This window comes from Calliphora vicina, chromosome 4 (genome assembly GCF_958450345.1).
Source record: "Calliphora vicina chromosome 4, idCalVici1.1, whole genome shotgun sequence".
Lineage (NCBI taxonomy): Eukaryota > Metazoa > Arthropoda > Insecta > Diptera > Calliphoridae > Calliphora > Calliphora vicina.
The window spans coordinates 117,082,121-117,149,308 of record NC_088783.1 but is presented as its reverse complement, the minus strand read 5'-3'; the positions used below and the strand labels follow the sequence as shown (position 1 = coordinate 117,149,308).

The following is a 67,188-nucleotide window of genomic DNA, read 5'->3' as shown; positions in this document are numbered from 1 at the left end:
TGTAAGGGGGGGGAGGTGTAAAAGAGTTACTGATAGCAACAAAACAAAAAAAAACCTAGGTAATTTTCGTGTTATTTTCTATTATTTTTTTTGCGGGATTTAGCAGCTACATATGAAGGCAGGTATGTATGTATCTCTTGTTGGAGAGTAATAATTGTTTTAGACAAGATTTGGGAGCATGAAAAAAAGCATAAAGAAAATTAAAATGAAACGGCGATTTCTGTTAAATATTAGAAAATAATTAGAATATTATTTGTACTTGTTTGAAATTCATTTTAATTTTATGTAAATGAAATAGGTGGGCAAGTTAAGGAAATAAATTGACAGAAAATTTCCAGAAACAGTTCAAGAAAGCCAATCAAATGAAAATATTGAACTTTTAAAATTGGAATCTAATACATAGAGAAGCAAAACATTTAGAAACGAATAAAAAGTCGAATGAATAGTGAGTGAACCAAATCATTTACAGCTCAATTATGAATAAAAATTCCCGGGGAGTTTTTTTTCCCATTTTTCCTATTCAAATTCAATGGTGAAAAATGAAAAGGGAATAAAACTTCCAGGGAATTTTTATTCATAATTAGGCTGTTAACTTCGAATAAAAACTAACCAAGTTCATTTATAATTGCAAGAATCGAAAGAAAACTAAAACAATTAATTTGGAATCCCATAAAAACTAAAACGATTCATTTAGAATCGAATGAAAACTAAACCGGTTCAATTCGAATCGTCTGAAAACTGAAACGATAAATTTATAATGGAATGAAAATTGAACCGGTTCTTTATATACGAATAAAAATGAAACCGGTTCAATTCGAATCGTCTGAAAACTGAGCCGGTTAATTTATAATCGAATGAAAATTGAACCGGTTCTTTATATACGAATAAAAATGAAACCGGTTCATTGAGAATCGAATAAATAGTGAACCGGTTGAATTCGAATCGTCTGAAAACTGAACCGGTTAATTTATAATCGAATGAAAATTTAACCGGTTCTTTATATACGAATAAAAATGAAAACGGTTCATTAAGAATCGAATAAATAGTGAACCGGTTCAATTTGAATCGTCTGAAAACTGAACTGTTGAATTTATAATCGAATGAAAACTTAACCGGTTCATTTACAATAGAATAAAAATGAAACCGGTTCATTTAGAATCGAATAAATAGTGAACCGGTTCAATTCGAATCGTCAGAAAACTGAACCGGTTAATTTATAATCGAATGAAAATTTAACCGGTTCTTTATATACGAATAAAAATTAAACCGGTTCATTAAGAATCGAATAAATAGTGAACCGATTAAATTCGAATCGTCTGAAAACTGAACCGGATCTTTATATACGAATAAAGCTGAAACCAGTTCATTAAGAATCGAATAAATAGTGAACCGGTTCAATTCGAATCGTCTGAAAACTGAACCGGTTAATTTATAATCGAATGAAAATTGAACCGGTTCTTTTTATATACGAATAAAAATGAAACCGGTTCATTAAGAATCGAATAAAAACTAAACCGGTTCAATTTGAATCGTCTGAAAACTGAACCGGTTAATTAATAATCGAATGAAAATTGAACCGGTTCAATTTGAATCGTCTGAAAACTGAACTGTTGAATTTATAATCGAATCAAAACTAAACCGGTTCATTTAGAATCGAATAAATACTAAACCGATTCAATTGGAATCGAATGAAAAACCAGTAAGAGTGCTATATTTGGCTGTGCCGAATCTTATATACTCTTCACCAAATTATACTTCAAAATAAAAATTTCAAATAGGTATTTTTTAGGTAAAGAAAATTTATTTTTTTTTAAAGTTGTTTTTTTCAAATATAAAAAAAAAAAATTTTCGAATTGTTATTTTAAATTTGAAAAATTTTTTTGGTTTTTTCAATTTTTTAAATTTGAAAAAAAAAATTATTTTTTAAAATTTTTAAATTTGAAAAAAAAATTTTGAATTGTTTTAAATTTAATTTTTTTTAAAAAAAAATTGAAAAAAATGTTTTGGTTTTTAAATTTTTTTTTTAAATTTGAAATTTTTTTTTTTTATTTTAATTTTTTAAATTTAAAATTTTTTTTTTTTTTAAATTTGAAAAAAAAAATTTTTCTTTGGAGACATTTTTTTTACCCATTGTAGGTCCAACTTAAGTTGGGAATCGTTTCTTTGAAACTTGTTAAAAATGGAACCATTTCATTTGAAATAAGTTGAAAACGTAACCGTTTCTTAGAGAATTTCATAAAAACGGTAACGGTTCCCATAGAATAGCTTGAAAATGGGAACGGTTCTTTGAGGATTTCATAAAAACGGAAACGGCTGCTTTAGTACGGGAACGGTTCTTTGCGAATTTCATAAAAACGGAAACGAATCCCTTAGAATAGCTGAAAATGGTAACGGTTCTTTGAGAATTGTTTATAACGGAACCATTTAATTTCAAATAACTTGAAAACGTTACCGTTTCTTTGAGGATTTCATAAAAACGGAAACCGTTCATTTGGAATAGCTTGAAAATGGAACCGTTCCTTTGAAAGTTTTATAAAAAATGGAAACTTAGAACAGCTTGAAAATGCGGTTTTATGAGAATTGTTTAAAACAGTACCATTTCATTTGGAATAGCTTGAAAATGGAAACCGTTTCTTTGAGAATTTCATAAAAACGTAAACGGTTCATTTGGAATAGCTCGAAAATTGAAGCCGTTTCTTTGAAATTTTTTTAAAACGCAGCCATTTCATTTGATATAACTTGAAAATGGAAACCGTTTCTTTTAGAATTGCATAAAAACGGAAACAGCTCACTTAGAATAGCTTGAAAATGGTAACCGTTTCTTTGATAATTATTTAAAACGGTACAGTTTCTTTAAGAATTGCTTAAAAATGGAAACATTTAATCTGCAATAACTTGAAAACCGAACCGTTCTTTTGAGAATTGCCTCAAAACGGAAACGGTTCTTTGAGAATTGTTTAAAACGTAGCCGTTTCTTTGAAAATAGCTTGAAACTGTTCAGTGATTTTGCTTGTATTTCAGCATTTTTATTTGCCTTTATTTAATGCCTCTCAGTCTACATGGCAACCAATTTTCATTAATTTTCTTACTTTGGCTGTTTTTTTAATGGGTTTTTTTAGCCTCTATTTATTTATTCATTGTGGGTTTTTGTTGTTTTCTTTCTTTTTTGTTGCTTATTTGAATAAAAGCTGACCCTTTGACCAGCATAGACTAAGCAAGAAAAAAAAACATTTTTGTATAAAAATAAATTTTGCGTTTTTATGTATTTTATTATTTACATATTACTTGTATGTGTTTGCATATGTATATGACGATTTCATTCATGTAAATAAAATTACTGATAAGGTTTTGTTGTTTAGCTTCAAAGAGAATCAGTAATAGATGGGAAACTCTGCTGCCAAAGACCTAACTCAGTTGTGAAAAACCTAAGTTTTAAGAATTTCTATATAAATTACATAAAATTTCTATGATCTGATGGGTTTTTCTTTTGGCTAATCTTTTTTAGATAATTTATTTTCATACTGTTTAAAAATATGACAAATTTGCCGGGAAATCTATTTTTTTCCTAGATTTTTTTTCCTTCTTTTCGTTTTTTATTCTAAATTTGTAATTTTTTTCTTTTTATTTCATTTTATTATTGTTAATTTTGTCTTTGTTCTGTGTATATAGGTTTTTGTTTAGTATTTGTTTTGCATACACTTATATTTGTTGAAAAGAAAGCTTTACACGTAAAAAAATACCTACTCTTTGCAAACCCTGTTTTGTTTTATGTATTTTGATTGTTGTTGTTTTTGTCTTTAGGGTTTTTTCATTTCATTATTTATGCCCTGCTGTCTACACAACATCATCAATATAAGAAGAAGCTGGTAGGGAGGGAGGTGAGAAAAAGTATGTGAGAGAGAGACAGTGAGCACATGCATTGTTTTGTTTACATATATCCAATGTTGCCAAAGTTTTTTCACCGTTTCACACTACAAAAACCTCTATAAACCGCTAAATTTGTTATTTAGTGGGAAAAATTAAAAAAATACGCTAAATTTAACAAGAAAACCTCTAAATTTGCAATACTGGAGGGGAGAACTTATGAAATTAAGTCGTGACTTAAAGCTATGGGGTTTTTTTGTACTGGCAAATTGTGACAGCGAAAAAAAGGCATGTTTTCTGTTGTTCATGCCTTTTTTGATATTCTGCTTTAAGCTCTTATCGTATTGGTTGTTTAAATTGTGACGGTGAAGTGTAAAATAAATTGTATTTTTTTACAATGTGGAGTAAAGAGTTGGTTGAACTGTTAATAACAAATTATGAACAACATGCAAACTTATACAATGTAAATAATCCTGGTTACTTAGACAGGGTGAAACGTTCAAAATCTTTGTTGGCAATTTGTAACCAATTAAAGGAAGTAAACAAGGACATGACCGTCGAGAACATCAAAAAGAAAATACACACATTGCGGTCACAGTTCATCAAAGAAAATCGTGAAATTTGTATTAGCAAAAAGAGGGCTGTGGCAGCTGAGGATGTTTATGTGCCACGGCTGTGTTATTTTGAAAAGTTGCAATTTTTGAAAGAGCACTGCTTAATAAAAAAGTCACTGTCAAACTTACTTGAGGTAAGTAGATACATTGTCCTTTCCTTATGATGCCAAAAAAAGGCAAACATGGTTTACAAAAAAAAAAAGACATCGTATAAATGCAAGGGGATTTTCGTAGGGGTTCTAAAAGAGAAACAAAATAAAAAGACATGATTTTAAATCAAAATGTAAATAGTATTTTTAAGAAAGAGTGTGTGAGAGAGAAAGAAAGAGAGTGAGCACAAGAATTGTTTTGTTGACATATTTCCAATGTTGCCCTAAAATCACACTACAAAAACCGCTAGAAACTGCTAACTAAATATTTTGATTTCTATAGAAAATTTCTCTGAAATTCAGAGAAACATTTTCTATAGAAAATTTCTCAGAAATTCAGAGCAATATTTTCTATAGAAAATTTCTCGGAATCAGAGCAATATTTTCTATAGAAAATTTCTCGGAATCAGAGCAATATTTTCTATAGAAAATTTCTCGGAATCAGAGCAATATTTTTTATAGAAAATTTCTCGGAAATTCAGAGAAATATTTTCTATAGAAAATTTCTCGGAAATTCAGAGAAACATTTTCTATAGAAAATTTCTCGGGATCAGAGCAATATTTTCTATAGAAAATTTCTCGGAAATTCAGAGAAACATTTTCTATAGAAAATTTCTCGGAAATTCAGAAACATTTTCTATAGAAAATTTCTCTGAATCAGAGCAATATTTTCTATAGAAAATTTCTCTGAATCAGAGCAATATTTTCTATAGAAAATTTCTCGGAAATTCAGAGAAACATTTTCTATAGAAAATTTCTCGGAAATTCAGAGAAACATTTTCTATTCATGTTTTTGACAAATTTTTAACAAAATTAAAAAAAAAAATTTTCAATACTTTTTTGAACATTTCAAACATTTTTTTTTAAATTAATTTTTTCAACATTTTTATTTAAACATTTTTTTAAATTTATTATTGAAAACAAGTAAGAGAGCTGTGCCGAATCTTATATACCCTTCACCAAATTATACTTCAAATTAAATATTTTAAATATTTTTAGGTAAACAAAACTTTATTTTTTTTCCAGTTTTTTTTTTTTTTTTTAAATTTTAAAAAAAATTTTTTGTTTTATTTTTTTCCCAAAGTTGATTTTTTAATTTTTTGAAAATAAAAAATTTTCGAATTGTTTTTTTTTTTTTAATTTTTTTAAATATTTAGCAAAAAAAAACTTTTAGTGAAAAAAAAAATTCGGGTTAAAAATTTTTTTTCCGATTTTGACCCATTACAGGTCCAACTAATCTTATATACGTAACTGGAAAGATCTTTGAAATATCTATCATTACATATCCATATATTGCCCATATTAATGACTTAGTAATCCAGATATAGATCAAAAATAGGTAAAACATCTAGGTTGTCATGATTTTTTCCATATATCTCAGTCATTTGTGGGCAGATTTCCTCGATTTTAAAACCAAACCTAACCGGGACTATAGCAGATATATATTGATGTATGCAACTAGTTTTCAAATGTCAAGATAAAACGCTTTGAATTATACTGACACAGTATATCTCCTAAAATTATGAATATGTAAACGAGTATATTTTGTTAGTAACTATTAGAAAAATCTCTGATTTGTTAAAATTTATTATGGGTTCCACCAAATGCTTTTAAAAAATCACTAGATTACATTCTAGCCTCCAAAAATAATTTTTACCGCGATTGGTGCAATAAAAAACGCTAGATTTGATGGGAAAACCTCCAAATTGGCAACACTGGAGTATTTTTGAAGAAAGAGTGTGTGAGAGAGAGAGCGAGTACAAGCAATGTAGCCACATAATTTTGTTATAAAATCACCTAAATCGGCAAAATATTTTAGAAATCATCAAAAAATCGGAAAAATCATGAGTTTTCCTGAAATTTCTCAGTTTTATTAGAAAATACTAACTAACAATAAAGAATTTACATATTTAAATAATTAGAATTATTTAATATTTATAAACAAACTTAAATTAAACATTTTTATATCCTTCAACACATTTGGTGTCATTTAGGAAGGACCTAACTCAAATAATTTGATATGGTAGAGGAGAAGTCAAAAACCTAATAGAAATTTTTGCATTAAATTTTTATGTGAAATTTATTGGAATCATTAAAAAACTGAATTTCAAAAAAATGCGAATTAGGTGTTTTCTATTTTTATATATAGCAGAGAGTCGATATTTTTCTTTTACATTTTATTTATTTATTGAATCTGCTTTATTTCCTTAGGCCTAACAATAAGTAGTCAAATATTATAACTTAAATTAAATCTAGTTACTCCCAAACCAGAGCATTAATTGACAATTGGGCCCTAAATTAATGGGGTGCTCTACGAAGCCTCGACTGCGTTTGACTCGTGTGTTAGAAGTCTAGCAAGCGGATTTTTTTTAACCAATGTCTACACACATCTTAGGTAGCTATCTAGCATACTAGATGGTATATATGGAATTTCATGCGAGTTAATATATCGTTCGTATGCAAGTCTGAGGTGTAAATCAAATAGAGGTATGGTGCTTGTGATACTCCTGCTCTAATCTTTATGAAAACCTTTGTAATTTTCACATCAGAAATTGGCAAATCACACATTGTCATTTTTACAATAAAAAATCGCTAAAATTTCAATAAATCGCCTAAATCTGGCAACAGTGAAAACAAGAATTGTTTGGTTTATTGCTTGTGGCCTGCGCATTCAACACACACCTTTCAAAATTGAAACCAACTTGCTGTCAATTTCTCTTTCAAGTTGGTGCTTCAATATACAATACAGAAAAGCGGAAGATTATATTTTTTCTTTTTTTTTTCAAATAATTTGTGGTTTATTCTTTTGCAAATATTCTGGCGCCATAGTTTTCAAATATTCTGGCATTTTTTTTAAAAAAAAATTAAACATGTTTAAGAATAAACGTAATAAGCATAATGATGTGTTGCGTTTCATAGAACTGTACAGAAGCCATGAAGTTCTGTGGAATATAATTATTCCGGAATATAGACGAAATGATTTAAAAACAAGTAAGAGTGCTATATTCGGCCGTGCCGAATCTTATATACCCTTCACCAAATTATACTTCAAAATTTTAAATATTTTTAGGTAAACAAAATTTAACTTTTTTTCCAGTTGTTTTTTGAATTTTTTGGAAAAAAAAATTTTTCGATTGTTATTTAAAATTTTTTTTTTTTTTAAATTTTAAAATTTTTTTTTTTTTAAATTTAAAAATTTTTTTTTTTTTAAATTTTAAAATTTTTTTTTTTTTAAATTTTAAAATTTTTTTTTTTTAAATTTTAAAAAATTTTTTTTTTTAAATTTTAAAATTTTTTTTTTTTTTAAATTTTAAAAAATTTTTTTTTGTTTTTTAAATTTTTTTTTTTAAAAAAAAAAATTCGGGTTCAAAATTTTTTTCCCGATTTTGACCCATTGTAGGTCCAACTTACTATGGTCTTATATACGTCGTTGCAAATGTCTTTGAAATATCTATCATTAGATATCCATATTGTCTATATTAATGTCTTAGTAATCCAGATATAGGTAAAAAAATAGGTCAAAAATCGAGGTTGTCTTGGTTTTTTCCTCATATCTCAGCCATTTGTGGACCGATTTTGCTGATTTTAAATAGCAAAATTCTCGAAAGCATGTCTGACAGAATTATTGAAGATTTGGATCCCGAAGATATCTGGGGTCTTCAGAAAACTGATTTCAACAGACAGACAGACAGACAGACAGACGGACAGACAGACAGACAGACAGACAGACAGACGGACATGGCTTAATCGACTCCGCTATCTATAAGGATCCAGAATATATATACTTTATAGGGTCGGAAATGAAAAATGTAGAAATTACAAACGGAATGACAAACTTATATATACCCTTCTCACGAAGGTGAAGGGTATAATGAAGGCGTATGAAGCGATTAATGAGGCCACAAATATGCCCGTAGAAGTGGTGAGGAGAAAAATAAAATCTCTTCGTACAGCCTACAGTGCTGAAAAGGCCAAAGTGGAAGCTAGCAAAAAATCTGGCGGCGATTCTGTGTATATACCAAGTGTTTTTTGGTATGATGAGATGAAATTTCTTGATGCATTGCTAGTTACGCGGAAAACTGTTGATAATACTAAAACGGTAAGTGGAGAAAAATGCAATAAAAAACATTTTATTTCTATCACTTTAAGTTAAACAACCATTTTTAGTTGTTTTTATTGACGATGTTTTATTGAAAAAAAGTTAAATTGCTTTCAAGTTGTAAACAGCAGTATTTTTTTCTTTTTATTTCATTTTATTATTGTTTGTTTTGTTGTTGTCAAGAAATATTTACAAAAAAAAAAACTTACTCTGTGCAAGTCCTGTTCTGTTTTATGTATTTTGGTTGTTGTTGTTGTTTATAGCCTGCACTCTCCACAACATCAATAATACCGTAAGAAGGTGGTATAGAGGGAAAGAGTGTGTGTGTGGGAGAGAGAGAGTGTGAGTACAAGCATTGTTTTGTTTACATATTTCTAGAAATTTCTATTCTATAATTAACACGATTGCAAAACAAAATATTGCCGAAGTGTTGTCAGGTCGTTGCTTATTTTGGCCTCATTTTCTTTATATGATGGCTGGGTCAGGGATGGAAAAAGGAAAAATGTGTATTTCGGTATCAAAATATACATTTTTCCTTTTTCATTCAAATATCTACCTAGAAACATTTCAATAGAAAAATTCTCGGAATTCAGAGAAACATTTTCTATAGAAAATTTCTCGGAATTCAGAGAAACATTTTCTATAGAAAATTTCTCGGAATTCAGAGAAACATTTTCTATAGAAAATTTCTCGGAATTCAGAGAAACATTTTCTATAGAAAATTTCTCGGATTCAGAGCAATATTTTCTACAGAAAATTTCTCGGAATCAGAGCAATATTTTCTATAGAAAATTTCTCTGAAATTCAGAGAAACATTTTCTACAGAAAATTTCTCGGATTCATAGCAATATTTCCTATTTTTTCTGCAAATATATTTTAGATTAAAAACTATTAAACTTCAATAAAAACGGTGATATACAATGTATAAGTAATTAAAAATTACAAGTTCATCATAAAAAACTGTTTAATCTTTGAAATTCCTTAACAATTTACATATTATTTAATAATTTATTTCTAATAAATCTATATTTTTCCAAACAAAAAAATCCCCTTTAAAACGGAAATTTTTTATTTTTTTTTTGTGGGATTTACTTTTTTTTTTTCAAAACCACATTAATCAGCTAAATTGAACAGAAAACGGAAACATGATTGAAAAGCCAAAGGCGTATTGGTTTAGGTAGGAGAAAGAGGGTGGTAGGGAGTTTGACAAGCAATAGGATTACATGCCATATGTAAAATATAGCACATAACCAGCTAACATAATATAACACACTATATGTGGCATTTTTCAACTACAGTAAAATGTAGATAAAATAAATAACAAAACTAATAATACATTTTTATTGTATAGTTAAATTTAAACACTAAACTTAAAGAATTAAGTAATAAATTTTAAACAAATGTTTTAAATTAAAGTTTTTGGTAAATGTTTACATTATATAGGTTTGACTGTGGCTGGATTATATAGATTATCGTACTTGATTACGTAGTATATATAGCCAAAGGGCGTAATACAAAGAATCCCTTTGGCAGCTAAGTAACCTATAGTAAAGGTAACACGTTTTAAATAGATTGTGGAAGTTGGAAGCTGGTATGTATGTTAAGGCTTGTGAGGGGGTTAAGTTAGATTTTTTATTATAGAATTTATAAATTTAAATTTAAATAAATAAAGATTTTTTTAGCAATGGCTAGAGAAGGGAAACATCTTCAAAATTTTAAATCTTTTTTACATATCGATAACTTGTCGATGTTTTTTCTAAAAGAAAACAAAAGTTCTCGATAACTTTTATATAGAAATTTAATTTATCGATAAATTTTTTATAGAAAACTAAATTTATCGATAACTTTTCTATAGCAAACAAAATTTATCGATGATTTTTCTAGAGACAACAAAAGTTATCGACACATTTTCTATAGCAAAATAAGTTATCGATGTTTTCTATATAATAATAAAGTTATCGATAACTTTTCTATAGAGAACAAAAGTTATCGATAACTTTTCTATTGAAAACAAAAGTTATCGATAACTTTTCTATTGAAAACAAAAGTTATCGATGAGTTTTCTATAGAAAACTAAAGTTATCAATAACTTCTCTATAGAAAACAAAAGTTATCGATAACTTTTTATAGAAAACCAAAGTTATCGATGACTTTTCTATAGAAAATAAAAGTTATCGATAACTTTTATATATAAAACTAAAGTTATCGATAACTTTTCTATAGAAAACAAAAGTTATCGATAACTTTACTATAGAAAACAAAAGTTATCGATAACTTCTCTATAGAAAACAAAAGTTATCGATAACTTTACTATAGAAAACTAAAGTTATCGATAACTTCTCTATAGAAAACAAAAGTTATCGATAACTTTTATATAGAAAACTAAAGTTATCGATAACTTTTCTATAGAAAATAAAAATTATCGATAACTTTTATATATAAAACTAAAGTTATCGATAACTTTTATATATAAAACTAAAGTTATCGATAACTTTTCTATAGAAAACAAAAGTTATCGATGATTTTTCTAGAGACAACAAAAGTTATCGATAACTTCTCTATAGAAAACAAAAGTTATCGATAACTTTTCTATAGAAAACAAAAGTTATCGATAACTTTTCTATAGAAAACAAAAGTTATCGATAACATTTCTATAGAAAAAAAAAGTTATCGATAACATTTCTATAGAAAATAAAAGTTATCGATAAGTTTTCTATAGAAAACAAGAGTTACCGATAACTTTTCTATATAAAAAAAGTTATCGATGATTTTTCTATAGAAAACTAAAGTTATCCATAACTTTTATATAGAAAACTAAAGTTATCGATAACTTTTCTATAGAAAACAAAAGTTATCGATAACTTTTCGATATAAAAAAAAGTTATCGATAACATTTCTATAGAAAACAAAAGTTATCGATAACTTTTCTATATAAAAAAAGTTATCGATAACATTTTTATAGAAAACAAAAGCTATCGATAACTTTTCTATAGAAAACTAAAGTTATCGATAACTTTTCTATAGAAAACTAATGTTATCGATAACTTCTCTATAGAAAACAAAAGTTATCGATAACTTTTCTATAGAGAACAAAAGTTATCGATAACTTTTAAATAAAAATTAAATTTATCGATAACATTTCTACAGACACCAAAAGTTATCGATAACTTTTCTAAAGAAAACTAAAATTATCGACAAATTTTCTATATCAAATACAATTTATCAATACATTTTCCGGAGAAAACAAACAATATCAGTGATTTTTCTAGAGGAAACCAAAGTTATCGATACATTTTCTAGAGATGACAAAGTTATTGATACATTTTTTTTAGCAAAAGGAAATGTTATCTATAACATTTCTCTAAAAAATCTAAAGTTATCGATAACTTAACAGTACCTCAATACAGTTAACCTTAGCGCAAAGTACAAAAATAATGATTGAGAGACTTTGCATATAAATCCCTGCAATTTTTAACTGCAGCTGTTCGACGTTGAATTATTATTGTAGGTATGTATCAGTATGTACTGAGTACATATTTACACAATTATTTTATTTAAGTGTTTTATTTTTCCCGCAAGTTTTTCTTAAAGAAAAAAACACGCAGAGTATTAAAATATAAAGACCGAGAGAGAGAGACCCATGAAAAATATTAACAATGAAAAAATACTCAGTAAAACAGGCCCTGTTTAATACTAACAGCATGAAGGCACAACACACATTTTGTCTACTATAGTAGAGGAATTATTTTAAACAAAAAAACATTCAAAATGCATGACAATCACATAACCAAGCACGCTTGAAAATACCCAATATAGAGTATGTATGCATACAGAACATACAAACAAATAGATATGTATGTACCTACATACGTTATAACATCAGCCAACCAGCCAGCCAACCATGCTGGAAACACAATTCTGTTAGTTATTTATTTTGTTGTATTTCACAATGAATGCTTGACGCCATCATGATTGAATGTTGAAGGGTAAGTAAGTATATGCGCTTGATAATTTGAAACAAACATTCATTTCAAAAGAGTATTTTGAAAAGTGCGGTTGTTTTGACGAGATGACTTCGCTGCCACAACGTAAGCAAATTCTCGAACTGTTAGAAGTTTATCACTCCTTAACCGCCCTATGGGATTTAAGGAGTCCGGATTATACGAATCGCCAACTAAAAAGCGAGCAATATAATATTTTATACGAAAAATACCGCGAAACACATCCAAATGCCACAAGAAAAGATTTAGGAAGACGACTAAATTCGTTGCGTACTAATTACAGGCGCGAATACAATCGTGTGAAGAATGGAGAAATCACACCGGAGGGACCTTACAAACCCACGCTATTTTACTATGATGCACTGAATTTTTTGAGATCTGTGCAATCAGAGACCAAATGTTCTCCGCAAAGTAGTAGCTCTTTGAATGTGAGTAGAGAAATTATTTCTTTTCTATAACTAATTTATCGATAACTTTTGTTTTCTATTGAAAAATTATCAATATTATCGATAACAGTAGTTTTACTTAATCAATTTAGTTTCCTATAGAAAATTAATCGATAACATTTGGTTTATGTAGACAAATAATCGAAAACTTTGGATTTCTATAGAAAAGTTATCGATAACTTTTGTTTTCTATAGAAAAGTTATCGATAAATTTAGATTTCTATAGAAAAGTTATCGATAACTTTTGTTTTCTATAGAAAAGTTATCGATAACTATTGTTTTCTTTAGAAAAGTTATCGATAACTTTTGTTTTTTATAGAAAAGTTATCGATAACTTTGGTTTAATAGAGAAAAGTTATCGATAACTTTAGTTTTATATATAAAAGTTATCGATAACTTTTATTTTCTATAGAAAAGTTATCGATAACTTTTGTTTTATATAGAAAAGATCTCGATAACTTTTGTTTTCTATAGAAAAATTATCGATAACTTTTGTTTTTTATAGAAAACTTATCGATATTTTTTATTTTCTATAGAAAAGTTATCGATAACTTTTGTTTTGGAAAGAATAGTTAACGATAACTTTTGTTTTCTACAGTTATTTATCGATATTTTTTATTTTCTATAGAAAAGTTATCGATAAATTTAGATTTCTATAGAAAAGTTATCGATAACTTTTGTTTTCTCCAGAAAAGTTATCAATAACTTTCGATTTCTATAGAAAAGTTATCGATAGCTTTTGTTTTCTATAGAAAAGTTATCGATAGCTTTTGTTTTCTATAGAAAAGTTATCGATAACTTTCGATTTCTATAGAAAATTTATCGATAACTTTAGTTTTTTGTAGAAAAGTTATCGATAATTTTCGATTTCTATAGAAAATTTATCGATAACTTTTGTTTTCTATAGAAAATTTATCGATAAATTTAGATTTCTATTGAAAAGTTATCGATAACTTTTGTTTTATATAGAAAATTTATCAATTATTTTTTTTATATAGAAAAGTTATCGATAACTTTCGTTTTAAATAGGAAATTTATCGATAACTTCCGTTTTCTATAGAATAGTTATCGATAAATTTAGTTTTATATAGAAAAGTTATCGATAACTTTTGTTTTCTATAGAAAAAATATCGATAACTTTTGTTTTCTATAGAAAAGTTATCGATAAATTTAGATTTCTATACAAAAGTTATCGATAACTTCTTTTTTATATTAGAAAAGTTATCAATAACTTTTGCTTCTATAGAAAAATTTTTATATAGCAAATTGATCCATAATTTTTGTTTTATATAGTAAAGACTCTTTTTACGCAAGAAAAACTATATTTGGGGAATTTTGGGGATATTTTTAATTTTGATAGTGGGCAGCGATGAAAATTACCTAGTAACCCTAATAGTATATACACAATTGTGTTGTTTTATTTTGCCCGTCTGTCTCAAACAAGCAAATACACAGAGAATGAGAAGAAAAACAGAGATAGAGAGACCCAACAAAAAAAACATTGAAAATGTTTAGCAAAACAGGCCCCGTTTAATAGAAACAGTATGATGGCAAACAGCACACATTTGTGTCTACTATAGTAGAGAAATTAAAACAACCATTCAAATTGTATGACAAGCATATAACCAAGTGCTTGAGAATACCAAATTCTATACAGAATATCAGCCAGCAATTACGTAATAACATCAGCCAACCATGCTGGAAACACAATTCTGCTTGTTGTTTTTTGTTGTTGTTTATTTCACAATGAATGCTTGATGGCATGTTTGAGTGTTGAAGGGGGCCATAAGCTTGATAATTTGAAACAAACATTCATTTGAAAAGAGTATTTTGAAAAGTGCGGTTGTTGATTGTGACACGAGATGACTTCGATGCCAGAAAGAAAGCAAATTCTCGAACTGATTGAAGTTTATCGCACCTTACCCGCCCTGTGGGATGTAAGGAGTCCGGATTATACTAATCGCCGCATAAAAGACGTGCAATATAATATTTTATTGCAGAAATACCGGGAATCTCAGCCAAATGCTGATAAAAATGATTTACGTAGGCGCATAAATTTATTGCGTACCTGTTATAGGCGCGAATATAGACGGACTTTAAATCGAAAAAACGATCCAAATGGACCTTACAAACCATCGCTATTTTACTTTAATGCCTTGGACTCATTTTTGAACTCGGTTGAATTGACGCCTGTAAATGAGAACTGTTCCACTTGCTCTGTAAATGTTGTGAACTCTGTGGAAACGGTCAGTTCGATGAGGTGTTTGAATGTGAGTACACACAAATCTGTATTTTTTTTATCGTGATCATTTTTTTTTCGATTCTATAGAAAATTTATTGATAACTTTGGTTTTCTTTAGAAAATTTATCGATAACTTTTGATTTCTTTAGAAAAATTATCGATAACTTTAGATTTCTTTAGAAAAATTATCGATAACTTTTGTTTTATAGAGAAAAGTTATCGATAACTTTAGGTTTCTATAGAAATGTTATCGATAATTTAGTTTTCTATAGAAAATGTATCGATAACTTTGATTTTCTTTAGAAAATTTATCGATAACTTTCAATTGCTATATAAAAATTATCGATAACTTTTGTTTACTATAGAAAAGTTATCGATAATTTAGATTTCTATAGAAAAGTTATCGATAACTTTGGTTTAATAGAGAAAAATTATCGATAACTTTTGTTTTCTATAGAAAAGTTATCGATAACATTTGTTTTATAGAGAAAAGTTATCGATAACTTTAAGTTTCTATAGAAAATTTATCGATAACTTTAGATTTCTATAGAAAATTTATCGATAACTTTGGTTTTCTTTAGAAAATTTATCGATAACTTTCGATTGCTATATAAAAATTATCGATAACTTTTGTTTACTATAGAAAAGTTATCGATAACTTTTGTTTTCAATAGAAAATTTATCGATAACTTTAGACTTCTATAGAAAAGTTATCGATAACTTTGGTTTAATAGAGAAAAGTTATCGATAACATTAATTTTCTATAAAAAGTTATCGATAATTTTGTTTACTATAGAAAAGTAATCGATATCTTTTGTTTTCTCTATAAAAGTTATCGATAACATTTGTTTTCTATAGAAAAGTTATCAATAACTTTTGTTTTCTATAGAAAATTTATCGATAACTTGTTTTCTTTACAAAATTTTTCGATTACTTTCGATTTCCATAGAAAAGTTATCGATAACTTTTATTTTCTATAGAAAAGTTATCGATAACTTTTATTTTCTATAGAAAATTTATCGATAACTTGTCTTCTTTACAAAGTTTTTCGATTACTTTTGTTTTCTATAGAAAAGTTATCGATAACTTTCGATTTCTATAGAAAATTTATCGATAACTTTGGTTTTCTGTAGAAAAGTTATCGATAACTTGTCTTCTTTACAAAGTTTTTCGATTACTTTCGATTTCCATAGAAAACTTATCGATAACTTTTATTTTCTATAGAAAATTTATCGATAACTTCTTTACAAAATTTTTCGATTACTTTTGTTTTCTATAGAAAAGTTATCGATAACTTTTGTTTTTTATAGAAATTTCTTGAAGAAACTTTAACTTTTGAGGGCCTTTCCTACATAGGAACGCCGTAGAGCTTCAAAATCGACCAATATAAATTTAGAGTCTGCATTTACTAAGCAAAGTAGGAAAATGCTAACGAATGCAATTGGGAAAGAGATAGAACGCCACTCCTGGGGGGGTTTTCAATATATGTTTATTAATTTATTTGTTTTTATTCACAATTTTAAAATATATTAAGCCCGTATCTATCTTTTATTATTTTCTAGGTGACCGAACCAGCACCAAAACAACCAGAACCGAAACAACCAGAGCCACCAGTACCTAAAAAAAAGAAACCCAACCCTACCATCGAACCCGTAAAACAGGCTACGTCAAGTTTAGCAACCGCACCAGATACTAGCCAGCAAATGGCCAATGTCTGGGGTCAGAAGCTCTCAAAAATGGAACGAATGCAACGTATAATTGCCGAACGAGTTATTAACGAGGTCATGTTCAATGCTGAATTGGGCTTACTCAACACAAACACTGGTCTAACCAACATAGGTACCGTCTACCACATACAGTCTTCACCCGCGTTTACAGAGCCAAAGGAGGAAATCGTTACTATTGAAACTAATGATATTTTTGGGATTTAGAAACCTGTAAATAGTGAATTATTTTATTTCTTTACAAAGAATATCTATCTACCTACCAACTGTGAACTTAATTTTAAGTTTAATTTAAGAGTACATACATATTTGTAAGAATGCAGTCAATAAAATATAAAATTTGTTATAAAAATTAAAAAGAAATTCGGTGTACTAACCTTTAGGTGTTTTTTTCAAGTTTCCAGCACCACTAGTTACCTTATGATCCTCAAAATGTTTACCAGTGGCCAGGTATTGCAGCGTTGTTAACAAACGTTCACTTGCCGTTGTAGCATTAGGCTTAAGAGTGTTTTGTTTCTCGTTTAATCAGGCTCAAAAGCTCCTCAAATGTTCTAGTATCCAATCGCAAAAGTTGCACGGGTTGGAGCAAGTCGCCCACTAAATTAGCTTGCTTTAAAAGATTTTGTTGAGTTAGTTGACGCCTATCCAGCCTCCACATTCTTTTGTTTTCGTCCTATTTTAGCCGTTTCAAGCATACGGCCACAATGTGTCGTCCTCCGGCAGAGACATGATTTCGACTTTCACAAAAAAACTCACTGAATGCTTGAAATAAAGGCCTGGGGGGATAGTTTGGTATATCAGCCGACAGTTGTTCGATCCAATTGTAATCAGTTGGTGTGAAGTCCAGCTATTTGATCGAGTTCGTTGAACCAACGCCCTATGCAGCAGGTAGGTTTGTTTACACTTGTGTTTTTCTGTATGTATCCACTGTTTCAGGGATGGAAAATGAACGTTATTGTTGCTAGCAAACACAAAAATGAGTTAAAAGCTTCTTGTTACGAAAATAAACATTAGTAAAGTCTTTTAAATTGCTTAAATTAAGAAAATGTATCCAAATTTAACCAATATTGTAAGAACTGAAATACAATTTTTCAAAATTAAAAAACCAAAGCACAAAGATAACCATTTTCCAAGCCTGATGTTTAGATACATACACTTTTTGCAGCAAAAACAACAAAATAAAGAAAATAAGAGAAGAATAAATGAACAACAACCAATTATTACACTGTGCCTAAGATAAATTTGTGTGTAAACCACAAAATATATGTAAATTTTTGGTATGAATTATTATTTTTATTTTCTATTTATTATGCTAGGTATACACGTTACGATAAGTCGTACGATAAATCGTATAAGTATGAAATTAGTAACGTGTATCATGTTGTCGTACTAACGAAGTATGAAAATCAAAAATTTTTGATTTTTGTGATATTTTTATTACTTGTCATTTTTTTCAAAGGAAATAGTACGATTTGTAGTAACGTCTATCACAAAATCGTACTTCAACTCATACTACGATTAGTACGAAAAATAGTATCGTGTATACCCAGCATTACAATTGTTGTAATTGCTTTTATTATTTTGGTTTATTGCTCTTTACTTTGTTGTTGTTTATTTTTATATCTCTCTCTTTGTTTTTCTCTCTAGAAACGGTGTTTTCTTTTAGTTTGTTTTGCTTTTGAAAAACTTGTTTCTTTATACATATCTATACATGTGTTTGTGTGTTAACTGTCATCTCTGTCATAATTATGGCGTGTTTTAACTGTTTTCAGCAGTAAACCTCCATTTTTTATATAGTTTTCAATATAAATTACAAATTTTATTGATTTTTTTGCGAAACAATTAAGAAAATTAAAGAAAGTATAAAGAAAATAAAAGGAAAAATAATAAGAAAAGGCTAAAAACTGAAAGAAGGTAAGAGGAAAAGCAAACAAGATAAAGGAAAGTGTTTTTTAAAAGGGGGTGTGGAAATTTGTATTTTTTTTGGGACAAAACGAATTAAGAAAAGTAAATAGAAGTTAAAAGTCATGTACATAATTGTTTTAATAAGATTGGTTAGCTGATTTTTCTAAACAATAATAAATAGCAGCTGGTTACATTATGTGATAGAAATATTTTTCAATAGGTATGATACCAGATGGTGAAAACAATGATAAAAAAATAAGAAAAACAAATCGAAGAAAACTCAATGAATGACATTTGTTGTTGTTATGGTAACGTTATTTTTGTTGTTGTTTTATTGGGCGCAAATTATAGAGCTCTAATGGTTATTTAGGGCGTTGAACTTGCTGATCGATTTTTCTCTAACCAAAGAGATAAATTTCGTAATTAGAAAATTTCTAAATTATTGAAAAATAATAATTTACTATTGAAGATATCATAACGAAATTTCACAAGGTTGGAACTGAGATGTTTTGGACTTGATTTACTGTTAATCAGCTTTGTAGGAGAAAGGGGGAAAAGAAGGCAAGGGAAATTGAGGAACATGACATTATTTTTGCCAATTTCTCTTTTTGTATGATGGTTTCCTTTTAATTTTGCTTTTCCATAATGACCACAATACATCCACACAACCATTTACCACACCATCTAATGAAAATTCAAAGACCTTCTTTAAACACATGCTGCGCTGCGTCTGCTGCTGTCGTTTTTATTTTCTTTCCTCAATTTCTCTGGCGTCAGCAAAAAATATGTGTATGTACGTCTGTCCAGCTGGCTCTGTGTATATTATTGTAGCGCGCGCTTAAAAACCCTGGGGTGCTGTAAAAATTGATAAATGGTTTTTCATTGGAATTGATAATAATTTCTTTTTGCAGTCAATGTTAGCAGAGAGATCTTTATTTACTAAAACAATGGTCTTGTATATAATGTAATATTTGTGGGTACATAAGCCAAATGGAATTCATTAAAAACTGGAAACGTATTGCTGCTTTTTTCAAATGCAAAACAAACAAAAATTAATGTCAAAAAACAAACGAGTCTAGAATTTTTAATGAAATTCTTTGCATTTGAATTTCTTTTTGTGTGTGTGTGTTGTTTTTTTTGCGCAGACGAAAGTAATGTATTTTTTATAGTTTTAATTAAGTAAGAAAAGGTAGAAAGTTCAGAAAATTACAAATTCAAAAGGGCGATTTAATGCTTTAGTAAAAACTATGAGAGAGAAAATGTTAGAGAATTTTAATTAAAAACAATTATATGACAAAAATTTAATTGGAATTCTTATTTATTTTTAATTTCCATAATATCGATTTTTCCTAATTAAAATTTTACCCCAAAATTTTATAGTCAAAACTCCTCTAGAGGATTTTTATTGAAATTTCAGCTATAGAACATAAATACTTTAAAAATTATCTCATAAATACTTATTTAATACTAAAAATTTCGTGATTAACCCTCTGTACAATATTTATATTAAATAAAAATAATTAAAATAATTAAAAAAAAACCTTATTTTTCAAGTTAAGAGCATTAATTTGCAAAAAAATTAACTCCCTGTCTACACTTGATAAATTTGTATCATGATAAATCAGGTATAGTCTCCATTTATTAGTATTATTGCTTCGTTATGACAAAATTGTTAGTGCTTTTGATAAGACAACATTGTCTTGACAACAAATGTCATTTATTGTTATGATAAATATTTGTCAAGTATAGACAGGGTAAGCTGTAAATATACATATATACTTTTAAATTTAATAAATCTAAGTGAGTCAGTCAAGTATCTCAAGAAATTATATTTTAAAGGTAAAATTTCTTCCAGTGTATTTCTTTTAAACACAACTCTGTTAACTAAATACAACCCTGCTTAATAAACCAACTGAACACAGCTGATATTAGATTATTGACATTTCTGTTTTATTTTCATTTTCTTTTGCTTAATTCTTATTAAACGAAAATCGCAACACTAGCTGTCTCTTTCTCTCCTGCGGATTTGCCCCTTTCACAGCAATTAGTTAAAAAGAGATGATTATATTTGCCGTTCATTGAATTCTTGTCTATTTCACCTTCTCCCAATTGCACATACTCTCTCTTTTATTATCATTTGTTTTATAAATTTTACAAAGAAAGTACGTTCGTTCTCGTTGCGAGAAAAACTGGACATTTTCTTTTGTACTTTTAATAAAAAAAAAATTTCTAATTTAAATAAATGTTTAGAAATTTTGTTGGCATAAATAATATGAAAAAATAGATAAATTTTAGTTAAAAGTTTTAAATTGAAAAAACCCAATAAAAATTGCCAAATAAAACGTGCAAGTGTTTAAATTATAATAAAAGTTGAACAAAGAAAATTTTGTAAAATAAAAAATTAATTTTGTATTATTAAGTGTAACAATTTGAATAATTAAAGAAGAAAATTATTGTGTTGTAAAGAAAAATAAATTGACGTAGTAAAAAAACCTAAAAAATTTAATTAAGTGTTGCTATAACCCTGAAAAAATCAACATAAACTTTTAAATATTGCTACATTTTTGTGAAAAAAAGGTAAATTGCTATAACATTTTAAAGGAATTAGGAAAATTTTCCCAATTTTTGTTCTATAACTATTTATACCCTACACCACCATAGTGGGGAGGGTATTATATGCGTTTGTGTAGATGTTTGTAACGCCCAAAAATATTAGTCTAACATCCACCTTAAAGTATACCGATCGACTTAGAATTACTTTCTGAGTCGATTAAGCGATGTCCGTCCGTCCGTCTGGTCGGCTGGCTGTCCATGTAAACCTTGTGCGCAGAGTACAGGTCGCAATTTTGAAGATATTTCGATGAAATTTGGTACATATTATTTTTTTGGCTCAAGGGCCAAGCCTATTGAAACTGGCTGAAATCGGTCTATTATTTCACCTAGCTCTCATACATATGTCCTCTCGAAATTGGACTTTATCGGTCATAAATGTTTAATTTATATATGTATCTCCACAAATTCCGCTCCAAATTAGTTTTGTATACACAAAATTCATGTCACCAAATTTTTTTACGATCGGTCCATAATTAGTCATAGCTCCCATATAGACCCGCTTCCGAAAATCACTTTAACATGCATAAATCGCTTAAAAATTTTGGTAAACACACAAAATTCAACATAGTTAACTTTAATATAGACATAAATCAGACGACCTAATTTCATGGTGATCGGTCCATAATTGGTCATAGCCACCATATAACCCCACTTCCGAAAATCACTCAAAAATATAAATTATTGAAATTTTACTTAGTGTAGGGTATTATCTGGCAGGCTTGACCGACCATACTTTCTTACTTGTTTTTCTTTGTTTTTTTTTGTTTCTTTTTCTTGCTTACATGAAAACTCATTAAAATCCAATAAGTTTTGTTCATGGTTAAGCTTAACATGGAATAGAAAGAGACAACTAGTGTTTTTTTGATACAAGTATATGTAATATGTGTTTGTTGTTGTTAGTGTTAGTGAGAAATGCATTCTTTAAGGCTCTCCTTTTCTTTCTGCCCTTTATTCGTATGTTTAATGCAATTTTGCGTTGTTGTTGCAATGTTAATTGTCATGTCAGCATTTTGTGGCAAGAAATTTATTGTCCAAATATTTTTGCCAGAAATTAAAAGTAAAAAGTGTTAAATCAATTAACAATTATTTAAACAAATTGTTATTGTTGTGTGTGTGTTTTTTTTGTTTGCAAAGTGTGAAGGTTTTTTGTTATTATTATTTTGTATGTGTTTCTTTTGTGGCCTTATTTGTTGTTAAAATAGCCTTGAACTTTGTTGTTGGTTATGTATAAGATTGCTTGTTCGAATGTTTGTATGTTTATATGTGTCTAGTTGGTTTTTTTTAATGAAATTTACAAGAAAATGTTTAAAAATTAAATGTTTTCTTATTATTTATGTTATAATTAACAATAATTAGTGTTTTGTTAAAGAATTTATGTTTTTTTTGTCCTTTTTGTGCCATTTTCTTAATTTATTTTTAAGACAGTGTGGTTAAGTGTGGGTTTATATGGGAAAAATTAGCGATTTTTTTCCCAAGAAATTGGTGATTGATTTATAAAGCTTTTTTATAACCCAAAATTTAATAAAAAATTTGATATATTTGTTTAAAAAAATTCAATTACCCACTTAAATATTCACAATTTTGATTATTCCTTGTCAATGTGAATATATTTATTTTATCAAGTTAAAGAAAAAAAATAAGTTAACGATTTTTGTTATTTGCTTATCCGTTTCTTTTGTTTACCTGCAAAATTTCTTTCTAGTATTGAAAATGTTACTCTGCAAAAAGTAAACAAAATATTGCAATATATTAGTAAACTACATGGAAAACATTGAATTTCAATCCCTCACACTTCTGCGCAGGTCTTGCTACTTACTACCAACAATATTACTAACAAAACTTTTTAAATAATCATTAAAATTAACCCTTCAGAGAATTCTTGAATGTACAAGAATTCTAATTTTTCAGAATTTATAACAAAATAGTCAGATTTTGTTCTAACACAAACATTTTTGGCAGTTTTTTATGATAATTATGAATTCAATTGGAGTTTGTCAATCCAAGTTTTAGACAAATAACTATTAATATTAAGTATTGTCGCTTGTAACTGTGGTTAATGATATATTTAATTATTAAACTATCATTAGTTTTTAAATTTACTTTTATTTAACAAAATTTAAAGACTTCCCCAAAATAATCAATGTTTTAACATCTGGCGTTTATTCTTTAATGATTTCAAGCGACTTTTCAGTTTCTTTAACATTGGCAGTACCAATATACCGCTAAGTGTCAGTGAGGAGTGAAAGTGTGGGGGGAGTGTAATAGTTTATTTTTTATAGGGAAATATTACAAAAAAATAATTAATTTTTAAATTTAAAGTACTGCAACACATACCCACTTCCCTACTTATAAAATAAACAATAAACAATTGATAAATATAAAACGTTTAGCTTAAAATTAATGCAGCGGAGAATTTACAAAAAACAATAGACCAATAATGGCGGCTCACACAACAAACACACATAAATAAATAACTTGAACAAGGTCAAGTGACGTTTATATTGTTTCTTTTAGTTGTTGTTGTTGTAGATATCTTTACATTTTGTTTTTGTATAACCATTTTGAGGGCTTTTGTTGTAACATGAAGAAAACAGCTGCTTAGTTTTTTTTTATTATATTTAAATTAACAAAAACAACAATACATAATATTAAAAATAAAATTTACCATAATGAATATAAAAAAAAGAAACCCCTTTTATTAAAATAGTTTTTCTTCTTTCTTTTAGCAATTGAATCTCTTTCATTTTTCTTCGCCCTACCTCTTGCTGTCTTCTGAGTGAGTTGCTTGCTACCTCCTCACTTGTCGTCTTCTTCGCATTATGGATTCTGATGAGGACTCCTTTGAAATAGATAATGTTGATTCCGGCAATGTTTCATCGGGCGATGAGGGTGACGATGATTTTCCCATGGATGACATACCTTCCGTTCACGAACGCCAGGCAGATAATGATGAGTACATTTATGAGGTATTGACAACAGATGAAATTGTTTTGCATCAAAGGGAGATAATCGATGAGGTCAAAGGTGTTTTAAAGGTAAGAGGAAATGTGGTTTTGATTTTAATTTAAGTGATTAATTGGTACAGAAATTGGTGAAGCATAATGAGGTTAAATTATTAATAGAATTTTAGGTTAATTTGAATTAAATAGGGGAGATTTTTGTGGTAAAATGGAAAGGGTTTATTGAAATTCTAATAGGATGTGATTTGCATTGAAAAACATGTGTTAAATAGCAGATGTATGTTCAAGTACATTTCAATTGGAACAGTTTTAAGTGGAATTGATACAAATGGAACCTTTTTTAAAGCTTATTTATCTGTTTTTAGATATGAGTTCTGAAAAAGGGTGTTTTTAAGTCCAATAGAACTCATTTCTCGCTGGTTTATGCTCTGCAACAATTGACGCCTTGGAGGCCAACATTTTTCATGTTATTCATGACATACGGCCAGTAATACCCAAAAATGTGTCAATTCGAAGTTCAATGGAAAAATTGTGATTGGCCAACTGCTGTAATTTCCATTGAAGATTTCAAAGTTTTATAAAAACAGTTTAGTTTTATAAGTATAATACAATCTGGGTTTCTTTTTCGTAATTCAATTGTAAAGTTAAACAAATTGAGCTAATTATAGCTATAAATAGCTTTAAAACAAAATAATTGAACATTTTATGGTCTTTTGAGACATTTAATGCTAGAAATTCAAAATCGAATTTTCAAAATTCTTTTGAAATGAATAAATTTTATACCACAAATTGTTTTAAATCTAAATAATTTATGATTTTAATGAAATTTTAGCTAATTTTATTTGAAAATTTAAATTCGAATTTTAAAAATTTGGTTTAAATCTTTACATTTTACCATTTTTGATAACAAATTGCTTTAAAACAAAATAATTGAACATTTTATGGTCTTTTGAGACATTTAATGCTAGAAATTCAAATTCGAAATTAAGTTCGAATTTTCAAAATTCTTTTGAAATAAGTTACTATTTAAATTTTTGACAACAAAAGGTTTTAAATTGAAATATTCTTCAGTTTAAAGCAATTTGTGAAATTTTTACTTAAAAAAATTAAATTCGAAATTAAGTTCGAATTTTCGAAATTGTCTTAAATTTAATAAAAAAATTGTAAATTTTCTTATAAATTGTTTAAGACAAAGAAAATATATTATTTTAATTAAAATTAAGACTTTTAAAGATGGAAATAATATTCGAAATTAAGTTCGAATTTTCAAAATTGTCTTAAATTAAAAACAAAATTCAAAATTTCTTATAAATGTTTTAAATCTAAATATTTTTCAGTTTATGGCAATATGCGACTTTTTTACTAAAAACTAAAATTCGAAATTAAGTTCGAATTTTCGAAATTTTCTTAAATTTAATAAAAAATTGTAAAATTTCTTATAAATAGTTTGAGACAAAGAAAATATATAATTTTATGGAATATTAAGGCTTTTAAAGATGGAAATAATATTCGAAATTAAGTTCGAATTTTAAAAATTTTCTTGAAATGAGTAAATTTTTTTAAATTTTTGACTACAAAATGTTTTAAATTTAAATATTTTTCAGTTTAGGTCAATTTGCGAATTTTTTACTTAAAAACTAAAATTCGAAATTAAGTTCGATTTTTCGAAATTGTCTTAAATTTTAAATTTTCTTATAAATAGTTTGAGACAAAGAAATTATATAATTTTAAGGAAAATTAAGACTTTTAAAGATGAAAATAATATTCGAAATTAAGTTCGAATTTTCAAAATTGTCTTGAAATGAAATGAGTAAATTTTTGACTACAAAATATTTTTTTTTTTTTTATATAAATTTTATTTTCAATTCAATTTCATTACAATAAGTTAGCCTCAGCGCCTTAAAGGCATTGTTGAGGCAAGTAAATTTTTTTTTTAAATCTAAATATTTTATAATTTTTAGGAAATTGTTAAAAATGCAAATCGAAATTAAGTTCGTATTTCGAATAAATTTTCTTGAAATGAGTACATAAATTTAAATTTTAAAAACAAAAGGTTTTAAAATTAAATATTTTTCAGTTTAGGGCAATTTGCTACATTTTTAATTAAAAAATTAATTTTCGAAATTAAGTTCGAATTTTCGAAATTGTCTTAAACTTAGTTAATTTTCATATAATTTGTTATAAATCAGTGGAAAATCATATTTTTTATATAAAATAAAGTCTTTCAAAAAGGAAAAAAAATTATTCGAAATTAAGTTTGAATTTTGTAAAATTTTTTGGAAATTTAAAATTTTGAAAATTTTAGTAGAAAATTTAATAATAATAATTTTAAAGATAATTTGCCGTTTTAAGGCCATTTCAGACACTTTTACTTAAAAAATTCAAATTCGAAATTAAGTTCGAATTTTAAAAATTTAAAATTTTGCTAATTTTATTAACAAATTGCTTTTGTTAGTTTTTGCTTAAGAATTTTAATTCGAAATTAAGTTCGAATTTTCAAAATTTTTTGAAAAAATTTAAATTTTGCAAATTTGCTTTAAAATGAGATAATTTGCCATTTCAGACTCTTTTACTTAAAAAATTCAAATTCGAAATTAAGTTCGAATTTTGAAAATTTAAGATTTTGCTAATTTTATTAACAAATTGCTTTTAAATATTTTTTACTTCAGAATTTTAATTCGAAATTAAGTTCGAATTTTCAAAATTTTTTGGAAAAATTTAAATTTTGCAAATTTGCTTTAAAATGAGATAATTTGCCGTTTTAGATACTTTTACTTAAAAAAATTAAATTCGAAATTAAGTTCGAATTTTGAAAATTTAAAATTTTGGTAATTTTATTAACAAATTGCTTTAAAATAATATAATTTATTATTTTAGGGCATTTTAGCTATTTTTATTTAAAAATTAAAATTCGAATTTGAGTTAGAATTTTGAATTTTTTTTAAAAACTTTGAATTTTTTGTAAATTTCAAAATCCATGCTTCAAAATAAAATAATTTATAACCTAAAAAATATTTTGGTAAACAAAATTTGTATTTTAGTAAGTTTTTAATATTTTTTGCTTAAGAATTTTAATTCGAAATTAATTTCGAATTTTCAAAATTTTTTGAAAAAATTTAAATTTTGCAAATTTCCTTTAAAATGAGATAATTTGCCGTTTTAGATACTTTTACTAAAAAAAAATGTAAATTCGAATTTCCCAGTTTTTGTTATTTTTTGCTTAAGAATGTAAATTCGAAATTAAGTTCGAATTTTCAAAATTTTTTGGAAAAATTTAAATTTTGCTAATGCTTTAAAATGAGATAATTTGCCATTTTATACATTTTAATTAAAAAATTTAAATTCGAATTAAGTTCGAATTTCCCAAAATTTAATTGAAAACTTAAAATTTTGTAAATTTTAAAATTAAATAATTTATCAGCAGAAACAAATTTGTTATTTTTTGCTTAAAAATTGAAATTCGAATTTAAGTTCGAATTTTTAAAATTTTTTTGAAAATTTATAATATCTCTAATTTCACTAAAGGCAAGCAAAATTGCTGTAATTTCAGAGATTTACAAAGATTTTCTTATTTTTTTTTTATAAAAATCAAAAATCTTAATTAAAATTTCTTATAAATTTTAAAATTTCTATGGAATTATGTGTAGAAAGGATTTTTGTGGTTGTAATATTGTAAACAAATTTAAAATTAGGTCAAGGATTTTTTGTGTATGTTTGTGTTCTGTAACAGTTTGAATGAATATGTTTTTCTTTCATTATTTCTTGTGTATTTTGTTTTTTTGTTGAGTGGATTCAAGTATTATTAGTTTTGTATCCCTACATTTACATGCATAGATGGTTAAAACCAAATTCTGATTAACCAGCAAAGAAAATGATGAGAAAGAAACAGAAGATTTGTTCCTAAAAGAAAGATAGAGACATTTGAGGATCTGCAAAGGATTTTTTTGTAAAAAAATTTCAAAAACTTTTTTGTTTAGAATAATTTTTTAACTTATTTTAATAAAATTTATGTTTGCTGGGTTGTCTTGCTTTCGGTTTTCCATAAAAAACTGTATTGTTTTAATATCCTGTGCTTTAAGCCCCACAAGCGAAGGTTTTTAATGGCAACTTGTCATTGAATTTAGAAACATTTTTAAGGATTTGCTTAGAAAATCAATAGATTTTATCAAACAACAGTTTGCAACTATTTGTTTCCTTTAAATTCTAACAATGTTATGAAAATTCCATCAAGGCTGATGTCTTCTTTTTTTACTATAAATTTATTCATGTTTTAATCAATTTTAGTTTCCCTTATTTAAACAGAAAATAACCTTCAATATTTAAACTTGTATTCTGTGTAATAATTATAAAATAATAATGCTAAATACAAACAGTACCCAGCACCAGCTTTTACCCAAGAAAATCCGGGGAAAGGAGCCTTAAATTTCTACTGTATATTATGATGCCATGTAATGGCAGAAATTGATTGATGTTTTTCTTTATATTTTTTTTTCACTTTACAAAAGAAATTTGTATTTAGTTTTATTATTGAAATGTAGCTGTTACCACACAAGGTCACACTGCTGCACTTTTTTTTAGCAATAGTTTTTTTGGTTTTATTTCTCCTCAAACAAAAAACTAAAAATGTAATAAAAATATTGCAATAATCTAGAACAACTACTTAAAATTCTATACAATTTCATTAATTTTTATAGCAAAATTATTTGCTGCTTTAAAATTATTAGTGATTCATATATTTGCTTGGAAATTATTGAATAATTTGCTCTATTTGTGTTTGAAAATGACACAACTTGTAAGATATTGTTATAATTTATCACATTTTATAGGTGTTAATTGTTAATTAAAAATAAAAATTAGAAAATTTCTATAAAAACTATTAGATTAAATCATATTATTCAAATATGTCATAAGAAATTTACCACAGATTTATTTTATTTTAAGAAATCAATATAATTATAATAAATTGTGTGATGAATAGACAAAGAATAGACTATACTAGACACTATACGAAAGACAGACTAGACTAGAGATTAGACAAGGCTAGAGACTAGGCTAGATACTAGACTAGAGACTAGAGTGGGCTAGAGACTAGAGTGGGCTAGAGACTAGAGTGGGCTAGAGACTAGAGTGGGCTAGAGACTAAACTAGGCTAGACACTAGACTAGGCTAGATACTAGACTAGGCTAAACACTAGACTAGGCTAGAGACTAGACTAGGCTAGAGACTAGACTTGAGACTAGACTAGAGACTAGACTGGGCTAGAGACTAAACTATGCTAGAGACTAGACTAGAGACTAGACTAGAGACTAGACTAGAGACTAGACTAGAGACTAGAGACTAGACTAGAGACTAGACTAGAGACTAGACCAGAGACTAGAGACTAGACTAGAGACTAGACCAGAGACTAGAGACTAGACTAGAGACTAGACTAGAGACTAGACCAGAGACTAGACCAGAGACTAGACCAGAGACTAGACTAGAGACTAGACCAGAGACTAGACCAGAGACTAGACCAGAGACTAGACTAGAGAGAGGCTGGACTAGAGAGAGCCTAGACTAGATATAGACTCGAGAGAGACTAGACTACACTAGAGAGAGACTAGACTAGAGAGAGACTAGACTAGAATAGAAAGAGACTTGACTAGAGATAGACTAGACTAGAGAGAGACTAGACTAGAGAGAGACTAGACTGGAGAGGGACTAGATTAGAGAGAGACTACACTAGAGAGGGACTAGACTAGAGAGAGACTACACTAGAGAGGGACTAGACTAGATATAGAGTCTAGACTCGAGAGAGACTAGACTAGAGAAAGACTAGACTAGAGAGAGACTACACTAGAGAGAGACTAGACTAGAGAGAGACTAGACTGGAGAGGGACTAGACTAGAGAGAGACTAGACTAGACTAGAGAGAGACTACACTAGAGAGGGACTAGACTAGATATAGAGTCTAGACTCGAGAGAGACTAGACTAGAGAAAGACTAGACTAGAGAGAGACTACACTAGAGAGAGACTAGACTAGAGAGAGACTAGACTGGAGAGGGACTAGACTAGAGAGAGACTAGACTAGACTAGAGAGAGACTACACTAGAGAGGGACTAGACTAGAGAGAGACTACACTAGAGAGGGACTAGACTAGATATAGAGTCTAGACTCGAGAGAGACTTGACTAGAGAGAGACTAGACTAGAGAGAGACTAGACTAGAGAGAGACTAGACTGGAGAGGGACTAGAGAGAGACTACACTAGAGAGGGACTAGACTAGAGAGAGACTACACTAGAGAGGGACTAGACTAGATATAGAGTCTAGACTCGAGAGAGACTAGACTAGAGAGAGACTAGACTGGAGAGGGACTAGACTAGAGAGGGACTAGACTAGAGAGAGACTAGACTAGAGACAGAGAAGACTAGAGAGAGACTAGACTAGAGAGAGACTAGACTAGAAAGAGACTTGACTAGAGAGAGACTAGACTAGAGAGAGACTAGACTAGAGATAGACTAGACTGGAGAGGGACTAGACTAGAGAGAGACTACACTAGAGAGGGACTAGACTAGAGAGAGACTAGACTAGAGAGGGACTATACTAGAGAGGGACTAGACTAGAGAGAGACTACACTAGAGAGGGACTAGACTAGATATAGAGTCTAGACTCGAGAGAGACTAGACTAGAGAGAGACTAGACTAGAGAGGGGCTAGACTAGAGAGAGACTAGACTAGAGAGAGACTAGACTAGAGACAGAGAAGACTAGACTAGAGACAGAGAAGACTAGAGAGAGACTAGACTAGAGAGAGACTAGACTAGAAAGAGACTTGACTAGAGAGAGACTAGACTAGAGAGAGACTAGACTAGAGATAGACTAGACTGGAGAGGGACTAGACTAGAGAGAGACTACACTAGAGAGGGACTAGACTAGAGAGAGACTAGACTAGAGAGAGACTAGACTAGAGAGGGACTAGACTAGAGAGAGACTACACTAGAGAGGGACTAGACTAGATATAGAGTCTAGACTCGAGAGAGACTAGACTAGAGAGAGACTAGACTGGAGAGGGACTAGACTAGAGAGGGACTAGACTAGAGAGAGACTAGACTAGAGAGAGACTAGACTAGAGAGAGACTAGACTAGAGAGAAACTAGACTAGAGAGAGACTAGACTAGAGAGAGACTAGACTAGAGATTGACTAGACTGGAGAGGTACTATACTAGAGAGAGACTAGACTAGAGAGAGACTACACTAGAGAGAGACTAGACTAGAGAGGGATTAGACTAGAGCGAGACTAGACTAGAGAGGGATTAGACTAGAGAGAGACTAGACTGGAGAGGGATTAGACTAGAGAGAGAGTAGACTAGAGAGAGACTAGACTAGAGAGAGACTAGACTAGAGAGTGACTAGACTAGAGACAGAGAAGACTAGAGAGAGACTAGACTAGAGAGAGACTAGACTAGAAAGAGACTACACTAGAGAGGGACTAGACTAAAGAGAGACTAGACTAGAGAGAGACTAGACTAGAGAGAGACTAGACTAGAGAGAGACTAGACTAGAGACAGAGAAGACTAGAGAGAGACTAGACTAGAGAGAGACTAGACTAGAAAGAGACTTGACTAGAGAGAGACTAGACTAGAGAGAGACTAGACTAGAGAGAGACTAGACTAGAGAGAGACTAGACTAGAGATAGACTAGACTGGAGAGGGACTAGACTAGAGAGAGACTACACAAGAGAGGGACTAGACTAGAGAGAGACTAGACTAGAGAGGGACTAGACTAGAGAGGGACTAGACTAGAGAGAGACTAGACTAGAGAGGGACTAGACTAGAGAGAGACTACACTAGAGAGGGACTAGACTAGATATAGAGTCTAGACTCGAGAGAGACTAGACTAGAAAGAGACTAGACTAGAGAGAGACTAGACTGGAGAGGGACTAGACTAGAGAGAGACTAGACTAGAGAGAGACTAGACTAGAGAGGGACTAGACTAGAGAGAGACTACACTAGAGAGGGACTAGACTAGATATAGAGTCTAGACTCGAGAGAGACTAGACTAGAGAGAGACTACACTAGAGAGAGACTACACTAGAGAGGGACTAGACTAGAGAGAGACTAGACTAGAGAATGACTAGACTAGAGAGAGACTAGACTGGAGAGAGACTAGACTAGAGAGCGACTAGACTAGAGAATGACTAGACTGGAGAGGGACTAGACTAGAGAGAGACTAGACTACAGATAGACTAGACTAGAGAGGGACTAGACTAGGGAGAGACTAGACTAAACTAGAGTGAGACTAAACTAGAGATAGACAAGACTGGACTAGAGACTAAAGTAGAAGGAGACTAGACTATAGAGAGACTAGACTAGGGACTAATACAGAGTCAAGACCAGATACAAAGACTAGCCCCGATACTAATAAAGAGACTAGAACTGAGACTAGGGTTTCCGGGTTTTCCTTTATGAGTTTTCTTCTTTAAGTTAGAATATTCAGATTCAATGTGATGACCAAATTGTTCGGTTCTACCAACCAACTGACTATGTAAAGAAGCTTTACTGTTGAAATAACTGAATTTTTTTCACTCAACTGATTTTGTCAATATTGTAGTCCTTTTAATTTAAGTCCTTGAATGTATTCTGCATACTTTTTATATTTCCTTTTATATAATTCCTTTTATCGCTACATTCTCTGGCAATGTTCAGTTTAAATTACTATTTATTTAAGCTTGTTTTTATATTAATTCGCTGTTATTTATTTAAATTATGTTTAACATAAACATTTGCTTAATATTTACATTTGTTTGTGTTCTTTTCATTTGCAGCTACCACCAACCATAACACGAATGCTATTAAATCATTTTAAATGGGACAAAGAAAGACTTTTAGAAAAATATTTCGATGGCAATGCAGAGGATTTATTCAAACTGGCACATATTGTGAATCCTTTTAATAAACCGGCAAATGCTAATAAACAAAAGGTATAAAACTAAACAAAACAAAACAAATATTTATTTTAAATTAAAGCTTAGACTAACTTGTGGTTTCTTTTTTGCAGAATTCAAAAAATACCGCAGAAGAATGTGAAATTTGTTTCTCACAATTGCCCTCAGATGTAAGTAGTATTTAATTTGAAAGCTAATTTTCCATTCATTCATTAATTTAATATTAAAATTTCTTTAGTCCATGGCTGGTTTGGAATGCGGTCATCGTTTTTGTTTGACCTGCTGGCGTGAATATCTAACAACGAAAATCATTAGCGAGGGCCTGGGTCAATCGATTTCGTGTGCAGCTCATGGCTGTGATATATTAGTGGACGATGTAACCGTAACAAAACTGGTAACAGACGCCCGGGTACGTGTTAAATACCAGCAGCTCATCACAAACAGTTTTGTCGAATGCAATCAATTGTTACGCTGGTGTCCGTCCATCGATTGCACCTATGCCCTCAAAGTGGCCTACTACGAATCTCGACCCGTACGCTGCAAATGCAATCATGAGTTTTGTTTCGCTTGCGGCGAAAACTGGCATGATCCGGTCAAGTGCCGTTGGCTGAAGAAATGGATTAAGAAGTGTGACGATGATTCGGAGACGAGCAATTGGATAGCGGCCAACACCAAAGAGTGTCCCAAGTGCAATGTGACGATTGAAAAGGATGGCGGCTGCAATCACATGGTCTGCAAGAATCAAAATTGTAAGCACGATTTCTGTTGGGTGTGTTTGGGTTCATGGGAGCCGCATGGTTCGTCATGGTACAATTGCAATCGTTATGATGAAGATGAAGCCAAAGCAGCACGTCATGCTCAAGAGAAATTTAGATCATCATTAGCAAGGTAGTAAAAACTAGTTATTTGCTTTTATTTAACAAGTTTTTTTTTTAATTAATTGAAATGTAATTTTATTTGTTTGTTTTTTCATTGTTTTTTTTTTTTTTTGCAGATATTTACATTATTATAATCGTTATATGAATCATATGCAATCTTTAAAATTTGAAAGTAAATTGTATGCCTCTGTTAAACATAAAATGGAAGAAATGCAACAACACAATATGTCATGGATTGAAGTGAGTAAATAAAAAATTAAAATAGAATCAACTTCGTCAGTATTTGAAAAAAATAAATTTGAAATGGAAAACTTTATTTGCAAAGGAAAAACATGAGGTCATAACTAGACAGTTAGATTGGTAACTAGACTAGGGTGTAGTCTAGCCTCTAGTGTAGTCTCTAGTCTAGTCTCTAATCTAGTCTCTAGTCTAGTCTCTTGTTTAGTCTCTTGTGTACTCTCTAGTGTAGTCTCTAGTCTATTCTCTAGTCTATTCTCTAGTGTCGTCTCTAGTCTATTCTATAGTGTAGTCTCTAGTCTAGTCTCTAGTCTAGTCTCTAGTCTATTCTCTAGTTTAGTCTCTAGTCTAGTCTCTAGTTTAGTCTCTAGTCTAGTCTCTAGTCTAGTCTCTAGTCTAGTCTCTAGTCTATTCTCTAGTTTAGTCTCTAGTCTAGTCTCTAGTCTAGTCTCTAGTCTATTCTCTGGCTTAATCTCTAGTCTCTAGTCTAGTATAGTCTCTAGCCTAATCTAGTCTAGTCTCTAGCCTAGTCTAGTCTCTAGCCTAGTCTAGTCTCTAGCCTAGTCTAGTCTCTAGTCTAGTCTCTAGCCTAGTCTAGTCTATAGCCTAGTCTCTAGCCTAGTCTAGTCTCTAGCCTAGTCTAGTCTCTAGTCTAGTCTCTAGCCTAGTCTAGTCTATAGCCTAGTCTCTAGCCTAGTCTAGTCTCTAGCCTAGTCTAGTCTCTAGCCTAGTCTAGTCTCTAGTCTAGTCTCTAGCCTAGTCTAGTCTATAGCCTAGTCTCTAGCCTAGTCTAGTCTCTAGCCTAGTCTAGTCTCTAGCCTAGCCTAGTCTCTAGCCTAGTCTAGTCTCTAGCCTTGTCTCTAGCCTAGTATTGTCTCTAGCCTAGTCTAGTCTCTAGCCTAGTCTAGTCTCTAGCCTTGTCTCTAGCCTAGTCTTGTCTCTAGCCTAGTCTAGTCTCTAGCCTAGTCTAGTCTCTAGCCTAGTCTAGTCTCTAGCCTTGTCTCTAGCCTAGCCTTGTCTCTAGCCTAGTCTAGTCTCTAGCCTAGTCTAGTCTCTAGCCTAGTCTAGTCTCTAGCCTAGTCTAGTCTCTAGCCTAGTCTAGTCTCTAGCCTAGTCTAGTCTCTAGCCTAGTCTAGTCTCTAGCCTAGTCTAGTCTCTAGCCTAGTCTAGTCTCTAGCCTAGTCTAGTCTCTAGCCTAGTCTAGTCTCTAGCCTAGTCTAGTCTCTAGCCTAGTCTAGTCTCTAGCCTAGTCTAGTCTCTAGCCTAGTCTAGTCTCTAGCCTAGTCTAGTCTCTAGCCTAGTCTAGTCTCTAGCCTAGTCTAGTCTCTAGCCTAGTCTAGTCTCTAGCCTAGTCTAGTCTCTAGCCTAGTCTAGTCTCTAGCCTAGTCTAGTCTCTAGCCTAGTCTAGTCTCTAGCCTAGTCTAGTCTCTAGCCTAGCCTAGTCTCTAGTCTAGTCTCTAGTCTAGTCTCTAGTCTAGTCTCTAGTCTAGTCTCTAGTCTAGTCTCTAGTCTAGTCTCTAGTCTAGTCTCTAGTCTAGTCTCTAGTCTAGTCTCTAGTCTAGTCTAGTCTCTAGTCTAGTCTCTAGTCTAGTCTCTAGTCTAGTCTCTAGTCTAGTCTCTAGTCTAGTCTCTAGTCTAGTCTAGTCTCTAGTCTAGTCTCTAGTTTAGTCTCTAGTCTAGTTTTTATTCTATAATCTCTAAGTCTCTGGTTTATTAATGGGTTTTTATTGAATATGTTTTTAATTTTACTTTTGCAGGTGCAATTTTTGAAAAAGGCCGTTGATATCTTATGCCAGTGCCGCCAAACACTCATGTATACGTATGTTTTTGCGTATTATTTGAAAAAGAACAATCAATCAATGATATTCGAAGATAATCAAAAGGATTTAGAATCTGCCACTGAGAAATTATCAGAATATTTGGAACGTGATATAACATCAGAGAATTTAGCTGATATTAAACAAAAAGTTCAAGATAAATACAGGTTTGTAAAAATGTATGCCAAATCAGGCAATTTATTAGAAATTTAAACAAAAAAGTTTCTTTTAAAATTCCTACAAATTAAGGGGCTTTTTCTGAATTTTATGAAATGGCCCCCCTTCAAACTTGAAATTAATAATTAATTAAATTTTTTTTGATTTTTTAGATACTGTGAAAAAAGGCGTAAAGTACTTTTAGATCATGTACATGAGGGCTATGAAAAAGATTGGTGGGAATATTTGGAATGACGAGATATTCCATCAACGGCTCGTAAGCGATGTGGTAATAAATTAATAAAAAGAAATTCATTATAAAACCAGAAACAAACCACACATTTTACTATAAAGAAAACAGAAAAATTTAAAAAAAAAAAAAAAACTTATGCATAAAACAAAATATAATAGTTATTAAACAAAATAAAAACAAAAATAAGAAAATACAACAAAACGCCAACAAAAACATTATAATAATAATAATTTAAAAAAAAAAAACAAAAACAATTTAATGGTTTTTTGTTGATCTTTAAGCCTTTTTAAAAGAAAAATCACTTGGTTAACAAAATTATAAGAATATTTAGTTTGAATTCTGATAAAATTGATTATTAAATGTTATAAATGTTTAAAAGAAAAACCAAAATTAATAAGTCCTTTAATAACTCATTAATGCTTAGCATTATTTCAAAATTATTTAAAAAAAAATGATTTGTTTTTAGACACACCAAGTGATTAAAAAAAATTTGTTAAAGAAATAACAGCTGGCAAAACAAAACTAGAAATTAAACATTATTACAGCTTAAAAATATTTTATTAATAATAGTTTTTTCTTTCTTGCTTTCTTCTCTTACTTACTACTTACTTACTCTTACTCTTATTATTAGTAATTTTAATTTTTAATTTTAAATTCTTGACCCTTGTTTTAAAATCAATTATTATGATGTCTTTTTTTTTGTCCCTTCCCCCCCAAACCCTGCCTCTGCCAACTCTCTTCATACTTATTTTCCTAGGGCTATAAATTATAAACAAATTTCATAGTCTTCGTTGCTTTAATTACAAAATAATGTAAATAGTTTTCTCTTAAAATATAAAACAAAAAACAACAAAAAAAAACACAAAAACCTTTAAAGAAACAAAAAAATTAAAAAAAATAAATTAAATTGTATAAAAATTAAAAAAAAAAATAATAAAGAAAATGTTGTTTGAATTTCAAAGTTTACAAAACAAACCAGAAACAAGTAAGAGTGCTATATTCGGCTATGCCGAATCTTATATACCCTTCACCTTTGTTGTGGATGCATTATTATTTTTTATAATTTCACTTTCAGCGTACAGCATCCTAAATTTATCAAGAACACAAAAAACAACAACAACGCCAAACGAAACAGAACACCAAAAGAAAAAACAAAAACAAAATACGCAAGGCAATGAAACCAACACACATCCAAACATACGTTTCCCTGTCGGACTTTTATGAGCTGACTCAAAATCAAGTTGACTTATTGCTAACTCATTTACAACTAACTTCTGAAGTAACTCAATATTGATGCAGAGATGAGCTATTTGTTTTTTAAAACATCTGACTTCTTCTCGATAAGTATTCAACTAACTTTTGACTCCCTCAAAGCTGATGCAGAAATCAACAAACATTAAAGAGAGTAGCGAGATTAAATAGCAACATAACTGCAAAATTGTGCATAGATGAGCTATTTTATTATAACAACTGACTTCATCTCGATAAGTATTAAGCTAACTTTTGACTCACTCAAAGCTGATGTAGAAATAAACAAGCATTAAAGAGAGTAAAAAGCAAATAAGAAAAAATAAGTTCTATATTTTTTTTCTTCATGATCATGACAGTTAAAACTGTATATATTTGTTTTGTGTATATTTTTAATCAGTTTGTCTAGAAATTTGAGGAAGACCACATACGCAAACGGTTTTAAAATGTCGCTTTTTATTAATTTCAGCACATTTCTAATTACTTTGTCTGGTTTCTTCTACATTATCTCGAACTGCATCTATTAAATTATACGATAAGTAGAAAATTAACGTAGTCACTCGAAAGTAATATATAAAAAGAAGTGTAAACTTTGATATTAACACTAACTGCGGAAACGGGTTGACCGATTTCAACCAAAATTTCTGGGTACTTAGATTTTTCTATATAAATAAATTAAAAAAAATTAATATTAAAATATAAAATAAAACAATGATAAAAAAAAATTCAGCTAACCACAAGCTAGCTCATTGTGAGTTAGCTTGTGGTTAGCTGAAACTTATGTAGAATGACTTATTTAAATTAACTATAAGTTAACTTGTAAAACCTAATCATTAATTAGTCAGTTCATAGCTAACTTATAGTGCCCTCATACTTTATGTGCCACAAGCTAACTCATAATGAGTTAGCTTGTGGTTAGCTGAAACTTATGCATAGTGAGTGAGTACTGACTCGCTGTGATGACACTACATGGAAAAACTGAATAGGGATTTACAAGGGAAATGAGCTAGTTTTTTAGTCACCTGTGACTCATTTCTGATTGACCATTAGTTAGTTTTAAGTTAACTCAAAGTCCGACTGGGTTAATTGTATGAAAAACAACAACAACGCCAAAAGAAACAAAACCAGAGTTTAAAATTACTACTATATTAGTCAAAAAATTGCAAAAAAATTCATAATTTTACATGAAAACTGCAACAAATATTTAACAAGATAATATTTCATTGTATACATACTAAAAATATAAATACTATTTACGAATTCCATATATGCACAAGCTTCATGGTAGAAATATTTGTCGCAGTTTTTCTAAAAATATTTTGCCTTACACAATATTTTACGTTGCAGCTAGAAGACAAAATGAAAATTTTTAATTTTTAAAACATTTGCTGCCTAAATATATGTATATTTTTGGTTAGCAAAAACAAATGAAATTGCTTGTGTATAATATACAAAAAAATTACTACAAAAACATCATACATGCAAACAAATTGCAGCGTGAAAACCATAAACTGCAAACGATATGCGCAGTGAAAAATTCAAACAATGAAAATATGGAAGATGCTAAAAGTAGACTGCCAAACCATACGAAGTTGAAAAATGTAAAATACGAAATTGTGCAAAGTTAAAAATGTTTAAAGCGAAAATGTTTATTTTTAAAATATTTCCGCCGCATATATGGTTTTGTTTTGCCGCATATAGTCATTGAGTAGAAAAATGTGAAAAAAACTATGAAGTTGATTTGGGTGTACAAAATAAAAATTGTATTGAAATGTGTGTTAATAAAAAATTTTAGTGCAATAAAATAGAAGTTTTATTTTTTGAGGTATGTAATTGTATGTATTGTGAAAGATAAATTAAATTAAATAAGATTCTGGACAAAGGATAGCTAGCGGAGGATATTATTATTGAATTTTTTGATTGATTGGCTTTTTTAATACGAATTCAAATGTATTTATGCTGGTGGTAATAGGAGTCCAGAAAAATTAGTAAGAAAAAAAATAATTTTGTATGTAAAGCGGTTAAAAAAGGATATATAAACAACAAAATGTGACAAAAACAAAATACCATAAATAACAGGATCATTCATTTTATGAATAAAATCTATATAAACATTCAAATGTTTCCTTTCGTAAAATTTGTAACAGGAGAACAAACAAAAAAATAAGCAGCATAGAAAATAATTGTGAAAGAACAATTTTATGTGTAAGATATAATGCAAAAAAGGCACAGGTATAAGTACAACAGGAGCAAAAGGAAATTAACTGCAACAACATCAACTTATACACACAAGTAGGTAATTATGATATAAAATTGCTGTATGTGTGTACATACAACAACAATTTATGCAAAAATCATAAACAAATACATAAATAGGTTCAATCGTGATCGTGAGTGATTTTGTAGCAGGAGAAAAAAGGATAAAGAGGAATGATAGAAAATGTAAGCATCAACAAAAGAAAGGAAAAGAGTTAAAAAGGGATAGAAAATGCAACAACCAGATTATGGAAGGACACATGCATGAAAGCAAGAATAATTTATCACTACAAATGAATACAAAGAGGTTATAAATAACAGGAGATACGAAATTTAAGAAAGTTCCTGAAAATATAATTCTGCAATGAAGAAAATGTTACTGTATACAAATATCAAGTGAGAGCGTATATGATCGACTTTGTTTGTGTTTTTAAATGCTCATTCATATGTATCAATTCGTAGTATTTCTAACAGGAGAACAAAAAAACAAATAAGCAACAGAGAACAAATTATGCAACGAAGGCATAACAAATTTTTTACATAGGCACGAGTGCAGCAGGAGAAAAAGGAAATACAACAACAACTACTTAACTACTACCTCAAGTAATTTTGAAATACAACTGTTGTATGTGTGTCCTCTAGCTGCATAAAGGAACAACAACACATTCAAAAAATAGGAACAAATACAAAGCAAAGGAACTTCTAGACATGTGGTGGAGTACCGTTGCAATTAATTGCATTTTGTTGTTTCTTTACTGTTAATGTAGAAAATTAAAAAGTGAACAACAACTTGTGCAATCTGAAATGCAAATGAGTATGATTGGCTGAGCGTTTGTAACAGGAGTAAAATAAAAAAAAAGTATAGAATGCTAAAAAAAAAATATGTATTGTGAAAGATAGGAATGCAGTGAAAGTACATTCAAGAAGGTTATGAGCAAAGGATAGCGGATGATATTATTATTGCATTGTTTGTGTAGAACTGATTTTTGTTGAATACCGTTACAGAATTTTTGTCATGTGCACTGAATTGTTGTTTTTTGTAAAGGATTTTTGTGCTTATTTGTTTTTTATTATTTGTACACTTGTCATTGTGTAATTCCTTTATTTGTTCACTTGTCATTGTGAAATTCCTTTGCTTTGTATTTGTTTCTATTTTTTGAATGTGTTGTTGTTGCTTTATGCAGCTAGAGGAAACACAAACCACAGTTGTATTTCAAAATTACTTGAGGTAGTAGTTAAGTAGTTGTTGTTGTATTTCCTTTTTCTCCTGCTGCACTCGTGCCTATGTAAAAAATTTGTTGAGCCTTCGTTGCATAATTTGTTCTCTGTTTCTTATTTGTTTTTTTGTTCTCCTGTTAGAAATACTACGAATGGATACATATGAATGAACATTTACGCTCTCACTTGATATTTGTATACAGTAAAATTTTCTTCATTGCAGAATTATATTTTGAGGAACTTTCTTAAATTTCTTATCTCCTGTTATTTATAACCTCTTTGTATTCATTTGTAGTGATAAATTATTCTTGCTTTCATGCATGTGTCCTTCCATAATCTGGTTGTTGCATTTTCTATCCCTTTTTAACTCTTTTCCTTTCTTTTGTTGATGCTTACATTTTCTATCATTCCTCTTTATCCTTTTTTCTCCTACTACAAAATCACTCACGATCACGATTGAACCTATTTATGTATTTGTTTATGATTTTTGCATAAATTGTTGTTGTATGTACACACAAACAGCAATTTTATATCATAATTACCTACTTGTGTGTATAAGTTGATGTTGTTGCAGTTAATTTCGTTTTGCTCCTGTTGTACTTATACCTGTGCCTTTTTTGCATTATATCTTACACATAAAATTGTTCTTTCACAATTATTTTCTATGCTGCTTATGTTTTTGTTTGTTCTCCTGTTACAAATTTTACGAAAGGAAACATTTGAATGTTTATTATGATAGATTTTATTCATAAAATGAATGATCCTGTTATTTATGGTATTTTGTTTTTGTCACATTTTGTTGTTGCATTATATATCCTTTTTTAACCGCTTTACATTCAAAATTATTTTTTTTCTTACTAATTTTCTGGACTCCTATTACCACCAGCATAAATACATTTGAATTCGTATTAAAAAAGCCAATCAATCAAAAAATTCAATAATAATATCCTCCGCTAGCTATCCTTTGTCCAGAATCTTATTTAATTTATCTTTCACAATACATACAATTACATACCTCAAAAAATAAAACTTCTATTTTATTGCACTAAAATTCTTTATTAACACACATTTCAATACAATTTTTTATTTTGTACACCCAAATCAACTTCATAGTTTTTTTCACATTTTTCTACTCAATGACTATATGCGGCAAAACAAAACCATATATGCGGCGGAAATATTTTAAAAATAAACATTTTCGCTTTAAACATTTTTAACTTTGCACAATTTCGTATTTTACATTTTTCAACTTCGTATGGTTTGGCAGTCTACTTTTAGCATCTTCCATATTTTCATTGTTTGAATTTTTCACTGCGCATATCGTTTGCAGTTTATGGTTTTCACGCTGCAATTTGTTTGCATGTATGATGTTTTTGTAGTAATTTTTTGTATATTATACACAAGCAATTTCATTTGTTTTTGCTAACCAAAAATATACATATATTTAGGCAGCAAATGTTTTAAAAATGAAAAATTTTCATTTTGTCTTCTAGCTGCAACGTAAAATATTTTGTAAGGCAAAATATTTTTGGAAAAACTGCGACAAATATTTCTACCATGAAGCTTGTGCATATATGGCATTGGTTTATAGTTTGTATATTTTCAGTATTTGTGCACATTAATATGAAAACGATTCATATTTATTGCGCAGTCGGTATTCAAATGTAAAAAACGTTTAACTAATTTTAAACCCTGAACAAAACACACATACGATTTGTTGCTTTTTTGTCCAAACATACGATTTGTTGCTTTTTTGTCAAAAAAAACCAACACACAACCAATCAAACGTTTAGTTGTATAAAAAACAACAACAACGCCAAAAGAAACAAAACACACAAAAAAAACAAAATACGCAAAGCATGCACAACCAAGCATACGTTTTGTTGCTTTTTTGTAAAAAAAAACCAACACACAACCAAACAAACGTTTAGTTGTATAAAAAACAACAACAATGCCAAAAGAAACAAAACACAAAAAAAAAACAAAATACACAAAACTTGCACATCCAAACATACGTTTTGTTGTTTTTTTGTCAAAGCATGCAATACATTGTGTTTTTTGATGAAATTTTCAGAGGTTGTCTCGGATTTTTGCTCATATCTCCGTTATTTATGGACGGATTTTGCTGATTTTAAATAGCAAAATTCTCGAAAGTATGTCTGACAGAATTGTTGAAGATTTGGATCCCGGAGATATCTGGGGCCTTCAGAAAATTGATTTCAACAGACAGACAGACAGACAGACGGACAGACAGACAGACAGACAGACAGACGGACATGGCTTAATCGACTCCGCTATCTATAAGGATCCAGAATATATATACTTTATAGGGTCGGAAATGAAAAATGTAGAAATTACAAACGGAATGACAAACTTATATATACCCTTCTCACGAAGCTGAAGGGTATAAAAATAAGAAAAATTCCAAAATGTAATGGATGGACCACTAGGAATACAAAAATCTCTATGATTATTGCAAAATGTAAATATCTGGGAGAGCAGGAATTTGTAAAAATGTTCTCTGGGAGAGCAGAAATATCCAGAATTGATTTACTCTGAATACCAGAGTTTAAAATTAATAATCAGCCCAATTATAAATAAAAAATTCCCCAGCAGTTTTTTCCCCATTGAATTTGATTAGGAAAAATGAGAAAAGCGAAAAAGCTCTCGGGGAATTTCTATTCATAATTGAGCTGAATAAATTTTAGCAAATCTATCACCTTTCCAATTTTTTTAATTGCCTGAGTTCTTTTTTTTAAACAGAAAGTATCAATTTCTATGATTATTTAAGACTTGGGCCTTTAGGAGAACAGAAATTGTACAAAAATTATGTGTTGACTGGCAAAACCGCTTTATTAATGGATATTAAGTATTGAGGATAAAGAAAATTCAACATTATCTGCATACTAGGAGATCAGAAAAGTCAGAAGAATATTGAAAACTAATCTATGTTGTTAGAGGAGACGAAATTATATAATAACAGGTAAGAGAGCTATATTCGGCTGTGCCGAATCTTATATACCCTTTCAACAAATTATACTTCAAAATAAAAAATTTGAATATTTTTAGGTGAACAAAATATTTTTTTTCAAATTTTCAAATCGTTTTTTTTTTTAAATTTAAATTTTTTTTTTAAATTTTAAATTTTTTTTTGGTGAAAAAAAAATTTAAAATTTTTTAAATTTAAAAAAAAAAATTTTTTTTGGTGTAAAAAAAATTCGGGTTAAAAAATATTTTATACCCTTCACCAAATTATACTTCAAAATAAAAAATTTAAATATTTTTAGGTGAACAAAATCTTTTTTTTCAAATTTTCGAATTGTTTTTTTTTTAAATTTTAAAAATTCTTTTTTTTTAAATTTAATTATTTTTTTAAATTTAAAATTATTTTTTTTAAATTTTAAAAAATTTTTTGGTTTTTTTAATTTTGTTTTGGTGAAAAAAAATTTTAATTTTTTAAATATTTTTGTTTTTTAAATTTTTTATTGGTGAAAAAAAAATTTTAAAATTTTTTTTTGGTGTAAAAAAAAATTCGGATTAAAAAATATTTTATACCCTTCACCAAATTTTACTTCAAAATAAAAATTTTAATTTTTTTGGTGAACAAAATATTTTTTTTCAAATTTTCGAATTGTTTTTTTTTTTTAAATTTTAAAAATTCTTTTTTTTTAAATTTAAATTTATTTTTTTTAAATTTTAAAAAATTTTTTTTAATTTTTTGGTTTTTTAAATTTTTTTTTGGTGGAAAAAAATTTTTTTAAATTTTTTTTAATTTTAAAAAAAAATTTTTTGTTTTTTAAATTTTTTTGGTGTAAAAAAAAATTCGGGTTAAAAAATATTTTTTTTCGATTTTGACCCATTGCAGGTCCAACTTACTAAGGTTTTATATACGTCGTTGCAAAGGTCTTTGAAATATCTATTATTATATATCCATATTATAGGTAAAAAATCGAGGTTGTCCTGGTTTTTTCCTCATATCTCAGTCATTTGTGGACCGATTTAGCTGATTTTAAATAGCAAACTTCTCGAAAGCATGTCTGACAGAATTATTGAATATTTGGATCCCGAAGATATCAGGTCTTCAGAAAATTGATTTCAACAGACGGACATGGCTTAATCGACTCCGCTATCTATAAGGACCCAGAATATATATAGTTTATAGGGTCGAAAATTAAAAATGTAGAAATTACAAACGGAATGACAAACTTATATATACCCTACTCATGAAGGTGAAGGGTATAAAAATATTGAAACTTAAGACAAAATAAATAAGAAACTTGGGACAAAATAAATCCACAAATAAAGAAATTGAGGACTCCAGAATTTCATTATTAAAGCAGAAACTGAGGACTATAGAAATTCAAAGATTAAGCAGAAACTGAGGATTGAAAAAAACTAAGGACTGTAGAAATCCACTTTTAAAACAGAAATTGAGGACTGTAGAATTCCATAAAAAAAGATGAAACTGAGGAAAGTATAAATCCATAAATAAAGCGAAAATTGAGGACTGTATAATTCCATTATTAAAGCAGAAGCTGAGGACTGTAGAAATTCCCTTTAAAAGCAGACTCTGAAGACTGTATAAATCCTCGATTAATACAGAAACAGGGAACTATAGAAATACAAGATTAAAGCTAAAAGTGAGGACTGTAGAAATCCAGAAAAATAAAGCAGAAATTGAGGACTATAAAACTCCACTATTAAAGCAGAAACTGAGGACTGTAGAAATTCCCTTTTAAAGTAGACTCTGAAGACTGTATAAATCCTCGATTAACACAGAAACTGAGAACTATTGAAACACAAGATTAAAGCTAAAAGTGAGGACTGTATAAATCAACGATTAAAGCAGAAATTTAGGACTGTAGAATTCCACTATTAAAACAGAAACTGAGGACTGTAGAATTCCATAAAAAAAGATGAAACTGAGGAAAGTATAAATCCATAAATAAATCGAAAATTGATTATTGTATAATTTCACTATTAAAGCAGAATATGATGACTGTAGAAATTCCCTTTTAAAGCAGACTCTGAAGACTGTATAAATCCTCGATTAATACAGAAACAGAGAACTATAGAAATACAAGATTAAAGCTAAAAGTGAGGACTGTAGAAATCTAAAAATAAAGCCGAAATCGAGGACTGTAGAAATCCAGAAATAAAGCAGAAATTGAGGATTATAAAACTCCACTATTAAAGCAGAAACTGAGGACTGTAGAATTCCATAAAAAAATATGTAACTGAGGAAAGTATAAATCCATAAATTGAGGACTGTATAAATCCACGATTAAAGCAGAAATTTAGGACTGTAGAAATCCAGAAAAATAAAGCAGAAACTGAGGACTAGAAATCCACAAATAAAGCAGGAATCGAGGACTGTAGAAATCCACAAATAATGCAGGAATCTAGGACTGTATAATTCCACAAATCCAAGAAGCTGAGGACTGTAGAATTCTACTATTAAAGGAAAAACTGAAGACTGTAGAATTCCATAAAAAAAGATGAAACTGAGGAAAGTATAAATCCATAAATTGAGGACTGTAGAAATCCACGATTAAAGCAGCAATTTAGGACTGTAGAAATCCAGAAAAATAATGCAAAAACTGAGGACTGTATAAATTCACCATTAAAGCAGTCTCTGTTAGAAATCCAAAAGAAAGAAAGCAGAAACTGAGGACTGTATAAATTCACGATTAAAGCAGAACTCTGAAGACTTTATAAATCCTCGATTAATACAGAAACAGAGAACTATAGAAATACAAGATTAAAGCTAAACGTGAGGACTGTAGAAATCCACAAATAAAGCAGAAATTTTGGACTGTAGAAATCCAGAAAAATAAAGCAGAAACTGAGGACTAGAAATCCACAAATAAAGCAGAAATCGAGGACTGTAGAAATCCAAGAAGCTGAGTACTGTTGAATTCTATTAAAGCAGAAATTTAGGACTGTAGAAATCCAGAAAAATAAAGCAGAAACTGAGGACTATAAATTCACGATTAAAGCAGAAACTGAGGAAAGTATAAATCTATAAATTGAGGACTGTATAAATCCTCGATTAAAGCACAAATTTAGGACTGTAGAAATCCAGAAAAATAAAGCAGAAACTGAGGACTGTATAAATTCACTATTGAAGCAGTCTCTGCTAGAAATCTAAAAGAATGAAAGCAGAAACTGAGGACTGTATAAATTCACGATTAAAGCAGAAACTGAGGACTGTAGAAATCTAGAAATATGAAGAATCTGAGGAGTGTAGAAAATAAAGCAAATCTGTAATAAATCACTATTAAAGCAGAAACTTATTACTTAAGAAATCCACTGTAGAAATCCACAATTAACTATGAATCTTAGAACTTTGTAAATTCACGATTAAAGCCGAAATTGAGGACTGTATAAATCCACTATTAAAGCTGAAACTGAGGTCTGTTGAAATTCAAAAATAAAGCCGATATTGAGGACTGTAGAAATCCACAAATAAAGCAGAAACAATACTGTATAAATTATCGTTTAAAGCAGACTCTGAAGAACGTAGAAAGGAATTCACGATTAATGTAGAAACTGAGAACTTTTGAAATTCATGGTTAAAAGTAAACCGGAGTACTGTAGGAAACCACGATATTCAGGAAGCAACAGAGGACTGTATAAATCCAAGATTAAAGCACAGATTAAGGACTAGAGAAGACCACAATTGAAACACAAATTGGGGACAACATAAAACGACGATTAAAGCACAATCTGGGTGAGATATAAAGTAACCTATTGACTTCTCTCTGCACTACAAGGAGCACATAAGTGTCAAATGATTCAAAATATATAAAATATATAATTGAACAGATATTAGTGACAATTACTTTCTATAAGGAATACATTAAAAACGTTTAAAGTGACTACACTATAGATTACTTAGAGACACTTAAGTGGCAATTGTCTACAAGCTAGATTACCGGGGAGGTATAAAGTAACCAATTGACTTCTATCCTGACTACAAAGAGCACATAAGTGTCAAATGATTCAAAATATATAAATTGGAGTCAGTCAAGTGAACAGACATTAGTGACAATTACTTTCTAGATTACTTAGAGACACTTAAGTGACAATTGTCTTCACGCTAGATTACCTGGGATGTTTGAAGTAATCAATTGACTTCTCTCTGCACTACAAAGAGCACATAAGTGTCAAATGAGTCAAAATATATGAATTCGAGTCAGTCAAGAGATCAGATATTAGTGACAATTACTTTCTATACTGGATACATTATAGACGTTTAAAGTGACTACACTCTAGATTACTTAGAGACACTTAAGTGGCAATTGTCTACAAGATAGATTACAGGGGAAGTATAAAGAAACCAAATGAATCCAATTCATTATAAACGTTTAAAGTGACTACCTTCTAGATTACTTAGAGACACTTAAGTGACAATTGTCTTCACGCTAGATTACCGGGGAGGTATAAAGTAACCAATTGACTTCCATTTGAACTACAAGGAGCACATACGTGTCAAATGAGCCAAAGTGGGTAAGTTAAAATGAAATTTTACTCCAAAAAATATTTTTTTTTTAGTTTTGAATCTTTTTTATTTATTTTTTATTTAAAATTAACAATTAATACATTAGTTTGGTTTTATTAATTAATACATAATTCATATTATATTTTACATAACATCTCTATTATATACTTATATAATTTACAACATTTTTATCTAAATATTAACGAACAAAAAATATAAAATAAAAATACATTAAATAAAATACCAAATGGTGTAAGAATTTGGAGCCGGCTTTTACTTAAAATACAAAATTAAAAGAAAAAGAAAAACTTAAAAAAAGGCTCATCTACCAAAAGCATTAAACATTTAAAAAGAAAGAACTCATCAATCATAATTATGGGACAAAGAAAAAGAAATGAAAATGGTTGACAAACTTCATGATTACTGGAGCAAGCAAGTCATGAGTTTAAAGAAGAGAGAGAGAAAGAAAAAGAGGAAAATTTGCTCTGCTCTCTCTTCGTGACAAACTGAAGAATTGCAATAGTAAAGTCATTACTTGAGTAAGTCTTGAATTTATAGAGGAGAGAGCAAGAAAAAGAGGAAAATCTCTAAAATCTCCTCTCCTCTCTCATCTACAATCTAAAGATTTGCAATAGTAAAGTCATTACTTGAGCAAGTCTTGAGTTTAAAGAAGAGAGAGGAAGAAAAAGAGGAAAATCTTTAAAATCTCCTCTGCTCTCATCTATAAACTGAAGAATTGCAATAGTAAAGTCATTACTAGAGCAAGTCTTGAGTTTATAGAAGAGAGAGGAAGAAAAAGAGGAAAATCTTTAAAATCTTCTCTCCTCTCTCATCTACAATCTAAAGACTTGCTATAGTTAACTTGACGTTTGGGAACCAGCACTAAAGAATAACATTAGTTAAAGGACTGAGCGTTAAGGGTTTGTGGTTCAAGTGTATGGAAAAGTGAAAGTGTATTTTGTGGGGGGTGGGAAGGGCAGGAGAAAGGAGGAGGGAGGGAGGAACTGTGTGTAAGTGTAAATTTCTTGTCTGAGTATATTTATGACTTTAACTCTCTTTCATTCTCTGCTTAATTCAGCTCCTTCCTGGTGGTATTGGGCAACAGCAGACACATAAGGCCACCACCCATCAGCAGCACAGCCACAATAAATGTAGGAGCCGGACAATATTGATCCAACAGCGTAGCTATAACAATATTACCAATAATACCACCCATGCGAGCAGCAACCATAGAAATAGCCACACCCGTGGCCCTTAAGTGTGTGGGGAACACCTCAGTGATGAGACAATCCAAGGCAGCATTGGCCGCCGAAATGGCACCACTAAACACAGCCGATACTATTAAATTCTGGGTGGAATTGTATACAAAATACATGGCAGCCGAACAGACACCCGCCGTCATTGTACCAAAGATCAAAAAGAATTTCCTACCCAACAAATCCATACCCAAAATGGCAATCAAATTGGCGGGCAAGGCGGAGGCCAAAGAGATCAACGATTCCATAAAGACAGCCGAGGGTATGTGAGAAGAGCAGACAGCATCTTCTTGGGAAATTTTATCCACCACATAGTTGGTGACGGTGCAAACACCGGCCGTCTGATTGTTGGGGAAATTGGTGCTGTACTCCTCGAAACGATTAAACAATTCGGGGAACCACATCATCAGGCCATAGTAGCCAATATGGAAGGTGAAATTAATGGTGATGGAGACCAAAGTGAACTTCAAGATAGGCGATCTAAACAATTGCTTGCTGTGATCCACCATGCCTGACAGCATTTTCGAGTATTTACCCTTAATGGAATCACGATTTTCCTGGATCTCAGCCAATGTCTTCTCATCGATATACAATTCAGTGACGGGATACAATTCAGCCGGTTTCTTGGTGTTGGTCACAAAAATGCCACGGAATATAGCCATGGCCTTGTCCTGTTTGCCCTTGGACAGCAGGAACTTGGGCGATTCGGGCAAATAGAACAGCAAAAAGGCCACTATGAAAGAGGGTATGGAGCAGGTCATTAGGAAGATACGCCAGGAGTTGTAGGTGAAGAGGGGTGTAACAAAACCAATGCCAGTGGGTATAATGAGCCAGGCTAAGCCGGCCACAAATAGATTACCAAATGTCCAGAAGGCGGCCATGAAGGATAACATGGAGCCGCGTTTCGATTTCGGTTGGAATTCAGCGAAATAGGACCAGATGACAGGACCGCTGCCGCCCAGGCTAAAAAAAGAAAAGTTAAAAGAGAGAGAAAGAGTTATAAAGAGAATAAAAGCCTTATAATTAAGAAGAAGAGAGAGAGAGTAAAAGATCTTTTGAAAAATTATGGAAATTTACATTTGTAAAGAATTTTCTTAATAAAAAGCCCCCCAGATTTATTGTATTTGCAGCAAACACAAGGGTGTTAAGTAACTGCAGTAATAATAATGAAAAGGTGCTATATTTCAAAGTAAAAAGCCTAAACGGCACACTTTAATATACAAAAATTTAGCAAATCAATTAGCAAGCTCCTAATGGCTTGCAATCTACAGTAAAGAATTTATTATTATTATTTTCGAAAACTTTGTTAAACCAATTAACAGCTTAATGTATATTTCTTTTAACCAAAATGATTCATACAATAAATAAAAACAAAAACATCTACTTACGCAGCACCATTCAGAAATCGAAACAGCATAAACCATTCGTAAGTTTGCGAAAATGACGAGGCGACAATGCAAAAACCATTCATAAACGATATAACAATCAGTACCTTTTTGCGGCCCATCGAATCAGCAATACTGCCCCAAAAGTAAGCGCCCACCATCATACCAATAAATATGATGGAGTTTAGCCAGCCCTTGGTTTCCGTATTCAAATTCAGATCACATTGGGCCGAGGGTAAAATGAAAGACATCGAAATGACATCCATTTCCTCGCTGGTACTGACCAGGCCACAAATGGCCAATAATATATAATGGAATTTGCCATAGCCGCACATTTCTATGGCCTGTTCAAAGCCGGCCTTAAGGCCGCCACCAGAACGGCCATCATTTCCGCCCTTCTCTATGTCATTCTTGTCGTTTTCATAGGCTTCGTTGATGTGATAGCCAGGATCTTTGTGGTCCGAACCTAGGCCGTAGGGTTGTAATATCGAGCGATTATCAACAACTGTTGTTGTGGTTGTTGTATTATTGCTGCCGTTGCTGCTATTGTTGTTGTTATTGCTATTTGGCTGTACACCAGTATCTACATTATAAACTAAAGAATTTTTTATTTTTTTTTTAATAAATTTCCTTAAATTTCACAAGTTATTTAAGCAACTTACTATTACTTGTATCTTTTGGAGAGTCACCTTCTACCATTCTATGAAGTAGCTTTGTTTTTTAACTTTGTGTGGCTGCGTAATCCGCAAAATTTAAATTAACAAATTTATTAAAAATAAAAAATTTGTTAGAAAAGTTTTTCCTTTAAGAAAAACAACTATTTAATCAAAAATTAAAGGTGGTAATTTATTAGTTGACTAGTTTCAACAAGTAAGTGGCTGTTGTTAGGGCTGCAAGTAGATAGAATAGAAAGAACAAATAAATTAGTTATTGAATTACATTTACTAAACAATATAAAACAAATAAGTAATAAAACTATGCCAAAAATAACATGTACTTAAAATAGCTGAAAGAAATTTCTAACAATTTTTTGTATAAAGAATTTAATGTATTAATAATTTAAAAAAATTAACGATTATTCGAATAAAATTATTCGAATATAATTATTCGAATAAAATTATTCGAATATAAATTACAAATTTTATTTGAATAATTATGAAATTTAATTGAATAGATATGGAAAATTCGAATAATTTGGAAAAAATCCGAATAATTTTGGAAATAAATTATTCGAATAATTTTTAAATTATTCGAATAATAAAATAATATTCGATTTAATTGAATAATTTAAAAAAAATTAATTTAAAAATTTAACGATTATTCGAATAAAATTATTCGAATAAATTTACAAATTTTATTTGAATAATTATGAAATTTAATTGAATAGTTATGGAAAATTCGAATAATTTGGAAAAAATCCGAATAATTTTGGAAATAAATTATTCGAATAATCGAATAATTTTTAAATAAGTAATAAAACAATGCCAAAAATAAAACGTACTTAAAATAGCTGACAGAAATCCTATCTTTTCTAAGAACAATTTGTATTAAGAATTTAATATATTAATAATTTAACGATTATTCGAATAAAAATTACAAATTTTATTAGAATAATTATGAAATTTAATTGAATAGTTATGGAAAATTCGAATAATTTGGAAAAAATCCGAATAATTTTGGAAATAAATTATTCGAATAATCGAATAATTTTTAAATTATTCGAATAATAAAATAATATTCGATTTAATTGAATAATTTTAAAAAAGTTAATAATTTAAAAATTTAACGATTATTAGAATAAAAATTACAAATTTTATTCGAATAATTATGAAATTTAATTGAAAAATTCGAATAATTTGTAAAAAATCTGAATAATTTTGGAAATAAATTATTCGAATAATCGAGTAATTTTTAAATTATTCAAATAATAAAATAATATTCGATTTGAAAAAAATTATTCGAATAAAAATTACAAATTTTATTCGAATAATTATGAAATTTAATTGAATAATTTTGAAAAATTCGAATAATTCGGAAAAAATCTGAATAATTTTGGAAATAAATTATTCGAATAATTGAATAATTTTTAAATTATTCGAATAATAAAATAATATTAGATTTAAAAAAAATTATTCGAATAAAATTACAAATTTTTTTTGAATAATTATGAAATTTAATTGAATAGTTATGAAAAATTCGAATAATTTGGAAAAAATCTGAATAATTTTGGAAATAAATTATTCGAATAATCGAATAATTTTCAAATAAGTAATAAAACAATACCAAAAATAACATGTACTTAAAATAGCTGACAGAAATCCTATCTTTTCTAAGAACAATTTGTATTAAGAATTTAATATATTAATAATCTAACGATTATTCGAATATAATTATTCGAATAAAAATTAGAAATTTTTTTGGAATAATTATGAAATTTAATGAATAAGTTTGAAAAATTCGAATAATTTGGAAAAAATCTGAAGAATTTTGGAAATAAATTATTCGAATAATCGAATAATTTTTAAATAAGTAATAAAACAATGCCAAAAATAACACGTACTTAAAATAGCTGACAGAAATCTTTTCTAAGAACAATTTGTATTAAGAATTTAATATATTAATAATTTAAAAAATTTAAAGATTATTCGAATAAAATTATTCGAATATAATTATTCGAATAAAATTATTCGAATAAAAATTACAAATTTTATTTGAATAATTATGAAATTTAATTGAATAATTTTGGAAAATTCGAATAATTTGGAAAAAATCTGAAGAATTTTGGAAATAAATTATTCGAATAATTTTCAAATAAGTAATAAAACAATGCCAAAAATAAAACGTACTTAAAATAGCTGACAGAAATCCTATCTTTTCTAAGAACAATTTGTATTAAGAATTTAATATATTAATAATTTAACGATTATTCGAATAAAATTACAAATTTTATTTGAATAATTATGAAATTTAATTGAATAATTTTGAAAAATTCGAATAATTTAGAAAAAATCTGAATAATTTTGGAAATAAATTATTCGAATAATCGAATAATTTTTAAATTATTCGAATAATTTTATTATCGATTTAAAAAAAAATTTTTATTATTTTATTTTTAAATTATTCGAATAATAAAATAATATTCGATTTAATTGAATAATTTAAAAATAATTAATAATTTAAAAATTTAACGATTATTCGAATAAAAATTACAAATTTTATTCGAATAATTATGAAATTTAATTGAATAATTTTGAAAAATTCGAATAATTTGGAAAAAATCTGAAGAATTTTGGAAATAAATTATTCGAATAATCGAATAATTTTGAAATTATTCGAATAATAAAATAATATTCGATTTAATTGAATAATTTAAAAAAAAATTAATAATTTAAAAATTTAACGATTATTCGAATAAAAATTAAAAATTTTATTTGAATAATTATGAAATTTAATTGAATATTTTTGGAAAATTCGAATAATTTGGAAAAAAATCTGAATAATTTTGGAAATAAATTATTCGAATAATCGATTAATTTTTAAATTATTCGAATAATAAAATAAAAATTACAAATTTTATTTGAATAATTATGAAATTTAATTGAATAATTTTGAAAAATTTTAATAATTTGGAAAAAGTCTAAATAATTTTGAAAATAAATTATTCGAATAATCGAATAATTTTTAAATTATTCGAATAATAAAATAATATTCGATTTAATTGAATAATTTTAAGAGAAATAATAATTTAAAAATTTAACAATTATTCGAACAAAATTATTCGAATAAAAATTACAAAGTTTATTCGAATAATTATGAAATTTAATTGAATAATTTTGAAAAATTCGAATAATTTGAAAAAAATCTGAATAATTTTGGAAATAATAATCGAATAATTTTTAAATTATTCGAATAATAAAATAATATTCGATTTAAATGAATAATTAAAAGAAAATCTAATAATTTTGGAAAAAATCTGAATAATTTTCTAAATATTCGAATAATTTATACGAATTAAATTATTCGGATAACCGAATAATTCTGATTTTTTTCTTTAAATCGAATAATTTCCATAGTACTGATGGCGTAACTATCAAACAAATTTTCGAATAATTTAAAATTTTAACGAATAATCGATTTGTTTATTAAATAATTATTCGAATAATATTAAATAAATCGAATAATTTTTGAAAAGCTATTGAAAAAAAATATAATTATAGAAATTGTTCGAATACATTTTGGAAATATTCGAATGCATTTTGAAATTATCCGATTAATAAAATAATATTCGATTGAATTGAATAATTTAAACAAATTTAATAATTTTGGAAAAAATCGAAATAATTTTGGAAATATTCGAATTAAATTATTCGACTAACCGAATAATTTTGATTTTTGTAATCGAATAATTTAAAATTTTAACGATTAATCGATTTATTTATTAAATAAGTATTCGAATAATATGAAATAAATCGAATAATTTTACAAAGGATTCAATTATCGAAATTATTCGAATAATAAAATAATACTCGAATTACATTTTAACGAATATTGGATTTTTTTAATCGAATAATTTCACAAATTTATTGAAAAAAACGAATAAATTTTAAAATTATTCGAATAATTTTTTAATTATTCGACTAACCGAATAATTTCGATTTTTTTTTAAATCGAATAATTTCCATAGTACTGAAGGACTATGGAAATTATTCGAATAATTCTAAAATTTATACGTTTTTTTCAATTTGTTGTAACTATCAAACAAATTTTCGAATAATTTAAAACTTTAACGATTTGTTTATTAAATAATTATTCGAATAATATTAAATAAATCGAATAATTTTACAAAGATATTGAAAAAAATAAAAATATAATTATAGAAATTATTCGAATACATTTTGAAATTATTCAAATACATTTTGAAATTATTCGAATAATTAATTTTTTTAAAAGAATACTCGAATTACATTTTTAATGGAATAATTTTACAAACTAATTAAAAAAGGCGAATAAAAGCTTGAATTATTCGAATAATTTTTTTAATTATTCGACTAACCGAATAATTTTCAAAACAAATAATTTCCTAAATTTTAATGTTTCTGTCATATACAAAATTTCAGCAAAATTTAAGAAAAAATATCTACACTATCAAACAAATATTCGAATAATTTAAAATTTTAACGAATAATCGATTTATTAAATAAATTTTCGAATAATATTAAATAAATCGAATAATTTTACAAAGCTATTAAAAAAATTTATGATTATCGAAATTATTCGAATACATTTTGAAATTATTCGAATAATCGAATAATTTTTTAATTATTCGAATAATAAAATAATATTCGATTTACATTTTCACGAATTTAGCAAACTAATTGAAAAAAAAACGAATAAAATTTTAAATTATTCGAATATTTTTTTTTTAATTATTCGACTACCGAATAATTTTCAAAAAAAATAATTTCCTAAATTTTAATTTTTCTTTCATATTCTAAATAAAATATCAGTAAAATTTAAGAAAAAATATCTATTTTCCTGCCCTTCATTTTGGAATGTATGAAATTATTGTTCATATTATGCTAAGAGTCAGTCGTTTAATGTGTTCACTGACAATTGCGTGTTAGAAATTTCATTTTGTTTTGAAAATAACCACAAACTACGTAGTTTTTTATGTTGAAGTTAAGTATGAAATATGTTTTTTACAAGAACTTAAAATGTTTGTAAACATTTTTTCTAAACTTGAACTGTCATTTTGTAATAAATGACATTTATTTTATGAACACATAAAATTTGAGTGTTTTTTAAGCGCACAAAAAAAAAACATATATTTTTAAACTTAGTTAATGAAGGTAAACAGGAACTGTTTATTGAATTTCACTTAAAAATAAAAGCACGCACAAACAAGTCAAATTTTGATCTGCATTTTAGAAAACTATAAAATTCAAGTTGTTGTTGTTACACATTTGGTTTTTGCAATAATCGACAATAACAATAAATAGCAAGAAATTGTTTTTATCTATCTGATTAATTAAAACTATGCACACTTATTTTAATTATAACGCCATTTCGTTATGTTTGAATTCAATCAAGAATAAAATATGCATAATTAGAGAGAAAAAAAATATTAATAAATATTTATTATAAAAAGGCATTATTTATTATAAAAAATGTCTTGTCTGTCCCTCTGTATGTTGAAATCAGCTTTCCGTACATCAATACATCAATAAGCAACAATAAACCCGTAAATTGGCTCAAAAATTACTTAGATATAAGCAAAAAACCACAATTACCTCAATTTTTTACTTATTGATAATTTTAATAAAAATCGCCAATTTGGAAAAAATCGCCAAATTAAAAAAATCGCTATTTTGGAAAAAAAATAACATAAATTCACAAGAAATCTTCAATTTTACACAAAAATATTTATTTCACAAAGATTTGATAATTTTAATAAAAATCGCCAATTTGGAAAAAATTATTAGAAATCTACAATCTACAAAAACTCACAAGAAATCCAGAATTTTACACAAAATCATTTATTTTACAAAAAATTTAAAATTTTAGTAAAAATCGCCATTTTGAAAAAAAAATCGCCAAATTAATAAAAGTCGCTTTTCGCAAAAAAAATAACTTAAATTCACAAGAAATATCCAATTTTACACAAAAATATTTATTTCTCAAAGAATTGATAATTTTAATAAAAATCGCCAATTTGAAAAAAAACGCCAAATTAAAAAATCGCTATTTTCGCCAAAAAAAATAACTTAAATCCACAAGAAATCTTCAATTTTACACAAAAATATTTATTTCACAACGAATTGATAATTTTAATAAAAATCACCAATTTGGAAAAAATCGCTGGAAATCTACAATCTACAAAAATTCACAAGAAATCTGCAATTTTACACAAAAACATTTATTTTACAAAAAAATTAAAATTTTAATAAAAATCGCTAATTTGCCAAAAAAAAAATAATCGCCAAATTAATAAAAGTCGCTAATTTCACAAAAAAAACGTAAAAATCGCCAATTTAGAAAACATCGAAATTAGTTTCAAAAATCAATTTTTACTTATTGATAATTTTAATAAAAATCGCTAATTTGCAAAAAAAATCGCCAAATTAAAAAATCGCTATTTTTGAAAAAAAAAAATAACTTAAATTCACAAGAAATCTACAATTTTACACAAAAACATTTATTTTACAAAAAATTTAAATTTTAGTAAAAATCTCCAATTTAAAAAAAATCGCCAAATTAATAAAAGTCGCTAATTTCGCAAAAAAAAAACGTAAAAATCGCCAATTTGGAATACATCGAAATTAGTTTAAATCGTTTATTTTCCAAAAAAAGACAATCATTTATTTAATAAGAAATTTAAATTTTTTTAAAAATCGCTTATTTGGAAAAAATTCATAAATTGGCTCAAAAATTACATAGATATAAGCAAAAAACAACCATAACCTAAATTTTTTACTTATTGATAATTTTAATAAAAATCGCCAATTTGGAAAAAAATCGCCAAATTAAAAAATCGCTATTTTCGCCAAAAAAAATAACTTAAATTCACAAGAAATCTTCAATTTTACACAAAAATATTTATTTCACAAAGAATTCATAATTTTAATAAAAATCGCCATTTTGAAAAAATCGCTATTTTCGCAAAAATAAAAAAATACTTTAAATTTACAAGAAATCTACAATTTTACACAAAAAAACATTTATTTTACAAAAAATTTAAAATTTTAGTAAAAATCGCTAATATGGAAAAAAATCGCCAAATTAATAAAAGTCAGTAATTATTCATAAAATTGCCACAAAGAAAAGAAAAAAACACTAATTTCAAAAATTCACAAAAATCACTAAAAATCTATTGCTTAAAATCTTCAATTTTACAGAAATTTAAATTTTTATAAAAATCGCTAAACAAATCAATATCTATTTTACATAAACTTTGACCTTTTAAAGCTAAAGTTTTCAAATAATAAAAAGAATTTTTATTTGTTAATATGGTGGGTTTAGTAATACAATTAAATTGAATAAAACACGTACATTATTAAACGTTCTATTAAGGGGGAAGCTGTGTAAGCTCACGCTATCTAAGGTAATTTTTAAGTTAAAACTCAACTCAAAGCATTTACGCGAATGTTTTTTAAACAGGCACGTGACAATTTGCAAGAAATTTATTGTATTTATTTTTTTATTATTAAAATAAAAGACAAGTTTTTGTTATTGTTGTTTTAATAAAAATCCACACAAAACAATATCATGTGTGTGATATTTTTTAATACTGATCTTTAGTAATTAAGCCGGCAATTATTAAATAAAATAAAATTGATTTCTTTTTTTCTTTCTCCGAAATTTGTTTTTTAAACACAAGACACGACAATATCAGAAATATAAATGATTTTTAGATTAAGTTAATTATTAATTTAGGGAAAAATCTTAAATTTCACAAAAAATTTAAAATTTACCAAAAAAAACGTTTTTTTATAAAATCGCCAAATTTATAATAATCGCTAATTTCACAAATAAAAAACTTTTATTTCACAAGAAATCTTAAATTTCACAAAACTAGGTATCTTTGGATAAAATCAGCAAATTTATAAAAATCGCTAATTTGAAAAAAATCGCCAATTTGAAAAAGTTTTTTTTTTTTTTTAAAGTAACGTTTATTTTGCAAGAAACCGAGAATTTTACACAAAAAAAATATGTTTTTCACAGGTAAATTATAATTTTTATAAAAATTCTTAATTTGGAAAAACATCGCAATACATAACATTTCACTGAAATCACAAAATATATAATATAAAAAAAATATAAAACAAAATATATAAAAAAACGCCAATTTAAAAAAAACTCGCGAAATTTGATTTGAAAAACTCATAAATGTTACATTTAAAGGTTGGTAGTATAAAAAATCACTTATTTTACAAAAATCGCCAAATATCAAATTTTAGCGAAAAAAATCGCTAATTCATAAAATGTTTCAAATAACACAAAAATCACTGCTAACAAAATAGTAAATAATTAAACAATAAAACCAAAAAAGCTAATCACAAAAAAGGTTTAAAAAAATTAAAAATATGCAATTAAACTATAAAAAACGCCAATTTAAAAAAATCGCCAGTTTAAAAACAACTCAAAATTTAACTAAAAATATAAACAAATTTTACAATAAATCGATGATTCTATATAAAAAACACTTATTTTAAAGAAAATCATTAATTTTACAAAAAACGCCAATATAACAAAAAATCTCAAACTTTAACAAAACCCTTAAATTTTAAAGAAAGTCTCTAGTTTAGCAACAAAACATAAACTTTACAATAATTTTTTTAAAAAAGTCTTCATTTTACAATAAAATTGCTATAAAATTAAAAACGCCAATTTAAAAAAATCGCCAGTTAAAAAACAACTCAAAATTTAACTAAAAATATAAACAAATTTTACAATAAATCGATGATTCTATATAAAAAACACTTATTTTAAAGAAAATTATTAATTTAACAAAAAACGCCAATATAACAAAAAATCTCAAACTTTAACAAAACCCTTAAATTTTACAAAAATTCTTTAGTTTAGCAACAAAAAATAAACTTTACAATAAATTTCTTAAAAAAGTCATCATTTACAATAAAATAGCTATAAAAAAAGGTAAAAATCAATAAAACTATAAAAAACGCCAATTTAAAAAAATCGCCAGTTTAAAAACAACTCAAAATTTAACTAAAAATATAAACAAATTTTACAATAAATCGATGATTCTATATAAAAAGAGCTTATTTTAAAGAAAATCATTAATTTTACAAAAAACGCCAATATAACAAAAAATCTCAAACTTTAACAAAACCATAAATTTTACAGAAAGTCTCTAGTTTAGCAACAAAACATAAACTTTACAATAAATTTCTTAAAAAAGTCAACATTTTACAATAAAATTGCTATAAAAATATGCAATAAAACTATAAAAAACACAAATTTAAAAAAAATCGCCCGTTTAAAAACAACTCAAAATTTAACTAAAAATATAAAAAAATTATAATAAATCGCTGATTCTATATAAAAAAACACTTATTTTAAAGAAAATCATTAATTTTACAAAAAACGCCAATATAACAAAAAATCTCAAACTTTAACAAAACCCTTAAATTTTACAGAAAGTCTCTAGTTTAGCAACAAAACATAAACTTTACAATAAATTTCTTAAAAAAGTCATAAAATTGTAAAAAAAAAATTAAAAATATGCAATAAAACTATAAAAAACGCCAATTTAAAAAAATCCCCAACTTAAAAACAACTCAAAATTTAACTAAAAATATAAACAAATTTTACAATAAATCGATGATTATATATAAAAAACACTTATTTTAAAGAAAATCATTAATTTTACAAAAAACGTCAATATAACAAAAAATCTCAAACTTTACTAAAACCCTTAAATTTTACAGAAAGTTTCTAGTTTATCCCCAAAACATAAACTTTAAATTAATTTCTTAAAAAAATCAATATTTTCACAAAAAAAAAACCAAATATTTTTAAGAAACCACTTATTTTAACAAAAAGCGCCAATATAACAAAAAATAGCAAACTTAACCATAACATTAAATTTCACAGAAAGCCTTTAGTTAAGCAACAAAACATAAATTTTACAATAAATTTCTTTAAAAAATCAAAAAAATTAAAAAAAACGCCAATTTAAAAAAATCGCAATTTTAAATATAACGCAAAATTTTATTAAAAATATTACAAATTTTACAATAAAACGCTGATTCTATATTAAAAACACTTATTTTACAAAAAACGCCAATATAACAAAAAAAATCTTTTATTTCCAAAACATCTCAAACTTTATCAAAACCTTAAATTTTACAAAAAATCTATAATTTAGGAGAAAACCACAAACTTTACTATAAATTTCATTAAAATTTGTCTAATAACACAGAAAAACGCCAAAACTAGCAAAATTTCAAAACTTGTATTTAAAGACTGTTTTTGAATTTTTGCCTTCTCATTGAAAACATTTAAAAAATTCTTCTTTATGGCCTTTTATATAGAGACCTATTTCATTGGTACTTTTCTATCATGGTCTTTAACTACTCTTTCCTTTGAGTTTGACCAATTTTTATCCTGTTGAGGTTCATTTTGAATCTTAAAATTTGAATTATAAAATATTGAAGATTTTTTACCTTCTAATTATTGTGTTACTGAACCTTTTTTGTTTAATTTCTCAGGGGTTTTTACCTTTATTTACACAAAACGTAATTTCCAAAAAATTTTTCAAATTTTTTTTTATCAATTTAAACGTGATTTTATTTGTTTTTATTGAAATATTTACCTTTAATATTTGGTTAATTACTAATGGTTGTCGTGTGTTATTTTTTTTTTGTTTTTTGTTTTTCAAATAAAAATTAACACTTGATTTCTTAAAAAAAAACTAGATTTTTTTTTTTCCAAATTTATTAACTGTTATAAATAAACAAAAATTAGAATTTTTTTGCTCCCACGTATAGTCTTAAACAAATGCAAATTATTATAAAGATACTGTTTGTAAATTAACGAAAACATTAACGTTTCACACAATTTAAAAATAAACGTAAAAGAAAATCTAAATTGTTAACTAAAACATGTAGAATTTGTTCCTTTTTTTAGTTTGAAAGATTTTTTTTTATTACAAGCCGTGTTTAAAAACAAATTGTAGGTATTTACGCGCCAAACAGCTAAATTGTTCTGAAGTCTAAAACTTGACTTTAAATACAATGAAGAGTCAAAGTGAAATAAATTGATTTAATGAAAAAACAAAAAAAAGTCTCACATTACTACAACAATCAAATTACAAATTAAGTACTAACTGAAAATGTAACAGAAAAAGCAGTTTAAAAATGCTGGTTCTATATCAACAGCTAAAACAAATACACTGTAAGAGTACATAATAATTTAACTGTAATTTTCAGGCTCTCTTTCGCTCTATCTCTCTTAAGCTTACAGTGCAAACTGTAAACTTAACATTATGATAACAGTGGAGGTAAACAAACAATAATAATGAATGAATAATGAACAATTGATAATTTGGTTTTTTTTTCGAGAAAAAAAGTACTTTTTTAAAATAACAACTTTTTTAAATTAGTACTTTTTTAAAAAAAGTACTTTTCCAAAAAAAAGTTAAAATTTTAGTTTTTGGTTAAAAAATATTTTTTTTGTTTATAATAAAGGAATTGTCTTTAAATAATTTTTGAAAAGTACTTTTTTGTACTATTTTTTAAAAAGTACTTTTTTGAAATTTAGTACTTTTTCTGAAAAAGTAGCTAATTTTAGTTTTTAATAGGAAAAAATTAAATAGTTAACAAAAAGTACTCTTTTTTAAGAAAAGTACTTTTTGTAAACATTAGTACTTTTTAAGAAAAAAGGTTAAATTTTTAGTTTTTGGTTTAAAAAATGTTTTTTTGATTACAATAAAAGAAGTTTCTTTAAATAATTTTTGAAAAGTACTTTTTTTTTAATAATTTTTACTTTTTTTTTAAAAAGTACTTTTTTAAATTTAGTACTTTTTCTGAAAAAGTAGCTAATTTTAGTCTTTAATAGGTAAAAAACAAAATAGTTAATAAAAAGTACTCTTTTTTAAGAAAAGTACTTTTTGTGAACATTAGTACTTTTTCAGAAAACAGGTTAAATTTTTAGTTTTTGGCTTAAAAAATGTTTTTTTTGTTTATATTAAAAGAATTGTCTTTAAATAATTTTTGAAAAGTACTTTTTTTTTTAATAAGTTTTACTTTTTTTAAAAAAAGTACTTTTTTAAATTTAGTACTTTTTCTGAAAAATTGGCTAATTTTAGTTTTTAATAGGAAAAAAACTAAATAGTTAACAAAAAGTACTCTTTTCTTACAAAAGTACTTTTTGTATACATTAGTACTTTTTCAAAAATAGTACCATTTTATACCCTGGTATTCGGAAAAGTGATTATTAGTGTCAAACAAAAAGTATATTGTTTGAACAAAAATTTTATAAATTTAGTACTTTTTAAAAAAGTACTTTTTTCAAAATTAGTACTTTTTTGCAAAAAAAGTATAATTTTATTTTTTAATATAACAAGACATATTTTATTTAAAAAAAAGTATGGCTTTCCAAATTAGTACCTTTTTTAAAATTAGTACTTTTTCAAAAATGGTACCATTTATGTACCCTAGTATAGAAAAAAGTGATTATTAGGTCAAACAAAAATTAAATTGTTTGAACAAAAATTTTATAATATCCATTTTATAAATTTAGTACTTTTTAAAAAAGTACTTTTTTCAAAATTAGTACTTTTTTGCAAAAAAAGTAAAATTTTATTTTTTAATATAACAAGACATATTTTATTTAAAAAAAGTATGGCTTTCCAAATTAGTACCTTTTTTAAAATTAGTACTTTTTCAAAAATGGTACCATTTTCATACTCTATTATACAAAAAATTTATTAATAATGTCAAACAAAAAAGATATTGTTTGAAAAAAAATTTTAAAAGTACCATTTTATAAATTTAGTACTTTTTAAAAAATAGTACTTTTTTAAAAAATAGTACTTTTTCGAAAAAGGATTATAATTTTAGTCTTTTAATATAACAAGACATATTTTATTTAAAAAAGTACTTTTTTTCCAAATAAGTACCTTTTTAAAATTTAGTACTTTTTCAGGAAAAAGTTACCATTTTTTTCTCTGGTTAAAAAAAATAATAATTTTAAAACTATAGTTGAATTTAAACTGAAATGTAGCCAAATTGATTATTAATCTATTTCTAAAATTTCAACATTATTTAATAACAAAATACGTAATAAACAAATAAATAATATGTAAAACAAAGTGATGCATACAGCGTTCGATAGTGTTTGGAAATTTTAATTTCAAAATAAAATTGAAAGTTCTATTGTATTCTAAACTTATTGTGGAACAAAAAAAAAAACAAACAAATTTTCATAACAAAAGAATATTTAAATTTTGTTTACAATAGCCTACAACAACAACCACAATAACAATTGTAAAGCAATAATAATATTTGTTTTAATACAATATTGAAATTGAAACAATTATTTTGTCTACTTTAAAACAAACACACAAACAAACTCAATAAATTATGAGAGCATCATTTTGAAAAACAACCACAACAAAAAAAAGAAAGTCATTAAACGTTAATAACAACAACAAATTGGAATTGGAATAAAAGAACAACAAAACAAGAGATTAATTTTATTTAAATAGCGACAACAAGAAAACAAAGTAAATGCAATTATTTTAATTTATTATAGAAGCAATAAGAGAAATTGAGATTAAAAAAACAAGAAAAAAGTTTAAGGAGTTTGGCATTTAGGGGATAGAAATAACAAATATCTTAAGTATTTGGTACTTTTCATAATTTAGATTTACTACCTTTTTTAAAAGTCCATTTTTGTTTGCAAATTCATAGCAAATAACAATATTTGCTATAAAAAAGTTATATAATAGTAGTAAATTTACTACTATTTTAAAAAGTACTTTTCCTACAAATTTTATGGCAAAATTTAAAAATTTTAACATAATTTGTTACTTAAAACTCAAATAAGGCAAAATTAAAAATAGTAGTAGATTTACTACCTTTTTTAAAAGTTAATATTTCTTTGTAATTTATAGCAGAATTGTTCCTACTTGTTAATATAAATAATATTTGCTATAAAAAAGTAAGATTTTCAATAGTAGTAAATTTACTACTATTTGAAAAAGTTAATTTTCTAAGAATTTTAGAGCAATATTGAAGTAAATGTTTTATTATTAAATAATGGCATCGTTTCTATTATGATTTTTTGGCTAGATTTCAAATAAAGCAGAATTTAGAAATAGTAGTAGATTTACTACCATTTTTAAAAGCACATTTTTCTTTGCAATTTATAGCAGAATTGTTCCTACTTGTTAATATAAATAATATTTGCTATAAAAAAGTAAGATTTTTAATAGTAGTAAATTTACTACTATTTTAAAAACTACCATTTTTAAAAGTTTTTAGGCAAATTTCTCTAAAATTTTGTATCTTTGATTGATTATCAAAGATTTTAATCCAATTTTGCTACAACACTGTTAGAAAAGTACTTTTTAAAATAGTAGTAAATATACTACTATTGAAAAACCTATTTTTTTATATTAAATTTTGTTTTTATAAAAAAGTTGTACAAATTTAGCTATGAATTGTCAAGAAAAACAGCATTATAAAAAAGTAGTAAATCTACTACTATTTCTAAATTTAAGTTAATTTACAAAATTCATAATTCAATTCTGTACCTTTATTTGATTATCAAAGATTTGCAACAATTTTGCTATAAAATAGTTAGGAAATGTACTTTTTAAAATAGTAGTAAATTTACTACTATTGAAAAACCTATTTTTTTATATTAAATTTTGTTTATATTAAAAAGTTGTACAAAGTTAGCTATGAATTGCCAA

The 67,188-nt window shown here is 27.5% G+C and overlaps 3 protein-coding genes across 3 annotated transcripts in view; 2 read left to right on the top strand and 1 right to left on the bottom strand.

Annotated features, from left to right (window-relative positions):
• Positions 1 to 15,024: 15,024 nt before the first annotated feature.
• LOC135957884 (uncharacterized) lies at positions 15,025 to 17,502 on the top strand. Its single transcript, XM_065508715.1, has 2 exons — positions 15,025 to 15,443; positions 16,978 to 17,502. Exons 1-2 carry the CDS (start codon positions 15,036 to 15,038, stop codon positions 17,344 to 17,346), a joined length of 777 nt encoding a protein of 258 aa, XP_065364787.1. The 5' UTR covers positions 15,025 to 15,035; the 3' UTR covers positions 17,347 to 17,502.
• A 3,972-nt stretch (positions 17,503 to 21,474) lies between these two features.
• ari-1 (E3 ubiquitin-protein ligase ariadne-1) lies at positions 21,475 to 37,822 on the top strand. The gene is made up of 8 exons (XM_065507830.1): positions 21,475 to 21,621; positions 24,384 to 24,692; positions 33,419 to 33,574; positions 33,652 to 33,708; positions 33,777 to 34,426; positions 34,533 to 34,656; positions 36,411 to 36,637; positions 36,800 to 37,822. Exons 2-8 carry the CDS (start codon positions 24,477 to 24,479, stop codon positions 36,879 to 36,881), a joined length of 1,512 nt encoding a protein of 503 aa, XP_065363902.1. The 5' UTR covers positions 21,475 to 21,621; positions 24,384 to 24,476; the 3' UTR covers positions 36,882 to 37,822.
• Positions 37,823 to 49,146: 11,324 nt separating this feature from the next.
• LOC135956527 (synaptic vesicle glycoprotein 2B) overlaps positions 49,147 to 67,188 on the bottom strand; it is a 19,768-nt gene continuing 1,726 nt past the window's right edge. Inside the window, exons 2-4 of the mRNA XM_065507059.1 lie at positions 52,409 to 52,636; positions 51,750 to 52,341; positions 49,147 to 51,324 (exon numbers count right to left, since the gene is read on the bottom strand). Coding sequence (XP_065363131.1) covers positions 50,175 to 51,324; positions 51,750 to 52,341; positions 52,409 to 52,445 — 1,779 coding nt within the window. The 5' untranslated portion in view covers positions 52,446 to 52,636 and the 3' untranslated portion in view covers positions 49,147 to 50,174. The remainder of the gene's footprint in view (positions 51,325 to 51,749; positions 52,342 to 52,408; positions 52,637 to 67,188) is intronic.

What these genes read in the sequence shown, in the direction of transcription:
- LOC135957884 (XM_065508715.1), top strand. Translation starts at nt 15,036, where the DNA reads ATGACTTCGATGCCAGAAAGAAAGCAAATTCTCGAACTGATTGAAGTT. An exon ending in GTTCGATGAGGTGTTTGAAT is followed by an intron (nt 15,444 to 16,977) that starts GTGAGTACACAC and finishes ATTATTTTCTAG; the next exon opens with GTGACCGAACCAGCACCAAA.
- ari-1 (XM_065507830.1), top strand. Translation starts at nt 24,477, where the DNA reads ATGGATTCTGATGAGGACTCCTTTGAAATAGATAATGTTGATTCCGGC. An exon ending in AGGTCAAAGGTGTTTTAAAG is followed by an intron (nt 24,693 to 33,418) that starts GTAAGAGGAAAT and finishes TTTCATTTGCAG; the next exon opens with CTACCACCAACCATAACACG. An exon ending in ACAATATGTCATGGATTGAA is followed by an intron (nt 34,657 to 36,410) that starts GTGAGTAAATAA and finishes TTACTTTTGCAG; the next exon opens with GTGCAATTTTTGAAAAAGGC.